Below are 72,089 nucleotides of genomic sequence, written 5' to 3' on the forward strand. Positions count from 1 at the left end.
CTACTATACTCTACTGTAGGTCTAGTATACTGTCTTACACGGTAGGTCTACTGTACTATACCATAGGTATAGTATGCTGTACTATACTGTAGGTCTGCTATAGTATACTATACTGTAGGTCTAGTATACTCGACTATACTGTACTCTACTGTAGTTCTAGTATACTGTACTACACTGTAGGTCTACTGTACTGTACCATAGGTCTAGTATACTGTACTCTACTGTAGGTCTAATGTACTACACTATACTGTTGGTCTACCATACTATACTGTACTGTAGGTCTAGTATACTATACTATACTGTTGGTCTACTATACTATACTGTAATGTAGATCTAGTATATTGTACTATACTGTAAGTCTAGTCTACTATACTGGAGGTATAGCATACTGCACTATACTATACTATACTATACTATACTATACTATACTATACTATACTTTACTTTCGGTGTTGTATACTCTCCTATACTATGCTATACAATACTGTAGGTCTAGTATACTGTACTATACTATAGAACTAGTATACTGTACTATACTGTAGGTCTACTCTACTATTCTGTCGGTCTAGTGTACTGTACTATGCTGTTGGTCTTGTATGTATGTATGTATGTATGTATGTATGTATGTATGTATGTATGTATGTATGTATGTATGTATGTATGTATGTATGTATGTATGTATGTATGTATGTATGTATGTATGTATGTATGTATGTATGTATGTATGTATGTATGTATGTATGTATGTATGTATGTATGTATGTATATTTACATTTACATTTACATTTAAGTCATTTAGCAGACGCTCTTATCCAGAGCGACTTACAAATTGGTGCATTCACCTTATGACATCCAGTGGAACAGTCACTTTACAATAGTGCATCTAAATCTTAAAGGGGGGGGTGAGAGGGAATACTTATCCTATCCTAGGTATTCCTTAAAGAGGTGGGGTTTCAGGTGTCTCCGGAAGGTGGTGATTGACTCCGCTGTCCTGGCGTCGTGAGGGAGTTTGTTCCACCATTGGGGGGCCAGAGCAGCGAACAGTTTTGACATATGTATGTATGTATGTATGTATGTATGTATGTATGTATGTATGTATGTATGTATGTATGTATGTATGTATGTATGTATGTATGTATGTATGTATGTATGTATGTATGTATGTATGTATGTATGTATGTATGTATGTACATGCGTGCGTGCGTGCGCGTGTGTGTGTGTGTGTGTTTATGTGTGCATGTGTGTATCAACTCTGGATGAGTGACAGCAGAGAGCAGATGTCAGAAAGACAGGCCAGCAGACAACTCATAAATGATTCACGAACTGGAGAAATAGTGGTATGTGTGTGTGCATTGTGGGAAGAGCAAGGGTACTAAGTGCTTGACCATGTTCGTGTTTACAGACAAAGAGCACATCAAACCTCAAGTATTGCAAAAGAACAAAACATAACCCTGACACATTGAAAAATGTTATTTGGTTCCATAAAAACACCAATAACAGCATAGCCCGATGTTCCTTTTCTCTGTCTATATAACGTCACAGGAACGTTAGAGAAATGGTGTTATACTGGCTCTGTTATTCTCCAGAGAGATACAGGAAGGTTGGAGAGACACTTATAGTACTGTGTGGAGGCACCAGCCTTGTATAGTTATTTAGTTATTACAATCATAACACTATGAGTGACATCCCTCAGTGTGTGTGTGTGTGTGTGTGTGTGTGTGTGTGTGTGTGTGTGTGTGTGTGTGTGTGTGTGTGTGTGTGTGTGTGTGTGTGTGTGTGTGTGTGTGTGTGTGTGTGTGTGTGTGTGTGTGTGTGACCCTCTGCCCCCTTCATGACAGTAGGACTTGCTTGGTTCACCAGCCTGTCATGCATGTTCAGTCTACTGAGATATTTATCCTTTTCTCCCCCTTTCTCTCGCTCACCATCTCTCTCTCTCTCTCTCTCTCTCTCTCTCTCTCTCTCTCTCTCTCTCTCTCTCTCTCTCTCTCTCTCTCTCTCTCTCTCTCTCACCCACCACCCACCCTCTCTCTCTCTCCCACTCACTCACCCACCCTCACCCTCTCTGATTGCTAGGTGATTGATTAAGGTTTGAGATTAGATTTAGCTGTATCAATCTGATTACAGTTTGTCTTAATTGCTAAAACACAATTTCTGAAACCTTGCTCCATTTCCTGAAAACATTAAACACAAAACCTCATCTTCAAGCACTATTTACAGAACCTCTGACTCCTCTCGCAAAATGAAACCTTTTACCTGTGTTCAAAATCAAACACTGCTCTCAAATCATAAACAAAGTGATCAAAATGATATACACTCTCAAGCAGTCAGCAAACAATACACAGAAAAATAGAAAACACATTGTTCAAAACATACAATTCTCAGGGAGAAGTACATTTTTAATCTAAAAAAATATTGATATTTTTCCGTCATTGTCTTTTGATGAACGAAAACATGTTCTATCATAGTAGCTCAACGTTGATCAGAAACTACTACTCTGCTTTGTAATTTTGTTTTTTGTTCTTCCTCCTCATTGTACCCCTATTTTTACAGTACTGTACCCTGCATCTCACAAACTGGTCCTTTGTCTCTGTGATACTGTAATTCTTGTTCTTTGTTGATATGAACCTGCAACCAGTCAAAATCTATTGAGCAGTCAGTACTGTTAATCAAGGGAAAGCACAATGTTCTGGGCCATACAATTTGTCCATTGTACAGTATACAATGCACTGCACTACAGTATCCAATACTAAAAGGGACAAAAATCAAAGGAGTAAACATGTGATCAATGTGCTTCTTCTTGTCTTTGGGCTGGGTCAGGCCAGAGCACTTAGTCGACATCACAAGCAATATTGTCCCTCCTGAGGCAACGGGGGAAGAAGCCTCTTGTGTGCCGTATCCAGCCCTGACATGATTCCTCACCTATATCACCACAGGCTAAATCCATGGCTTGTAGCAGATTTACTCTGGTGTAGGGTTGTCTATCATACACTTTACATCTCCAAGAGGAGAAAAACTCCTCAATCGGATTCAGGAAAGTTGAGTATGGAGGGGGGTACAAGTTCATAAACTGCCCATTGATGTTAAACCATTCCCTTACCTGAGCAGCTCGGTGGAAACTGACATTGTCCCACACTATCACATAGGTGGGAATGGGATTCTCAATTAGCTCTTGACCCTGCTGCTCTTGAACCTGCTGCTCAAATAAAACATCTCTTAGATTGGCAATACATCTTAGAAGGTGCTGGGTGTTATATGGCCCGAGTGTAGCATGGTGATGTAGAACACCATGGTTGCTGATAGCAGCACAGATTGTGACATTGCCACCTCGTTGACCAGGGACTTCAAAAATGGCCCGTTGTCCAATCATGTTTCGGCCTCTCCTTCTCCTCTTTGATAGATTGAAGCCTGCTTCATCAACAAAGATGAAGTCATGGGGTCTGTCCAAGGATTCCAAGTCAAATATTGTCTGTGTAGAAATACAATATACTGTATGTAGGATTTTGTAAGTCGTACAGAGACAGTGCTGTACTGTAGAGTACAATTAGGCTTCTGTTTCACATACATTTTATGTACTGAAGAGTAATGTCATTCACATAGTATGTGTTAGTACTGTAGACAATCTGGATTACAGTAAATGTTTCTGAATGTACACTTACTTGCACATACTGAGCTCGCAGTTCTTTCCCTCTTGGTGAGTTGCGCTCAAAAGGTTCTCTGTATACTTGTTTCATTCGCATCCTGTTACAATGGAGGACACAGTCAATTGTGTAAATGCTCACACTGTTGATTCCTGGAAGTGTGTGTTGTCTTGAATCACTCGTTCCTGGATTTCTGAGTCGTGTTGCATTATCTTGAAGGACCATACCAACTATAACCACCTCTTGCTCATGAGTGAATTTAGCTGTCCTTCCACCTGCATGTGGCAGCCTTGCAATTATACAAAAAGTAGTTGTGCAGTTACAAAACATATTCATGCAGTACAATACATACAGTGATTAACTTTACAAATGTCTATTGAAACAGCTGCATATAGTGTAGTACAGTAAATTTGCAATTACAAAAATACAGTAGTATACTGTACCTGTTTTCTTCTCTGAATGTCCTTACTATGGTGGACACAGAAAATTGTCTCAAATTAGGTTGCACTCTAAGTCCTGCTTCCCTCATTGTCAGTCCATGGACAAGAACGTGGTGTATAACTGTTGCTCGAATTTCATCAGATATTTCCACTCTTTGTCTTCCTCTTCCTCTTTCTTGCCCTCCTCCTCGCATACTTTATTTTATTTTACCTTTATTTAACCAGGCAAGTCAGTTAAGAACACATTCTTATTTTCAATGACGGCCTGGGAACAGTGGGTTAACTGCCTGTTCAGGGGCAGAACGACAGATTTGTACCTTGTCAGCTCAGGGGTTTGAACTCACAACCTTCTGGTTACTAGTCCAACACTCTAACCACTAGGCTACGCTGCCGCCCCACTCGTCCTCGTCCTCTCACATTGTTTCTTCTAACCATTCTCAGACTTTCTCCTTCCCACCTTCAACAACCTGTTTACTCTCTGAACTGGCTTATATTGGTTGTGTCGCGTCATTTGAAACAGGTTAAATCACATTTGAGTGGTTGTGCTCAATCAATGACATGGGTTCTCTATTTGTATGGATGACATGTGTATTAGAGTGCAGAATGTGTTTAGAGAAAGAGAATGTGTTTAGAGTTTTGCTGAAAAGTCTAAGTGAGATCTGCAAATTGTGTTTTACCATGTGAAATGTTGTAAGGTATTGACAACAGACTGCATAATTAGCTAAATGAGTCCAGGCAACTGATAACTTTGTTCAGCCAATGGGTTTTAGTGTTTTAGCAATTGAGAAAAACTGTAAGCTATATTGATTATTGCATTTATATTTACTGATGGGATATGAACGGTGTCTTGGTATTAGGTTGTAATCATATTAACTAAGTGTATTTCATTAGGATTTAATCACATTATAATGTATCTTATTGAGTTTCAGAATCAATTTGATTCTAGTGTATTGTATTATATCAGGTATAAACTGACACTTTGTGACTGACACTCCTCTTCATAAAATGAGAGAAACAGAGAGAGAAAGAGATCAAAAAGAAAGAGATAGACAGAGACAGAGATAGACAACCCTAAAGTCAGAGTCGATATTCACCTAATAATAAGGAATTCCCGTCGACCACACCCACAAATTGAGTTAAATAATAATTATCTCCCATGAACCTCCAGAGTAAAAGAGCGAAATTTGTCTGCGATTTTTTGTTATACAGAAATAACTAAACATGCTAGGAAAACTGCTATGTTGTTCAATGTACATGTGACCAAATCCAAAATCCCGAACTACGGTTCGCAAGGCACCCACGTAGGGAAATAGAGCTCGCGAGAAGAGCCCTGTGGCTTCTGTAGCTCAGTTGGTAGAGCATGGCGCTTGTAACGCCAGGGTAGTGGGTTCGATCCCCGGGACCACCCATACGTAGAATGTATGCACACATGACTGTAAGTCGCTTTGGATAAAAGCGTCTGCTAAATGGCATATATTATTATTATTATATATTACTATCGACTGGAACATTAAGCTAGCCAAGACAAACAAACGGACCATACAGCTGGAAGTAGTGAGGAGTTACAAGCGGACTATACTAAACAAGTTAAACGTCTTACCTGTGATTAAATGTTTTCCACACACATACAGGTGTAGCCTACTTGGACACTGGGTCCCCACCTTTCCCACTCTATTTCCCACTCTCCCATGCTGAATAGCCTGAAGCCACAGGGCTCTTCTCGCGAGCTCTATTTCCCTACGTGGGTGCCTTGCGAACCGTAGTTCGGGATTTTTGATCTCTTTCTCTCTCTGTTTCTCTCATTTTATGTATTTATATGAGGAGATGGAGAGATAGAGAAACAGTGAGATGAAGGAATGGAGTGCACAATGGAGAGATGGAGGGATGAAGAGATGTGGAGGTGGAGAAATGGAAAGAAAGAGGGTTAATGAGACCGACATTGGAACATTGGAAGTAGCGATAGAGAGATGGATAGGGTACACTGTGAAGAGTTCAGGCTGTTGCCTCCTCCCCCTGACTTCGAACCAACACAACCGACTAAGTGATAGATTGATTGAGTGAGAGAGAGATAGAGGAGGAGTAGGAGAGTAGGAGAGAAGAGGAGGAGGAGTAGGAGAGGAGGAGGAGAGGTTTACAATGATCCATCTTCCAGTCCCTGACACTTGATCAATACTCACTGAACCATGCAGAAGCACAAATCTATCATTCTTTCTGTCTGTCTGTCTTTCTCCACCTCCCTTTTTCTCTCCTGCCCACACATACACACGCACGCACACGCACGCATACGCACACACACGTCCCTTCTGTCTCTCTCTGACCTCTCTCCCCCTCCCTCTCTCTCTCCCCTTCTGTTTTGTGGTTGTCTTAATTCACATCATAGTCACACATATTTCTGGTGTATCCTTTGGCCAATGTTCATAAAAGATCAGACAGGTTCCTGGAAAATAGAACACATCAAAGGAACATCATGACACAGTGCACACATGTTCCACAGCACCCTCTCGACTAGCTAACCAACCGGGGGTGGAGAATCAATGTACCACAGCACTCTCTCATCTAGCTAACCAACCGGGAGTGGAGTATCAATGTACCACAGCACCCTCTCATCTAGCTAACCAACCGGGAGTGGAGTATCAATGTACCACAGCACCCTCTCATCTTGCTAACCAACCGGGAGTGGAGTATCAATGTATCACAGCACCCTTTCATCTAGCTAACCAAACCAACCGGGAGTGGAGTATCAATGTACCACAGTACCCTCTCATCTAGCTAACCAACCGGGAGTGGAGAATCAATGTACCACAGTACTCTCTCATCTAGCTAACCAACCGGGAGTGGAGTATCAATGTACCACAGCACCCTCTCATCTAGCTAACCAACCGGGAGTGGATTATCAATGTACCACAGCACCCTCTCATCTAGCTAACCAACCGGGGGTGGAGAATCAATGTACCACAGTACCCTCTCATCTAGCTAACCAACCGGGAGTGGAGTATCAATGTACCACAGCACCCTCTCATCTAGCTAACCAACCGGGAGTGGAGTATCAATGTACCACAGCACCCTCTCATCTAGCTAACCAACCGGGGGTGGAGAATCAGATGTGGTAATCTGGTGACCGTGGCTATTGGTTGTCTGGTTTAGAGATGCTCCTTGAGAACCCAGGGGAGCATGATGTGGATAGCTTCTGATTTAATGTCATAAAGCAACAGATGTGACTTCAAATTCAATTAACCCCAAATGGCTTTAGCTCACAGTCACACCAAATTATATGAGGGAATTTGTAGGATATTTCTGCTCCGGAAATCCTCATTAAGTCATCCTTCATCCTAAACTGACACAGAATTTCACTTTCTCCCTTTTCACTTTCTCCCTTATTTTACTTAGTGGCTAAAGACTGTCTGTGGTGATAATAATATCTCATTACCTGGAAAATACACTATATAGTATACTAGGTCATAATATTTGACATTAGTATACATGTACCAGTATATGATAAATGCTGCTCCCTGCATTTAGGAACATTGTTATATTGACGAAGTGTAGTGACCAGTGGCGACCCGTCATTCAGGGCAGGTGCCCCACCTGTTTTGAGCCCCCACATTTTTTAGCATGTTATTTTGGCATTAATACATGTAAAATATCAGTTTGCAAACAATGTAACAAAAAAAAATATATATATATATATAATTGAGTTAATAAAGCCACATACAAACATGGTCTCTTTTTCGTTTTTCTTGAGTAAGGCAGCTCCAAAATGCAGGTGTTTCAGCCTAGCTCAGTGCTTTCTTTGGTGGTGGGGCAAGCCAGCAGAAAATATGGAGAGTTGTGCCGTGATTGGCTCAGTGCTCTGTCAGTCATGGGGACACTACGTCACCGCCAAGTCTAAGGGTAGAGCTAGGAAATTCTAGCCCCTTGGGTGCTGCCACAGAGTTACATTAGAAGTGCCAATCCAAGAAGGCTCAAGGACATTGGCCACAGATTGATCATGTCAGACTGATCATGTCAACATCATACTTTCAAAATCTTAGCTAGCAGTCATCCTCATGAATCACGTCGACAATCTACTGGCAAATCCTTTTTAATCCTTATCATATGAAGAGAATTAATGAAGAGAAATTAGAGATAACACGTATGAGTGCTCATCGGCCATTGGACATAAACATTATACAACAAGTTGGAAATCGCAAATTCAACAATGAGTGGTTTGGAATGAGTTAGTGACAGCTTACTGCAAGCATTGCAAAGCAATCAGTAGCCTGCTATTCAGTGGAGTGGCTGTGTGGTCCCAAATCTGGGATTAAGGCTCTCTTTTCCAAGTTTAAAATGATAAACATTCAACATTGGCCATGCTATCAATGAAGGATGATTTGTGCCACGCTCAAAACAACTGTTAACTCGGAACTGTGAAAACTTGACTTCAGTGAGTTCAAGACAACTGGGAACTCGGGAGCAACGAGCTCCGACTGGGAAAATACATTTTGAACGGTCATCCAACTTGGAATTGTAAATCCGGCCTCTTTCTAGAGCTCTGACCTGAAGATCAATGACGACATCATGATTCAACCCTGTTTTTTCTGAGTTCCCAGTTGTTTTAAAAGCACGATAAATCCAGAGAATGACAGACTTTGATGACAAAATGTACTCACGAAGGACAACCACGCCACCTTCCTATTCAAGTGAGCACAGCACAACAAGGTGAATCCAAAATTGTTTGCTGCATAAATTATGTAATATGCCAGGGAGATATGTATACTGTAGCTAAGAAAGTAATACTAAGTGTATGTTGTATAGTAAGATGCTAGTAGCCCATATGCCTCACCCTAATAATTTGGTCTATTTTCCCCTCTTAATTCCGCCTACTGTTCTGACTTGGTGGTGAACATGTAGCCTATTAGAGAAATGGAATCATTGAATATTGTAAGAGCTTTCATTGTCTGTTTATAAGATCATTTTATTATTCTACGGTTCTGATTTGGTGTACAGGGAGAACACTGTGAGAACAGCCCATGTTCTGAATTCTGTCGCTGTACATTTCAAAAGTGCTAAACAAATAGTTATTGACTATGCCCGTCCTAGCTCTCTCATTGCCTTACCTCCTATGAATTGAAATGACAGATTGCCTCTTATCTGCTTGTTGTCCCCTTATGCCATAGTTTGTACATCTCAATTGTAACCACATTTGTTTAAGCAAGTCAGCGATATTAGCTATGTCATCATCATCATCTGCTCATCTATCACTCCAGTGTTAATCTGCTAAATTGTAATTACTTTGCTATCACGGCCTATTTATTGCCTTACGTCCTCATGCCATTTGCACACATTGTATATAGACTTTCTTTTGTTTAAAAAAATATTCTATATATATTTTTTCTATTTTGTTATTGACTCTACGCTTGTTTATTCCATGTGTAACTCTGTGTTGTTGTTTCTGTCACACTGCTTTTCTTTATCTTGGCCAGGTCACAGATGTAAATGAGAACTTGTTCTCAACTAGCTTACCTGGTTAAATAAAGGTTAAATAAAAAGAAATACATGTTTTTTTAAAAGGCAGTAAATGAGGCTGAATGAACTGTTTCGCTGCCAGACAAGGCTCCGCTGATAGCCAGGTGTAGCAGTGGTAAGATGTTGGGACTGCTTTATGTAGGCCGTTTGTGGGCACCGTTTGTCACTGTTATAGTGCAATTAATGTAATGTTTAGTGTTGTGTTGTCAGTCAGTGAACAGCATGTCTCGACTGTAGTGTTTGTCCCAACTGTGATGAGTCCTCAAAACACACAGAAGCACACACACAAGTATGCCGTACCTATTCATGCATGCCGGCACACGGACAAAGGCACCCACCCACCCACCCACCCACACCCACCCACCCACCCACACACACACTAATAATACAAAGCTACTGTAGGGACAGCTTTATCTTTTAAACCCTCTAATAAAAAAAAACATAAACTATAAGCACACTTTTAGGACTGGCTAACACCACGATATTAAAAACACTCTCACACAAACTCTTAATTCCACACTCTTATTCTCACACCACTCTTACTCCCACAGTTTTACTCCAGAAATCTTAATCCCACACTCTAAATTATACACTCTTAATCCCACACCACTCTTACTCCCACAGTTTTACTCCCAAAATATTAATCCCACACTCTAAATTATGCACTCTTAATCCCACACCACTCTTACTCCCACAGTTTTACTCCCAGAATCGTAATCCCACACTCTAAATTATACACTCTTACTCCCACACCACACCACTCTTACTCTTACAATCTTACTCTTACACTCTTACTCCCACACATTGTTTACTCCCACACTCTTACTCCCACACTCATACTCTTACTCCCACACTCTTACTCCCAGTCTTAATCCAACACTCTTACTCCCACACTTGTACTCCCACACCACACTTACTCCAACACCGTTCTTACTCTCACACTCTTACTCCCACACTCCCACACTCTTACTCTAAAACTCGTACACACACACACTGTTACGCCCACACACCCACACCACTCTTACTCACACAATATTCTCCCATACCACTCTTACACCCACAAATGTAATCCCACAATCTTACTCCCACACAAATCTTACTCCCACAATATTCTCCCACACCAGTAGAACTCCCACAATCTTACTCCCAGACTCTTACTCCACTTAGTCTCAAACCACTCTTACTCCCACAGCACTCTTACTCCCACACCCATAATCCCCCACTCTTACTCCCACAGTCTAAATCCCACACCACTCTCAATCTCACACTCTTACTCCCACACCACTCTTACTTCACACACTCTTAATTCCACAGTCAATATTCTCCCACACCACTTTACTCCCACACCACTCTTACTTACACACCAGTAGAACTCCCACAATCTTACTCCCAGACTCTTACTCCCACACCACCTGTACTCCCACACCACTCATACTCCCACACCACTCTCAATCCCACACTCTTACTCCCACACCACTCTTACTTCCACACTCTTAATTCCACAGTCTTACTCCCACACCACTCTTACACTCGTAATCTCACGCTCTTACTCCCACAGTCTAAATCCCACACTCTTACTCCCACACTCGTACTCCCACACCACTCATACTCCCACACCAGTCTTAATCCCACACTCTTAATCCCACACTCTTACACCCACACCACTCTTACTCCCACACCACTCTTACTCCAACACTCTTAATTCCACAGTCTTACTCCCACACCACTCTTACTCCCACACGCCTACACCCACACTCTTACTCCCAAACTCTTACTCCCACAATTGAACTCTTACAAATGTACTCCCACACCACTCTTACTCCCACACTCCCACACGCTTACTCCCACACTCATTTACATTACATTTACATTTAAGTCATTTAGCAGACGCTCTTATCCAGAGCGACTTACAAATTGGATACACCAAGACTGGGGCAGAAACCATAAGCTGAGCCATCTCCAGGCTATGGCTGCTATGATTGGCCCAAAAGGTGACATAGAAAACTTCAGCTACGTATCAAGATTATCCAACTGGGAATACTGAGGATAAATAAACACACTGGTATCTCTCTCTCGCTCTCTCTCCCTCTCGCTCTCTCCCCCCTTCCAATAACTATTTTTCTCTCTCAATCTTTCTCTCTCTTACTCATATATATCTGTGTCTGTGTGTCTCTCTTCCTCTCATTCTTTCTTGTGTGTGTCTAATATAATAATATAACTCTCTTCCTCTCATTCTTTCTTGTGTCTGAGTGTCTCTCTCTCTCCCTCTCTCTCTTCTTTCTTGTCTCTCTCTCTCTCTCTCTCTCTCTCTCTCTCTCTCTCTCTCTCTCTCTCTCTCATTCTTTCTCTCTCTCTCTCTCTCTCTCTCTCTCTCTCTCTCTCTCTCTCTCTCTCTCTCTCTCTCTCACTCTCTCTCTCTCTCTGACTTTGCAGATCACTTGAAGGTTATGGTTATGCTAGTGTTACCTCATTTTTCACTTTAATATTCCCACAGGACGCACTGCAGTGAACTGCACACACATTATCTCCCATGGACAAACGTTGAATATTAAAGTGAGACCTCAAAATAGTTTTGCGCGCGCACACACACACACACACACACACACACACACACACACACACACACACACACACACACACACACACACACACACACACACACACACACACACACACACACACAATAACAGCATGATCCCTTTGCTCGTTGAATATATCATTCCTTCTGGAAACTATCTATGAGCTCTCCTCCTCACACCATTTCACTTCCCTTGTGGACTTCAGTGCACAACACATCAGCTGTCTGTGACAGGTGAAAAAAGCTTCATATCATGACTGGTAACCGCTACACACAGCCAACGTCGTTGTCATGTCATGGTTAACATAGCTATTAGAACTGACACATTAGTTAACCAAGTACAATCATGCAGTACAGTGTACAGTCAGAAAGCAGTTTAGCAGTTACACCTTGATTTGGAGTTCCAGTGGGGGATAGCCATAACAAGCTAGCTAACATAGCATCCATCTCTGTTTTGAGCCAGATGTTTGATTAGAACAAACTAGCTAGCTGCAAAGTTTAAAAAAAAGAACTACCAAATCTCTCTCGCTTCTCCTTAATGCTGGAAGAAATTAATTTTAACTATCTTTCTCCCTCTTTGAGTCAACTACTCACCACATGTTATGCACTGCAATGCTAACTAGCTGTAGCTTTCAGTACTAGATTCATTTTCTGATCTTTTGATTGGGTGGACAACATGTCAGTTCGTGCTACAAGAGCTTGGATAGGTTGGAGGAAATCATCTGGAAGTTGTCATAATTATTGTGTAAGTCTATGGAAAGACAAGATGAAATCAAGAATAGTGACAATATTTTGAATGATATATTATCACTTCTGAATGATGCCCAGTTTAAGGCAAGAAACAATGCATACCTTTTCTTTGTGATATTTTCAAATCATAGTCCATTAAAAGAACATCAAATTGATCAGAAATACTGTGTAGACATCGTTAATGTTGTAAATGACTATTGTAGCTGGAAACGGCTGATTTTTTTATGGAATATCTACATATTTGTACAGAGGTCCATAATCAGCAAACATCACTCCTGTGTTCCAGTGGCACGTTGTGTTAGCTAATCCAAGTTTATCATTTTAAAAGTCTAATTGATCATTAGAAAACCCTTTTGCAATTATGTTAGCACAGCTGAAAACTGTTGTGCTGATTAATGAAGCAATACAACTGGCCTTCTTAAGACTAGTTGAGTATCTGGAGCATCAGTATTTGTGGGTTCGATTACAAGCTCAAAATGGCCAGAAACAAAGACTCTTCTTAAAAAACTTGTCAGTCTATTCTTGTTCTGAGAAATGAAGGATATTACATGCGAGAAATTGCCAAGAAACTGAAGATCTCGTACAACGCTGTGCACTACTCCCTTCACAGAACAGAGCAAACTGTCTCTAACCAGAGTGGGAGGCTACAATGCAAGAGGACAAGTACATTAGAGTGTCTAGTTTGAGAAACAGATGCCTCACAAGTCCTCAACAGGCAGCTTCATTAAATAGTACCTGTATTACATCAGTCTCCACGTCAACAGTGAAGAGGCGACTCCTGGATGCTGGCCTTATAGGCAGAGTTGCAAAGAAAAAAACATATCTCAGACTGGCCAATAAAAATAAAATATTAAGATGGGCAAAAGAACACAGACAATGGACAGAGGAACTCTGCCTAGAAAGCCAGTATCCCAGAGTCGCCTCTTCACTGTTGACGTTGAGACTGGTGTTTTGAGGATACTATTTAGTGAAGCTGCCAGTTGAGGACTTGTGAGGCAAATGTCACTGTAATGAGAACACAATTAGAAATACACACACATAACTACACACACACACACACACACATCACAGCCACACACACACACACACACACACACACACACACACACACACACACACACACACACACACACACACACACACACACACACACACACACACACACACACACACACACACACACACACAGGTGATCTGCAACGTCAAACCAACCTTGGGTCTCATTGCTCTTTTCCTTGTCCCTGAGCAAAAATTGTGTCAACCAAACCCCGACACCCCTAGAACACTGGTCTGACAGAGGCCCCTGATGTCTATAGACTAGCTGTGTGTCACTGTTGGCGTTAATTATTTGACCTTTTCATTGTCATATGGTTGTATGAATAGAACAGATTGAGTTAAGTGGACATTGATAATAAACCATGTACTAAAACACATTACAAACAGGTATAACCAATAAACCAGGAATTTCATAAAACAAAAACTACAAATTTGATACCACATTCGGACAATTCTGTTATGAAAAAATATTGAATATGTGTGACTGTGACTGTGACTAATGTGTGGGAGTACCAGTACCAGATCACTAATGGAACTTTGTGATTGGCTATGATTAGTGAGTAGTGTTAGCAGTTAGAAGCTGTGTGTGTTATGAGTGCCTGGGGCTAGCTATGCTATGCTAGAAGGTTTCTCCCTCCTCCAGTCACTGTAATGAGAACACAATTAGAAATACACACTCATAACTACAGGGTGCTACCAGTACCAGATCACTTGGAACTATACAGGGAGTACAGATCACTATGGAACTATATAGAGGAGTACACAAACCAGATCACTATGGAACTATCAGGGAGTACCAGATCACTATGGAACCTATGGGAGTACCAGTACCAGATCACTATGGAACTATATACAGGGAGTACCAGATCACTATGGAACTATATACAGGGAGTACCAGTACCAGATCACTATGGAACTATATACAGGGAGTACCAGTACCAGATCACTATGGAACTATATACAGGGAGTACCAGATCACTATGGAACTATATACAGGGAGTACCAGTACCTCTCAATGTGGAACAAAATACAGGGAGTACACACACACATATGCAAATGAGATTAGTGCCAAAGGGATTGTAAAAAACTGTAATAATAAACTCAAGAGGAATAAAATAAAATACACAAGAACGGAGCTATATACAGGGAGTACCAGTACCAGACCAATGTGGGACAAAATACAGGGAGTACCAGTACCAGATCACTATGGAACTATATACAGGGAGTACCAGTACCAGATCACTATGGAACTATATACAGGGAGTACCAGTACCAGATCACTATGGAACTATATACAGGGAGTACCAGTACCAGACCAATGTGGGACAAAATACAGGGAGTACCAGTACCAGATCACTATGGAACTATATACAGGGAGTACCAGATCACTATGGAACTATATACAGGGAGTACCAGTACCAGATCACTATGGAACTATATACAGGGAGTACCAGTACCAGATCACTATGGAACTATATACAGGGAGTACCAGATCACTATGGAACTATATACAGGGAGTACCAGTACCAGATCACTATGGAACTATATACAGGGAGTACCAGTACCAGATCACTATGGAGCTATATACAGGGAGTACCAGTACCAGACCAATGTGGGACAAAATACAGGGAGTACCAGTACCAGATCACTATGGAACTATATACAGGGAGTACCAGTACCAGACCAATGTGGGACAAAATACAGGGAGTACCAGTACCAGATCACTATGGAACTATATACAGGGAGTACCAGTACCAGATCACTATGGAACTATATACAGGGAGTACCAGATCACTATGGAACTATATACAGGGAGTACCAGTACCAGATCACTATGGAACTATATACAGGGAGTACCAGATCACTATGGAACTATATACAGGGAGTACCAGTACCAGATCACTATGGAACTATATACAGGGAGTACCAGATCACTATGGAACTATATACAGGGAGTACCAGTACCAGATCACTATGGAACTATATACAGGGAGTACCAGATCACTATGGAACTATATACAGGGAGTACCAGTACCAGATCACTATGGAACTATATACAGGGAGTACCAGATCACTATGGAACAAAATATGGAACTATACCAGATCAGATGGAGTACCAGTACCAGATCACTATGGAACTATATACAGGGAGTACCAGATCACTATGGAACTATATAGAGGGAGTACCAGTACCAGATCACTATGGAACTATATACAGGGAGTACCAGATCACTATGGAACTATATAGAGGGAGTACCAGTACCAGATCACTATGGAACTATATACAGGGAGTACCAGTACCAGATCACTATGGAACTATATACAGGGAGTACCAGATCACTATGGAACTATATACAGGGAGTACCAGTACCAGATCAATGTGGAACAAAATACAGGGAGTACAAGTACCAGATCACTATGGAACTATATACAGGGAGTACCAGATCACTATGGAACTATATACAGGGAGTACCAGATCACTATGGAACTATATACAGGGAGTACCAGTACCAGATCACTATGGAACTATATACAGGGAGTACCAGATCACTATGGAACTATATACAGGGAGTACCAGATCACTATGGAACTATATACAGGGAGTATCACTATGGAACTATATACAGGGAGTACCAGTACCAGATCACTATGGAACTATATACAGGGAGTACCAGTACCAGATCACTATGGAACTATATACAGGGAGTACCAGATCACTATGGAACTATATACAGGGAGTACCAGTACCAGACCAATGTGGAACAAAATACAGGGAGTACCAGTACCAGATCACTATGGAACTATATACAGGGAGTACCAGATCACTATGGAACTATATACAGGGAGTACCAGTACCAGATCACTATGGAACTATATACAGGGAGTACCAGATCACTATGGAACTATATACAGGGAGTACCAGTACCAGATCAATGTGGAACAAAATACAGGGAGAACAAGTACCAGATCACTATGGAACTATATACAGGGAGTACCAGATCACTATGGAACTATATACAGGGAGTACCAGATCACTATGGAACTATATACAGGGAGTACCAGTACCAGATCAATGTGGAACAAAATACAGGGAGTACAAGTACCAGATCACTATGGAACTATATACAGGGAGTACCAGATCACTATGGAACTATATACAGGGAGCACCAGTACCAGATCACTATGGACCTATATACAAATCAAATCAAATCAAATCAAATCAAATTTTATTTGTCACATACACATGGTTAGCAGATGTTAATGCGAGTGTAGCGAAATGCTTGTGCTTCTAGTTCCGACAATGAAGTGATAACCAACAAGTAATCTAACTAACAATTGGAACAAAACTACTGTCTTATACCAGATCACTAGGGGATAAGGAACATGATCACATATGGAATATATGAATGAGTGATGGTACAGATCACATGGAACAGTAGATGGTAGGGAGTACCAGATCACTATGGAACTATATGAGATGAGTATGTAGACAAAGTAAACAAAGTGGCATAGTTAAAGTGGCTAGTGATACATGGTTATATAAGGATGCAGTCTATGTTGTAGAGTACAGATATATACATATGTATATGAGATGAATAATGATCAAGTGGAACATTATATAAGGTAGCATTGTTTAAAGTGGCTAGTGATATATTTACATCATTTCCCATCAATTCCCATTATTAAAATGGCTGGAGTTGGGTCAGATCAATGACATATTGGCAGCAGCCACTCAATGTTAGTGGTGGCTATGGAACTATATTAACAGTCTGATGGCCTTGAGATAGAAGCTGTTTTTCAGTCACTATGGTCCTATATACTTTGATGCACCTGTACTGACCTCGCCTTCTGGATGATAGCGGAGTACCAGAACAGGCAGTGGTTCGGGTGGTTGATGTCCTTGATGATGATGACAGGGACTACCAGTACCAGATCACTATGGAACTATATACAGGGAGTACCAGTACCAGATCACTATGGAACTATATACAGGGAGTACCAGTACCAGATCACTATGGAGCTATATACAGGGAGTACCAGTACCAGATCAATGTGGAACTATATACAGGGAGTACCAGTACCAGATCAATGTGGAGCTATATACAGGGAGTACCAGTACCAGATGAATGTGGAACTATATACAGGGAGTACCAGTACCAGATCACTATTGAGCTATATACAGGGAGTACCAGTACCAGATCACTATGGAGCTATATGCAGGGAGTACCAGTACCAGATCTATGTAGATATGTACATGAAGGCAGGGTAAAGTGACTAGTCATCAGGATAGATTATAATAAGGTATTTGAGGTAGATATGTACATGAAGGCAGGGTAAAGGGACTAGGCATCAGGATAGATAATAATAAGGTATTTGAGGTAGATATGTACATGAAGGCAGGGTAAAGTGACTAGGCATCAGGATAGATTATAATAAGGTATTTGAGGTAGATATGTACATGAAGGCAGGGTAAAGTGACTAGGCATCAGGATAGATACTGATAAGGTATTTGAGGTAGATATGTACATGAAGGCAGGGTAAAGTGACTAGGCATCAGGATAGATTATAATAAGGTATTTGAGGTAGATATGTACATGAAGGCAGGGTAAAGTGACTAGGCATCAGGATAGATACTAATAAGGTATTTGAGGTAGATATGTACATGAAGGCAGGGTAAAGGGACTAGGCATCAGGATAGATAATAATAAGGTATTTGAGGTAGATATGTACATGAAGGCAGGGTAAAGGGACTAGGCATCAGGATAGATAATAATAAGGTATTTGAGGTAGATATGTACATGAAGGCAGGGTAAAGGGACTAGGCATCAGGATAGATAATAATAAGGTATTTGAGGTAGATATGTACATGAAGGCAGGGTAAAGTGACTAGGCATCAGGATAGATAATAATAAGGTATTTGAGGTAGATATGTACATGAAGGCAGGGTAAAGTGACTAGGCATCAGGATAGATAATAATAAGGTATTTGAGGTAAATATGTACATGAAGGCAGGGTAAAGTGACTAGGCATCAGGATAGATAATAATAAGGTATTTGAGGTAGATATGTACATGAAGGCAGGGTAAAGTGACTAGGCATCAGGATAGATAAGAATAAGGTATTTGAGGTAGATATATACATGAAGGCAGGGTAAAGTGACTAGGCATCAGGATAGATAATAATAAGGTATTAGAGGTAGATATGTACATGAAGGCAGGGTAAAGGGACTAGGCATCAGGATAGATAATAATAAGGTATTAGAGGTAGATATGTACATGAAGGCAGGGTAAAGGGACTAGGCATCAGGATAGATAATAATAAGATATTTGAGGTAGATATGTACATGAAGGCAGGGTAAAGTGACTAGGCATAGGGATAGATAATAATAAGGTATTTGAGGTAGATATGTACATGAAGGCAGGGTAAAGTGACTAGGCATCAGGATAGATAATAATAAGGTATTTGAGGTAGATATGTACATGAAGGCAGGGTAAAGTGACTAGGCATCAGGATAGATAATAATTAGAGTAAAATAAAGAACAGAGTAGCAGCAGCAAATAATGAGTGTAAAAGTGAGTGTGTGTATTTTTGTTTGTGTTGTGTTTCGGAATGCGTGTGTGTGTGTGTGTGTGTGTGTGTGTGTGTGTGTGTGTGTGTGTGTGTGTGTGTGTGTGTGTGTGTGTGTGTGTGTGTGTGTGTGTGTGTGTGTGTGTGTGTGTGTGTGTGTGTGTGTGTGTGTGTGTGTGTGTGTGTGTGTGTGTGTGTGTGTGTATATAAAAAATGCTGGGCAGGCCATTGTTTTGGCTACCATGGCTATACCCCCATAGGATGGCAATGCCCCCATCCACAAGGCACGAGTGGTCACTGAATGGTTTGATGAGCATAACAACGATGTTAACAATGTGCTTTGGTCGTCTCAGTCACCAGATCTCAACCCAATTGAACACTTATGGGAAAATCTGGATCAGCGCCTTAGACAGTGTTTTCCACCACCATCAACAAAACACCAACTAATGGAATTTCTTGTGGAAGAATGGTGTCACATCCCTCCAATAGAGTTCCAGACACTTGTTGAATCTATGCCACGGTGCAATGAAGCTGTTCTGTTGAATGACTGATTAAATACCTTCTAATGGAACTAGAGAACATTCCACAATGTTCCATACACAGGATCCAAATCTATACAAGTAGTACATGAGTCCTCTTCAGACAAGACCGTAAGGAACTGAAAGAGAAATTGTTTCTATTGAAATGAGGCATGTGACCACATATCATTATTCTGGCTAATGAAGAGAAATTCAATTCAAATTCACATGCCATATTTAATATACATGCTTTCGCAGAATGGAATATAATAATATTGAACGATGGGTGAATATTCATGCAGGTCATACAAGTCAGTATTTGACATCCATCCATTTGTGATTTGACGTCATCCATCCGTGATACAAGTCAGTATTTGACATCCATCCATTTCTGAGGACGCCGGGAGATGACGTGGAAACCGGTCACTAGGAGCAACAGTGCGAGCTGTTACCTTCAAGTAGGTTTTGGATTTCTGTGGGCAGGGATAGTGGATAGATGTAAGCATCTGACTCTGATTACAAATGTTGCATGTTCAAATACAGCAATAGAAAGTTGATTTAGATATTTTGGTTTTAAGCCTATCCAAAACCTTAACCCTTACCTTAACCAAACTGAATCCTGGCTTAGGAAGTCCACCAAAACCCCTGAAATTTCCACCCCTAACTATAACATTTTCTGACTAGATAGAATTACCAAAGGGGGCGGTGTTGCAATCTACTGCAGAGATAACCTACAGAGTTCTGTCTTACTATCCAGGTCTGTACTCAAACAATTCAAACTTCTACTTTTAAAAATCCATCTGCCCCCAGCTGTGCCCTGGGCACCATATGTGAATTGATTGCCCCCCCATCTATCTTCAGAGTTCGTGCTGCGAGGTGACCTAAACTGTGACACGCTTAACACCCCGGCCATCCTACAATCTAAACTTGATGTCCTCAATCTCACACAAATTATCAATGAACCCACCAGGTACAACCCCAAATCCGTAAACACGGGCACCCTCATAGATATTATCCTAACCAACTTGCCCTACAAATACACCTCTGCTGTTTTCAACCAAGATCTCAGTGATCACTGCCTCATTGCCTGCATCCGTAATGGGTCTGCGGTCAAACCGACCACCCCTCATCACTGTCAAACGCTCCCTAAAACATTTCAGCGTGCAGGCCTTTCTAATCGACCTGGCCCGGGTATCCTGGAAGGATATTGACCTCAACCCGTCAGTAGAGAATGCCTGGGTATTTTTTTAAAGTGCCTTCCTCACCATCTTAAATAAGCATGCCCCATTTGATTCTCTCCAGACCTGACTGCCCTTGGCCAGCACAAAAACACCCGGTGGCGTTCTGCATTAGCATCGAACAGCCCCTGTGATATGCAACTGTTCAGGGAAGTTAGGAATCAATATACACAGGCAGTTAGGAAAGCTAAGGCTAGCTTTTTCAAGCATAAATTTGCATACTGTAGCACAAACTCCAAAAAGTTCTGGGACACTGTAAAGTCCATGGAGAATAAGAGCACCTTATCCCAGCTGCCCACTGCACTGAGGCTAGGAAACACTGTTACTACCGATAAATCCACTATAATTGAGAATTTAAATAAGCATTTTTCTACGGCTGGCCATGCTTTCCACCTGGCTACCCCTACCCCGGTCAACAGCCCTGCGCTCCCCACAGCAACTCGCCCAAACCTCCCCCACTTCTCCTTCACCCAAATCCAGATAGCTGATGTTCTGAAAGAGCTGCAAAATCTGGACCCCTAACAAATCAGCCGGGCTAGGCAATTTGGACCCTCTCTTTCTACAATGATCTGCCGAAATCGTTGCAACCCCTATGACTAGCCTGTTCAACCTCGCTTTTGTATCATCTGAGATTCCCAAAAATTGGAAAGCTGCCACGGTCATCCCCCTCTTCAAAGGGGGAGACACTCTAGACCTATATCTATTCTACCCTGACTCTTTATAAGGTCTTTGAAAGCCAAGTTAACAAACAGATTACGAATCTCACCGTACTTTCTCTGCTATGCAATCTGGTTTCAGAGCTGGTCATGGGTGTACCTCAGCCACGCTCAAGGTCCTAAACGATTGTAACAGGGTTCGTCTGTTGAAAGAAGAGAGTCGGACCGAAATGCAGCGTGTTGGTTACTCATGACTTTAATGAAAGAAACGCGGTACATGAAATAACTGGTACTAAATACAAAAACAACAAACGGAACGAGAAACCTATTACAGCCTATCTGGTGAACACTACACAGAGACAGGAACAATCACCCACGAAATAAAAAGCGAAACTATGGCTCCCTAAATATGGTTCCCAATCAGAGACAACGAGAATCACCTGACTCTGATTGAGAATCGCCTCAGGCAGCCAAGCCTATAAAACACCCCTAATCAGCCGCGATACCAAATAATACAAACCCCAATACGAAAACAACATATAAACCCATGTCACACCCTGGCCTACCCAAACATATAACAAAAACACAAAATACAATGACCAAGGCGTGACAACGATATCATATCTCCATCGATAAGAGACATTACTGTGCAGCCATATTCATCGACCTGGCTAAGGCATTCGACTCTGTCAATCTCAACATTCTTATTGGCCTTGGTTTCTCTAATGACTGCCTCGCCTGGTTCACCAACCTCTTCTCCGATAGAGTTCAGTATGTCAAATCGGAGGGCCTGTTGTCCGGACCTCTGGCAGTCTCTATGGGGGTGCCACAGGGTTCAATTCTCAGGCCGACTCTCTTCTCTGTATACATCATTGATGTTGCTCTCGCTGCTGGTGATTCTTTGATCCACCTCTATGCAGACGACACCATTCTGTATACCTCTGGCCCTTCTTTGGACACTGTGTTAACTAACCTCCAGAGTAGCTTCAATGTCATACAACTCTCCTTCCGTGGCCTCCAACTGCTCTTAAATGCAAGTAAAACTAAATGCGTGCTCTTCAACCGATCGCTGATCGCTGGTTCTGACTTAGAATATGTGGACAACTACAAATGGTGTCTGGTTTAACTGTAAACTCTCCTTCCAGACTCACATTAAACATCTCCAATCCAAAATGTAATCTAGAATCGGCTTCCTATTTCACAAACAAAGCATCTTCACTCATGCTGCCAAACACACCCTCGTAAAACTGACCATCCTACCGATCCTTGACTTCGGCGATGTAATTTACAAAATAGCCTCCAACACTCTACTCAACAAATTGAATGCAGACTATCACAGTGCCATCTGTTTTGTCACCAAAGCCCCATATACCACCCACCACTGCAACCAGTACCCTCTCATTGGCTAGCCCTCGCTTCATACTCGTCGCCAAACCCACTGGCTCCAGGTCATCTACAAGTCTCTGCTAGGTAAAGCCCCGCCTTATCTCAGCTCACTGGTCACCATAGCAGCACCCACCTGTAGCACGTGCTCCAGCAGGTATATGTCACTGGTCACCCCCAAAGCCAATTCTTCCTTTGGCCGACTCTCCTTCCAGTTCTCTGCTGCCAATGACTGGAATTAACTGCAAAAACCTCTGAAGCTGGAGACTCTTACCTCCCTCACTAGATTTAAGCACCAACTGTCAGAGCAGCTCACAGATCACTGCACCTGTACATAGCTCATCTGTAATTAGCCCATCCAATCCACCTCATCCCCATACTGTATTTATTTATTTATCTTGCTCCTTTGCACCCCAGTATCTCTAACTGCACATTCATCTTCTGCCGATCTACCATTCCAGTGTTTAGTTGCTGTATTGTAATTACTTCGCCACCATGGCCTATTTATTGCCTTACCTCTATTATCCTACCTCATTTTCACATGCTGTATATAGATTTTTCTACTGTATTATTGATTGTATGTTTGTTTATTCCATGTGTAACTCTGTGTTGTTGTATGTGTCAAACTGCTTAGCTTTATCTTGGCCAGGTCGCAGTTGTAAATGAGAACTTGTTCTCAACTGGCCTACCTGGTTAAAAAAAAGTGAAATAAATAAATTAGATAAAAAACCATACGGAGTTAATGCCTAACCTTAACCCTCATCTGAAAGATGTGGAGTCAATGCCTAACCTTAACCCTAACCTGAAAGATGTGGAGTCAATGCCTAACCTTAACCCTCATCTGAAAGATGTGGAGTCAATGCCTAACCTTAACCCTCATCTGAAAGATGTGGAGTTAATGCCTAACCTTAACCCTCATCTGAAAGATGTGGAGTCAATGCCTAACCTTAACCCTTATCTGAAAGATGTGGAGTTAATGCCTAACCTTAACCCTCATCTGAAAGATGTGGAGTCAATGCCTAACCTTAACCCTCATCTGATAGATGTGGAGTCAATGCCTAACCTTAACCCTCATCTGAAAGATGTGGAGTCAATGCCTAACCTTAACCCTCATCTGAAAGATGTGGAGTCAATGCCTAACCTTAACCCTAACATGAAAGATGTGGAGTCAATGCCTAACCTTAACCCTTATCTGAAAGATGTGGAGTTAATGCCTAACCTTAACCCTCATCTGAAAGATGTGGAGTCAATGCCTAACCTTAACCCTCATCTGATAGATGTGGAGTCAATGCCTAACCTTAACCCTCATCTGAAAGATGTGGAGTCAATGCCTAACCTTAACCCTCATCTGAAAGATGTGGAGTCAATGCCTAACCTTAACCCTCATCTGAAAGATGTGGAGTCAATGCCTAACCTTAACCCTCATCTGAAAGATGTGGAGTCAATGCCTAACCTTAACCCTCATCTGAAAGATGTGGAGTCAATGCCTAACCTTAACCCTAACATGAAAGATGTGGAGTTAATACCTAACCTTAACCCTCATCTGAAAGATGTGGAGTTAATGCCTAACCTTAACCCTAACCTGAAAGATGTGGAGTTAATGCCTAACCTTAACCCTCATCTGAAAGATGTGGAGTTAATGCCTAACCTTAACCCTAACCTGAAAGATGTGGAGTTAATACCTAACCTTAACCCTCATCTGAAAGATGTGGAGTTAATGCCTAACCTTAACCCTAACCTGAAAGATGTGGAGTCAATGCCTAACCTTAACCCTAACCTGAAAGATGTGGAGTTAATACCTAACCTTAACCCTCATCTGAAAGATGTGGAGTTAATGCCTAACCTTAACCCTAACCTGAAAGATGTGGAGTCAATGCCTAACCTTAACCCTAACCTGAAAGATGTGGAGTCAATGCCTAACCTTAACCCTCATCTGAAAGATGTGGAGTTAATGCCTAACCTTAACCCTAACCTGAAAGATGTGGAGTTAATGCCTAACCTTAACCCTAACCTGAAAGATGTGGAGTTAATGCCTAACCTTAACCCTCATCTGAAAGATGTGGAGTCAATGCCTAACCTTAACCCTAACCTGAAAGATGTGGAGTTAATGCCTAACCTTAACCCTCATCTGAAAGATGTGGAGTTAATGCCTAACCTTAACCCTAACCTGAAAGATGTGGAGTTAATGCCTAACCTTAACCCTCATCTGAAAGATGTGGAGTCAATGCCTAACCTTAACCCTAACCTGAAAGATGTGGAGTTAATGCCTAACCTTAACCCTCATCTGAAAGATGTGGAGTCAATGCCTAACCTTAACCCTAACCTGAAAGATGTGGAGTTAATGCCTAACCTTAACCCTCATCTGAAAGATGTGGAGTTAATGCCTAACCTTAACCCTAACCTGAAAGATGTGGAGTTAATGCCTAACCTTAACCCTCATCTGAAAGATGTGGAGTTAATGCCTAACCTTAACCCTAACCTGAAAGATGTGGAGTTAATGCCTAACCTTAACCCTCATCTGAAAGATGTGGAGTCAATGCCTAACCTTAACCCTAACCTGAAAGATGTGGAGTTAATGCCTAACCTTAACTCTAACCTGAAAGATGTGGAGTTAATGCCTAACCTTAACCCTAACCTGAAAGATGTGGAGTTAATGCCTAACCTTAACCCTAACCTGAAAGATGTGGAGTTAATGCCTAACCTTAACTCTAACCTGAAAGATGTGGAGTTAATACCTAACCTTAACCCTCATCTGAAAGATGTGGAGTTAATGCCTAACCTTAACCCTCATCTGAAAGATGTGGAGTTAATGCCTAACCTTAACCCTAACCTGAAAGATGTGGAGTTAATGCCTAACCTTAACCCTCATCTGAAAGATGTGGAGTTAATGCCTAACCTTAACCCTAACCTGAAAGATGTGGAGTTAATGCCTAACCTTAACCCTCATCTGAAAGATGTGGAGTCAATGCCTAACCTTAACCCTAACCTGAAAGATGTGGAGTTAATACCTAACCTTAACCCTAACCTGAAAGATGTGGAGTTAATGCCTAACCTTAACCCTAACCTGAAAGATGTGGAGTTAATGCCTAACCTAACCTGAAAGATGTGGAGTTAATGCCTAACCTTAACCCTAACCTGAAAGATGTGGAGTTAATGCCTAACCTTAACCCTAACCTGAAAGATGTGGAGTTAATGCCTAACCTTAACCCTAACCTGAAAGATGTGGAGTTAATGCCTAACCTTAACCCTAACCTGAAAGATGTGGAGTTAATGCCTAACCTTAACCCTAACCTGAAAGAGCCTAACCTTAACCCTAACCTGAAAGATGTGGAGTTAATGCCTAACCTTAACTCTAACCTGAAAGATGTGGAGTTAATGCCTAACCTTAACCCTAACCTGAAAGATGTGGAGTTAATGCCTAACCTTAACTCTAACCTGAAAGATGTGGAGTTAATGCCTAACCTTAACTCTAACCTGAAAGATGTGGAGTTAATGCCTAACCTTAACCCTAACCTGAAAGATGTGGAGTTAATGCCTAACCTTAACTCTAACCTGAAAGATGTGGAGTTAATAACCTTAACCCTAACCTGAAAGATGTGGAGTCAATGCCTAACCTTAACCCTAACCCTAACCTGAACCTGAAAGATGTGGAGTTAATACCTAACCTTAACCCTCTTAATAACCTGAAAGATGTGGAGTTAATGCCTAACCTTAACCCTAACCTGAAAGATGTGGAGTCAATGCCTAACCTTAACCCTAACCTGAAAGATGTGGAGTCAATGCCTAACCTTAACCCTAACCTGAAAGATGTGGAGTTAATGCCTAACCTTAACCCTAACCTGAAAGATGTGGAGTTAATGCCTAACCTTAACCCTCATCTGAAAGATGTGGAGTCAATGCCTAACCTTAACCCTAACCTGAAAGATGTGGAGTTAATGCCTAACCTTAACCCTCATCTGAAAGATGTGGAGTTAATGCCTAACCTTAACCCTAACCTGAAAGATGTGGAGTTAATGCCTAACCTTAACCCTAATCTGAAAGATGTGGAGTTAATGCCTAACCTTAACCCTAACCTGAAAGATGTGGAGTTAATGCCTAACCTTAACCCTATCTGAAAGATGTGGAGTCAATGCCTAACCTTAACCCTAACCTGAAAGATGTGGAGTTAATGCCTAACCTTAACCCTAACCTGAAAGATGTGGAGTTAATGCCTAACCTTAACCCTAACCTGAAAGATGTGGAGTTAATGCCTAACCTTAACCCTAACCTGAAAGATGTGGAGTTAATGCCTAACCTTAACCCTAACCTGAAAGATGTGGAGTTAATGCCTAACCTTAACCCTAACCTGAAAGATGTGGAGTTAATGCCTAACCTTAACCCTAACCTGAAAGATGTGGAGTTAATGCCTAACCTTAACCCTAACCTGAAAGATGTGGAGTTAATGCCTAACCTTAACTCTAACCTGAAAGATGTGGAGTTAATGCCTAACCTTAACCCTAACCTGAAAGATGTGGAGTTAATGCCTAACCTTAACCCTAACCTGAAAGATGTGGAGTTAATGCCTAACCTTAACCCTAACCTGAAAGATGTGGAGTTAATGCCTAACCTTAACCCTAACCTGAAAGATGTGGAGTTAATGCCTAACCTTAACCCTAACCTGAAAGATGTGGAGTTAATGCCTAACCTTAACCCTAACCTGAAAGATGTGGAGTTAATGCCTAACCTTAACCCTAACCTGAAAGATGTGGAGTTAATGCCTAACCTTAACTCTAACCTGAAAGATGTGGAGTTAATGCCTAACCTTAACCCTAACCTGAAAGATGTGGAGTTAATGCCTAACCTTAACCCTAACCTGAAAGATGTGGAGTTAATGCCTAACCTTAACCCTAACCTGAAAGATGTGGGAGTTAATGCCTAACCTTAACCCTAACCTGAAAGATGTGGAGTTAATAACCTAACCTTAACCCTAACCTGAAAGATGTGGAGTTAATGCCTAACCTTAACCCTAACCTGAAAGATGTGGAGTTAATGCCTAACCTTAACCCTAACCTGAAAGATGTGGAGTTAATGCCTAACCTTAACCCTAACCTGAAAGATGTGGAGTTAATGCCTAACCTTAACCCTAACCTGAAAGATGTGGAGTTAATGCCTAACCTTAACCCTAACCTGAAAGATGTGGAGTTAATGCCTAACCTTAACCCTAACCTGAAAGATGTGGAGTTAATGCCTAACCTTAACCTCTAACCTGAAAGATGATGGAGTTAATGCCTAACCTTAACCCTAACCTGAAAGATGTGGAGTTAATGCCTAACCTTAACCCTCATCTGAAAGATGTGGAGTCAATGCCTAACCTTAACCCTAACCTGAAAGATGTGGAGTTAATGCCTAACCTTAACCCTAACCTGAAAGATGTGGAGTTAATGCCTAACCTTAACCCTAACCTGAAAGATGTGGAGTTAATGCCTAACCTTAACCCTAACCTGATGTGGAGTTAATGCCTAACCTTAACCCTAAAGATGTGGAGTTAATGCCTAACCTTAACCCTAACCTGAAAGATGTGGAGTTAATGCCTAACCTTAACCCTAACCTGAAAGATGTGGAGTTAATGCCTAACCTTAACCCTAACCTGAAAGATGTGGAGTTAATGCCTAACCTTAACCCTAACCTGAAAGATGTGGAGTTAATGCCTAACCTTAACTCTAACCTGAAAGATGTGGAGTTAATGCCTAACCTTAACCCTAACCTGAAAGATGTGGAGTTAATGCCTAACCTTAACTCTAACCTGAAAGATGTGGAGTTAATGCCTAACCTTAACCCTCATCTGAAAGATGTGGAGTTAATACCTAACCTTAACCCTAACCTGAAAGATGTGGAGTTAGTGCCTAAACTTCAACTTTGAAATTTGATGGTTGAGAAGCATGGATGAATGTTTTATTCTGACGTGAGACTGTGAGAGCTTGTTGGAATATAAATATACATATATAATATTATTTTATGATAAAAATCCCTGAAATTAGAAAATGAAAGCCTTAGATGTCCTTTGACCTAGATTCTAGTCTGCATCCCAAATGGCACCCTATTCCTTATAGTCCACTACGTTTAACCAGAGCCCTATGGATAGTGCACTGTCAAGATTCCATTTGGGAAGCAGTGTATCGAGTGTATTGTAACTATGGTTATAATAATGGTGATTAGAACTGTGGAGTTCTGCACTGGGAACTGTGAAACAGTGAAATGTCAATGTACTGTCTTTACTGTGAAACACACACTGTGGACTAATGTACTGTAACCAAGCCAGCAATGTAGTGACAGTAACGATTAAAAGACGACACACACGGTTAGACACAGATGCACACACACCAGAAGAGCCCTATCAAGTGACTTCTAATGTGAAAGTTCCTCCTGCTATCTGTGTGTGTATGTGGTGTAGTGAAGAATATTGAGTTGTCAGGGTATCGCCACGGGCAACCAGTAACCTCTGTCCTATAAGCCTTTAAGAACACAAAGACAAAGGAAAGAAGAAGATCCCAATATCGCCTCCACAAGCCTCAATCTCATCCCTCACCAGGTGTGTGTGGCAGTAGCACCCTGACTGGAAGTAGAAGTCTTTTTTGTTGCACTGACTCTCTTGCACTGGCTCTGTCTACACTCACTAGACTCTACCCACACATACTACACTGACACTCCAACACAAATACACACACACACACACACACACACACACACACACACACACACACACACACACACACACACACACACACACACACACACACACACGCTCACACACACATTTACACTCATACACGATCACACACACACATGCATATTGACGCCACACACACACACAAACTCAGACACACACACGTTCACACTTTTAACAAACACTGCTGCTACTCTGTTTATTATCTATCCTGATTGCCCATTCACTTTTACCCCTACCTACATTTACATATTACCTCAACAACCTCAACTACCTTGTACCCCTGCACATTGACTCGGTACCAGTACTTGTAAGTAGGGCTTGTAAGTAAGCATTTCACTGTAAAGTCTACACCTGTTGTATTTGGCGCATGTGTCAAATACAGTATGACATGAGTAGCAGTAACCTTAGCAGGGTGGAAGTGATAGGTAGGGTAGACAGAAGGATGAGACACAGAGAGAGAGAGAGAGAGAGAGAGAGAGAGAGAGAGAGAGAGAGAGTGGGTGAAATACCACAGTGTGCCATCAGAGCAGCAAGATTTGTGACCTGTTGCCACAAGAAAAGGGCAACCAGTGAAGAACAAACCATTGTAAATACAAACAATATTTATGTTTATTTTTTTCCCCTTTTGTACTTCAACTATCAAATCAAATTTGATTTCTCACATGCGCCAAATACAAGCCCTTAAAGATTTTTTTTAACAGCACTATCAACAAGGCAGGTCCTACAGGCCCTAGTTGTGTCCCACCTTGACCACTGTTCAGTCATGTGGTCAGGTGCCACAAAAAAGAGCAGGGCAGCACGGCTGTCCCTTGGATGTACACTGAGAGCTAATATTAATCATACGCATGTCAATCTCTCCTGGCTGAAAGTGGAGGAGAGATTGACCTCATCACTACCTTTATTTGTGAGAGGTGTTGAATGCACCGAGCTGTCTGTCTAAACTACTGGCACACAGCTTAGACACCCATACATACCCCACAAGACATGCCACAGTCCCCAAGTCCAGAACAGACTATGGGAGGCACACAGTACTACATAGAGACATGACTACATGGAACTCTATTCCACATCAAGTAACTGACGCAAGCAGTATAATTAGATGCAAAGAACAGATAAAAAACACCTTATGGAACAGCGGGGACTGTGAAGTAACAAAAACATTGGCACACACACACACACACACACACACACACACACACACACACACACACACACACACACACACACACACACACACACACACACACACACACACACACACACACACACACACACACACACACACACACACACACACACACTATACATACACATGGATTTAGTACTGTAGATATGTGGTAGTGGTGGGGTAGGGGCCTGTGGGACACATAGTGTGTTGTGAAATCTGTGAATGTATTGTAATGCTTTTAAAATTGTATAAACTGCCTTCATTTTGATGGACCCCAGGAAGAGTAGCTGTTGCTTTGGCAGCAGCTAATGGGGATCCATAATAAATGCAAATACAAAATCTTCACAGTTCTCAGAATTTCTAGTGGAACTGTGAGAAGATCTGCATTTGGAAAACAGCCTCTATGTTTTTAAGCCCCTGCTTATAGTCTCATTGAACTCACTCAGTAAGTATGTGACACATAGTACCCCTCTTAGACTGAGTCATGGGTTTGTTAACATATGTGCTTTCCTTCAATAACGTGACCATGAACTGAAAACTGTCATTATTTCTATTGAATGTCTTCGCAATTTGAACAGATTAAAAGAACAGTAATTATAGTGAGTGGTCTTCACTTGTTGTCTACTCTGCTGTAGCCATTGACTTGGCTAATGACCTTGGTGATAAGTACAGAGCTATTATAGTGTACTTCTATTGACCAGGACCCATAGGGAATATGGTGTTATTTGGAACACAGACGGGGAGATAACAGTGTCTTCACTTGTTGTTGAAGCCAACACATAATTGTTGTATTTGTCGACTGACTGTAAAATAGTGACATTTTATACATTTTATGGACTTTGTCCTCTCTTTTTCTGCTCTGAAAGGTTATATTTTTATGCGTGTGTGTGTGTATGTCTTTGTGCGTGTGTTTATTTGTGATTGAGCTCTAGTCTGTCCTGACAGTCTGGTGACAGCATGAAGCCACTCTCTCTCTCTCTCTCTCTCTCTCTCTCTCTCTCTCTCTCTCTCTCTCTCTCTCTCTCTCTCTCTCTCTCTCTCTCTCTCTCTCTCTCTCTCTCTCTCTCTCTCTCTCTCTCTCTCTCTCTCTCGTTGGTTGGCCTCCCATAGCAACCACCAAGGTCCCACAGGGCCAGGCAGGGGAAGGTAATACATGAGGCGCACCATGACCTTTTACTTCCTGGTGGTGGGGAACTAGGTCATGTCTGCAACAGAGACAGGTGGAGGGATGAATGGGAGAGGAGAGAGGAGAGGGACAGAGGGAGATAGGGGAGGAGGGGAGAGGAGGGAGAGAAGAGAGGAGAGGGACAGAGGGAGATAGGGGAGAGAGAGAGAGGAGGTGGAGGAGAGGGAGAAAGGAGAGAGAGAGAGAGAGCGAGAGAGAGCGAAAGAAAGATGGGAGGGAAGACGAGTGAGATGAGAAAGTGAAACAGTTTTTTCATCAGTCAAGGAAATGACTTCAGAGAGGAGAGAACGTACCAAAGAGCTTGACTGACAGTAGCTGCTTGGAATCTGTTGATCAGGAGGCAATCTGTAACTGGTTCCATCTGAGCATCAGTCAATGAAATGTCCTGAACAGCCAGTGGACCTTACAGGAACGATCCATATCTTCTCCCTCACACCCCCAATGTGCCTCGGACATAGTATGTGTGTGTGTTTGTGTAAGTGTTTGTGTGTGTGTTTTTGTGTGGGCGTGCTTCTGTGTTTAGTCTGCTTAATGAGCATTGATTCTCTCAACTATCTGTCTTTCTCATAACAATCTGCTACCCAACCAGCCTTCACCAAACAACAACGAGAGAGAGAGAGAGTCAGTGTAAGAGAGAGAGTGTGCCTGTCAGCTTAAGAGACAGACAGAGACAGACAGAGACAGACATGGAGTGAGAGAGAGAGAGTGCATGTCAGTTTAACAGAGAGACAGAGAGAGAGAGCCTGTCAGTGTGTGTGTGAGAGAGAGAGAGAGAGAGAGAGAGAGAGAGAGAGAGAGAGAGAGAGAGAGAGAGAGAGAGAGAGAGAGCCTGTCAGTGTGTGTGTGTGAGAGAGAGAGAGAGAGAGAGAGAGAGAGAGAGAGAGAGAGAGAGAGAGAGAGAGAGAGAGAGAGAGAGAGAGAGAGAGAGAGAGAGAGAGAGAGAGAGAGAGAGAGAGAGAGAGAGAGAGAGAGAGAGAGAGAGAGAGAGAGAGAGAGAGAGAGAGAGAGAGAGAGAGAGAGAGAGAGAGAGAGAGAGAGAGAGAAAGAGAGAGAGAGAGAGTGAGAGAGATGGTGGTGATGAAGGAAACATACAGGAACTCAAATCCTTCTGTTCACCTGATTTAGAATTCCTCACAATCAAATGTAGAGCATTATCTTCCAAGAGAATTCTCTTCGATTATAATCACAGCCGATATATCACCCCCCAAGCAGACACATCGATGGCTCTGAGAGAACTTTATTTAACTCTTTGCAAACTGGAAAACATTTATCCGGAGGCTGCATTCATTGTAGCTGGGGATTTTAACAAAGCCAATCTGAAAACAAGACTCCCTAAATTTTATCAGTCCATATCGATTACCAACAGGGGTGGTAAAACCTTGGATCACTGTTACTCTAACTGTGCTATACAAGGCCCTGACCATGGTCACTGCCTGGGGAAAGCTAGATAGATAAAACATTTTTGATCCCTGGACAGACAGAAATTAAAACAAGAGGTGAAATAAACAATCCAAAAATGTCAGAAATATTATACTCCAAAAGTTCCAACGTGGACTGGGACATGTTTATTATGGCTGTAGATGGGAATTGTAACGATGTGCAACATTTCAAAGATGGCGCCGGAGTGGATGGCTGCGTCGAAGATGTCGTTAACCAATCATGCCATTTTGTTTGTTTTTTCCATTGTTCCAGAAATGTGTTTTTGATGTTTTGCAGCAGTCTCTTATGACCGAGAAGAGCTTCGGGACCACTGCTTTTAATCAGGGCAAGGTGTCTCAACATGACTGAATACAAACAGTGCAGCTATTCCCTCCGTAAGGCTATCAAACAAGCTAAGCGTCAGTACAGAGACAAAGTGGAATCTCAATTCAATGGCTCAGACACAAGAGGCATGTGGCAGGGTCAGTACAGTCAATTGCTGGAAAATATAAGATGAAATCCAGCCCAGTCATCGGACCAACTTGACATCCCAAAAACTGTAATATCTTATGTTTCACCAGGTCTTTGAGGACAACATTACAGTGCCACTGACCCATCCCTGCAACGGAATCATGCAGTCTCAACATCCTCACTGAAGCAGAGGCCAAATTCAAATTAAATTTAAAAATATTTAATTTTCATGAAATCACAAGTGCAATATAGTAAAACACAGCTTAGCATGTTGTTAACCAGCTGGCGGTGTGATTTCAACGGACATATTCAATCAATCCCTATACCAGTCTGCTGTAAGGACATGCTTCAGTAGCCAAAATTGTTCCTGTTCCCAAGAGATTGGTCAGGTAACTCAGAAAAGCACTAAATTAACTCACTTCCGTCATCATGAAGTGCTTTGAGATGTTTGCACTCAGGAGACTCCCAGTTACACAATAAATGTTCCTTTTGTTCCATAAAGATTATTTTTATATCCAAAACCCCTCCATTTGGTTGGCTCGTTATGTTCAGAAATCCACAGACTCGATGCAATCTCAACCACACTGCACATTCCAAATAAGTATTTGGACAAGAGGAATACCTTGTGAGAATGCTTTCCCTTCTGTTCGCATTCAACACCATGCTGGTCTTATTAGGTTCGTCATCAAGCTTTCTATCCCTCTCTCTCTCCCCCCTCCCTGTGCAACTGGGTACTGGACTTCCTCTTCCGCCCCCAGGTGGTGAGGGTTCCAACATCTCCCAGCTGATCCTATTCGGGGGCCCTAATCAATCATTTAGTCTTCCCACACCTGTTCCCTGTTCCTTTCCCCTGATTAGAGTCCCTATTTCTTCCTCAATGTTCCGTTTGTCCTGTCGGATCCGACATTGGTCAACAGTGGTAGGCTTGATTACCAACAACGTGTCGTGGCCTACAGGGAGGAGGTGAGGTGAGGGCCCTTGAGTCTGGCTAGGAAAATTCACACTCAACTTCAACAAAACTAAGGAGATGATTGTGGACTTCAAGAACAGCAGAGGGAACAGTCGGTTCACATCGATGGAACAGTAGTGGAGAGTTGTGTTTTTGATTTTAAGTTTCGGCATACACATTAAAGACAAACTGTTTTGGTCCTTTTGGGTCCTCATTCACCTGCATAACAGAAGGATCCGACCAAGAATGGACCTCAGGAGGCTGATGGATTCGGCTTGTCACCAAAAGTTCCAAACTTCTACAGATGACACGAGCAGGAATCCTGGCGGGCATCACCGCCTGAGACCCTGGCGCTCAGGTCTCCGACCCTCAAGACAGCTCTCAGAGTCTAGTGAGGACTGTCACCAGCTCACCGGGGGTTCTACCGCCCTCCAGGAACCTACACCACCCGTTGTTACAGGAAGGCCATAAAGATCATCAAGGACATCAACCACCGAACCATCTGGAGGCAAAGCGCTGCCTGTTCACCCAGTATCATCCAGAAGGCGAGGTCAGTACAGGTGCATCAAACTGGGACCACAGACTCAAAAACAGCTTCTATCTCAAGGCCATCAGACTGTTAAATAGCCACCACTAACATTGGTGGCTGCAGTGGGGCACAGCTATCTGGGAGGACACTGACCCAACTCCAGCCATTTTGAATAAAGAGGAGATGATAAGGGAAATGATTTTGATCACTAGTTTTTGGGAAAGAAGCTTCCTGGTCCCTGTTCTTCCCTATGTCAATTAATCATCCATAACGGATTACTCAATAGAGTTTCTACAACTCTTGCTGCATCCAGTAACTGGAACTAGCAGGCGTTGCCACTTTGTTTACTTTGAGGGACATACTCATCTCAGGATGATATCTCTCTCGGGAGGTTCCATCCAGCGTGGATTCTTTGATTGAACATCACTCATTCATTGATCCGGGTAGATGTTCCTTACCGAGCTCATAGAAGACAGCTGCGTTAACTGTGTATCCGAAGTGTATCCTGGAGAGCTGGTCATTTTTTGTCATGTCAGACAGTAGTTTTGGAATTGTTAGTTAGATTACTTGTTGGTTATCACTGCATTGAGGGAACTAGAAGCACAACCGCTCTTTCTCTACACTCGCATTCATCGCTGGTCATTTTGTCATGTCATGTCCATTTGATTTGGCCAGAGCTCATCAGTAAGCGGAGGGCGACTGATAAGCGCTACTAGACGGTCCTCTCCGTCAAGTACATGAGACTTTACCGGTCCATCTACGCTGGACCGGAGAGCAGCATCCTGCAGTGCATTAATAGACTCTGGGGCAGAGGGCTGTTTTATGGAGAGAGAGAGAGAGAGGAACATGACATTCACTCTCAGACAGTTAGGGAGCCCACGGTCATGTTTGCCTTGGATGGTAGTCCTGTCAGTGATATTATATGAAACACTACCTTTAACCCTCACTGTATCAGTAAAGAGTGAGAATTGGGCCTTTTTGATTTTTTGTTCTCTGGTTTCCCAGGGCCTTATCCCTGATGAACTGTCTCCTGTCAGACAGGGGGTGTTGTTCAGTCCAGGCTGGATACCACACTGTCAATGAGATCCTCTTCATGAAACATTACTGTTGGAAGTGTTTAATGTCTGCTATTTCTCCTGTTTGACCTGGTCACTGCCTGGAGAGATCTTAGATAGATAAAACAGCCTTGACCCGGACAGACAGATAATAAACAAAAGTGAAATAAACAATAAAAAATGTACAGTAAATATTATACTCTCAAAAGTTCCAAAGGAAATGTTATATTATGGCTCTATACTGTGTTGTAACGATGTGCAACATTTCAAAGATGGCGCCGGAGTGGATGGCTGCCATTCTGTCCCAGCGCTCCGATACCAATCATGCCATTTTGTTTATTTTTCTGCTTTGTTCCTGGTCTTGCTTTGTCTCAGTCTGTTCCCTGCCATCGCATCTCTCCTGTTCTTGTTCCTGCCCTTGCTGTGTCTCAGTCTGTCCCTAGTTGTTACTCTCCTGGCCTGATTAGTCAAAGAGTTTTTCTTCAATGAGTCGGATGGGAGGGGTATACTACAGACACACAACCAGGCCCCGATCCCCGTCATGCGCTGGAGAAGGAAACTGAGACCAGCGAAAAGGAAAAGAGATCAGTCGTTCAATTGCTGGAAAATATATGGGACGAACTGAAAGCAAGTATATCCTACCAACTGGACATTAAAAACTTAATATCTTATGTTTCGCCAGGCGTGGCTGAGACAACATGGGGGGTACTGTCATGTTTTGTCATATATTGTCTTGTCATTATGCTTTCCTCTGTTCAGTTTCCCCCAAATGGTCAAATTAAATTACTAAAAATATTTAATTTTCCCCTGAAATCACAAGTGCAATTAGTAAAACACAGCTCCCAGCTTGTTGTTATTCCCCTAATCAATCATAAAGTCTTCCCACACCTGTTCCCGATCCTTTATGATTAGAGTCCCATTTCTTCCTTTAGACAAAATCCTGTCCAGCTAGGATCCTTGTAGATTGGTCACCGTGCTGTGTCAGAAAAGCCCAATCATTAAATCGCTTACCTTTGATGATCTTCGGATGTTTGCAGGTGTCTGAGACTCCCAGTTACACAATAAATGTTCCTTTTGTTCCATAAAGATTATTTTTATATCCAAGTGGAAGTTGTGTTTTTTGATTGTATTTTACTTTACTGGATTAAAGACTCTGTTTTCGCCAAGTCGCTTTTGGGTCCTCATTCACCTGAATAACAATTTGTAAAGTTCGTAGAAACATGTCAAACGTTTTTTTATAATCAACCCTCAGGTTGTTTTTACAATATATAATCAATAATATTTCAACTGGGACTGTAGCTTCTTCAATAAGAGAGAGAGAGAAATGTCTGCTCCAAGCTGTTGCGCATGCAAAACGCTGCTGGCACCCAGCCATCCACTGATGCGATGTGATCTTTCTCGCTCATTTTTCAAAATAAAAGACTGAAACTAAGTCTAAAGACTGTTCACACCATGGGGCAGTCATGGGAAAAGGAATCTGGTCGATATCCCTTTAAATGGAGCAAAGGCAGGCAATGGAACAGAGAGCTTTCAGGAAAAACAGCACTTCCAGGTTGGATTTTCCTCAGGTTTTCGCCTGCAATATCAGTTCTGTTATACTCACAGACAATATTTTGACAGTTTTGGAAACTTCAGAGTGTTGTCTATTCTGATCTGACAATTATATGCATATTCTAGCTTCTGCGCCTGAGAAATAGGCAGTTTAATTTGGGTATGTTTTTCATCCAAACATCAAAATACTGCCCCCTACACTCAACAGGTTAAGAAAATACAGCTGGCAGGTTATACTCTCTAACTACAGGATAGAACTGCAGCCACTGGCAAGACACGGGGAGGGGGTCTATGCATATATGTAAACAGTAGCTGGTGCACGATATCTAAGTAAAGTCACTAGCTTTTGCTCGCCTGAGGTACAGTATCTCATGATAAGTTGTAGACCACACTATCTACCTTGAGAGAGTTTTCATCTGTATTTTTCATGGCTGTCTATGTAACCGATGTGAAATAGCTAGCTAGTTAGCGGTGGTGCGCGCTAATAGCGTTTCAATCGGTGACGTCACTCACTTTGAGACCTTGAAGTAGTGGTTCCCCTTGCTCTGCAAGGGCCACGGCTTTTGTGGAGAGATGGGTAACGATTCTTCGAGGGTGATTGTTGATGTGTGCAGAGAGTCCCTGGTTTGAGCCCGGTTATGGGCGAGGGGACGGACTAAAGTTATACTGTTACATCTATATACCACCACAGACCGATGCTGGGACTCAAATCACACTCAATCAGCTGTATACCACCATAAGCAAACAGGAAAACACTCATCCAGAGGTGGCGCTCCTGGTGGCCATGGACTTTATTGCAGGGAAACATAAATCAGTTTAACCTAATTTCTATCAGCATGTTAAATGTGCAACCAGAAGGGGTAAAAATTCTAGACCACCTTTACCAAGAGGCTTCTAAACCGCTTCTACCCCAAAGCCCTAAGACGCCTGAACACCTAATCAAATGGATACCCAGACTATTTGCATTGACCCCCACTTACGCTGCTGCTATTCTCTGTTATTATCTATGCATAGTCACTTTAATAACTCTACCTACATGCACATATTACCTCAATTACCTCGACACCGCACATTGACTCTGTACCGGTACCCTCTGTATATAGCCCTGCTATTGTTATTTACTGCTGCTCTTATCTTATTATCTTATTCTTATCTCATACTTTTTTCAAGGTATTTTTTTACAACTGCATTGTTTTAGGGACAGCCCCCTCTTTTTCAATTTTCGCCTAAAATGTCATACCCAAATCTAACTGTAGCTCAGGCCCCGAAGCAAGAATATGCATATTATTGGTACCATTTGAAAGGAAACACTTTGAAGTTTGTGGAAATGTAAATTGAATGTAGGAGAATAGAATAGAAGGAAATACCAAAAAAATATGTTTTTCCTACTATCATCTTTGAAATGCAAGCGAAAGGTCCCAGTTCTAGCCATCACTCTGGTTGTAATTCTGGTGGTGTCCACAAGATGGCAGCAGTGTGTGTGCAACGTGTCAGACGGATAACTTGAATTATGAGAGTTCTCCATGACATTTAGTATGAAGTGTGAAGGAGGCAGTTGCATTCATATTAAATTTTTCTGCAAGAATATCATAAAATCTGTATACTTGGGCTTTGATTAAGCTTTTACAGTATTAGTAGCCATACGAAATATGCAAAACAACCAGTTTTCATCACTTCAAAACTCTTATAATTTTCTTATAATTTTTGTCCAAAAGGAAAAGGCATGCTGTCGCAAAAGGTTACCTACATTTTGCGACAGACACAGGGTTTCTGGATACTGCTGTAAAGCCCAGCTCATTGGCTATCTAGCCAGTGTTGTTTGACCCCAATTGGTGCTTATTTGACAAAGTTAGAGTCGTTCAAGTGAAGACCACCCTTCGTGCCATGAAGGCGTCGCTCTCTGACCAAATATGGTGTCCTATAGGATATACTACACCCCTGATGATATAGTGAAGTCTTGTTACATTCTAGGATCTCTGAGCAATACGTATGAATGTCATTTCACTCGTTGAAAAAACGTTTAGGGTGACATTTTCACAGATTCCTTTCTTTGCAAATTGAACGAGTGGAAATATAAAATCGATTGTGCATATTATATGGACCTTTTAAGGATATGAACAATTATGTTATCTAACAAAACGACCCTTCATGTTATCTCTGGGACCCTTTGAATGATAGATCAGAGCAAGATTTCAGAATGTAAGTACACATTTCACCTTCAGAGGTGAATTTATCAAACCTATCAGGGTGAAAAAAGTGTTTTGTTGTTAGGAACTCTCCTCAAACAATAGCATGGCATTTTTTCCCGCAGTAATAGCTACTGTAAATTGGACAGTGCAGTTATATTAACAAGAGTGTAAGCTTTCAGCCAATATAAGACACGTATATGTACCGACATGTGTTGTTTCTCTAAGATCTTGACACAAAGCGCTGCATGATTTACTGCATCAATATGTTTTCAACATGACAGTTTACAATCTGGGGTTACTCCAAGCAGTTTAGTCATCTCAAATTACTCAATTTCCACATGATTTATTACAAGATTTAGTTGAGGTTTAGGGTTTAGTGAGTGTTTAGTTCCAAATACCATGCTTTTAGTTTTAGAAGTAATTAGGGCTTACTTATTCCTTGCCGCTCACTCTGAAACTAACTGCAGCTCTTTGTGGAGTGTTGCAGTCATGTGGAGTGTTGCAGTCATTTCTGTCATTGTAGTAGCTGTGTATAGTTTGGAGTCATTCGCATACATAGACACTTGGGCTTTACTCAAAGTCAGTGGCATGTCGTTAGTGATTTTTTTTTAAACAGCTACCCTGGGGAATTCCTGATTCTAACTGGATTATATTTGAGAGGCTTCCATTACACCCTCTGTGTTCTGTTAGACAAGTAACTCTTCATCCACATTATAGCAGGGGGTGTAAAGCCATAACACATATGTTTTTCCAGCAGCAATAATGTCAAAAGCTGCACTGGTCTAACAAGACAACCCCACAATCATTTTATCATCAATTTCTCTCAGCCAATCATCAGTAATTTGTGTAAATGCTGTGCTTGTTGAGTGTCCTTCACTATAAGCATGTTGAAATTCTGTTGTCAATTTGTTTACTGTGAAATAGCATTGTATCTGGTTAAACACAATTTTTCCCAGAAGTTTACTAAGGGTTGGTAACAGGCTGATTTGAGCCAGTAAAGGGGGCTTTACTATTCTTGGGAAGCAGAATGACTTTGACTTCCCTCCATGACTGAGGGCACACGCTCTCTCGTAGGCTTAAATTGAAGATGTGGCAAATAGGAGTGGCAATATCGTCTACTATTATCCTCAGTAATTTTCCATCCAGATTGTCAGACCCCGGTGGCTTGTCATTGTTGATAGACAACAATAATTTTTTTCACCTCTTCCACACTGACTTAATTGAATTCAAAAGTACAATTCTTGTCTTTCATAATTTGGTCTGATATACTTGGATGTGTAGTGTCAGCGTTTGATGCTGGATTTCTTAATTTGCAGTCCGTTTGCTAACCACTTGGGCTGCCTGACTTAATTGCCATACCTTTTGCCTCATCTCTCTCAACCATACAATTTTTCAAATCCTCATCAATCGAAGGGGATTTAACAGTTTTTACAGTCATTTTCTTAATGGGTGCTGCTTATTAGTAACTGTAATAAGTAGTTTCATAAATGTGTCAACTGCAGCGTCTGGTTGCTCCTCATTACACACCACAGACAAGCAAATATTCTTTACATCATCAACATATACTACAAAACTTCTTGTATGACCTCTTATACACTATATTAGGCCCAGCCTTTGCAACTTTGGTTTTCCTAGACATTGCTATTATATTGTGGTCACTACATCCTATGGATTTGGATACTGCCTTAAAGCAAATATCTGCAGCGTTAGTAAAGATTTGATCAATACATGTTGATGATTTCATTCCTGTGCTGTTTGTAACTACCCTGGTAGGTTGACTGATAACCTGAAACAGGTTGCAGGCATTGGTTACAGTTGGAAGTTTTTTCCTGAGTGGTCCGTTTGATGATAACCAGTCAATATTTAAATCACCCAGAAAATATACTTCTCAGTTAATATCACATACATTATCAAGCATTTCACACATTATCCAAATAATGACTGTTAGCACTTGGTGGTCTATAGCAGCATCCCACAAGAATGGGTGTTAGGTGAGGCAGATGAACCAGATGAATTACTTCAACAGTATTTAACATTAGATCGTCTCTTGGGACATTCAGATGATGTTCTGTACCTGAAATGTACAAACTCAACAAAAGGGAAAGGGGGATACCTAGTCAGTTGTACAACTGAATGCATTCAACTGAAATGTGTCTTTCGCATTTAACCCAAAATGCGAGAGGTGTGGGGGGCTGCTATAATAAGACATCCACGTATTCGGTGCCTTGGGATCAGTGGGTTAACTGCCTTGTTCAGAGGCAGAACGACAGATTTTTACCTTGTTAGCTGAAGGATTCGATCCAGACACCTTTCGGTTACTGGTCCAACGCTCTAACCACTAGGCTACCAGCATCCTGTGTTCCTGTAAAATTGTTACAGGAAACTACAAACTATCCAAACAGCCACACCAACTCACCACAGTAGGGGTCTAGATCTCATCCTCCTCCATCCAATTCTTCTGCTAATTCTAACAATGGACATGTCAGTGGCATTCTTGGTTGTCTGAAGAGCCATTACACATGTGGTAGAAAAATCTCAGAAGGACAAGGCTCTTAGGAGATGATTTGTTGAAGCCAATGATTCAGAATAGACTGATGATTCCCACTGAGTTTCCAACCAGACTTTTAAATGAACCCAGGGTAGCTTTTACTCAAAAGACATAAAATATTTACTAATTTTATCCTTAATAATAGATACAGTATTACTCATACTACTAATCTCTCCCCCTCCCTCCCTCCCTTTTCTCTTGTTCTCTCTCCCTCTCTTGATTATGTATTCAGTATTATTAATTTACTTTCCATCTCCCCAGTCAAGGCAGGACACAGCCATACACTATCTAATATATCTAATATACAGTATATTCTAATCTATGTCATTTTATATTGATATACGAATTATAGAACATAATAATTTTCCACCTCTCCTTCCTCCCCTCTCCCTCCTTCCTTCGCTTCCCCGCATCAGGAGAGAATTGATCAAATCAAATCAAAATCAAATCAAATGTTATTGCTCCCATACACATGGTTAGCAGATGTTAATATGAGTGTAGCGAAATGCTTGTGCTTCTAGTTCCAACAGTGCAGTAATATCTAACAAGTAATCTAACAATTTCCTAACAACTACCTAATATACACACATCTAAAGGGATGAAAGTAAGATATGTAACCATTATTAAAGTGGCATTATTTAAAGTGGCATTGTTTAAAGTGACTAGTGATCCATTTATTAAAGTGGCCAGTGATTAGGTCTCAATGTAGGCAGCAGCCTCACTGAGTTAGTGATTGCCATTTAGCAGTTTTATGGCCTTGAGATAGAAGCTGTTTTTCAGTCTCTCGGTACCAGCTTTGATGCACCTGTACCGTCCTCGCATTCTGGATGGTAACTGTGTGAACAGGCAGTGGTTCGGGTGGTTGTTGTCCTTGATGATCTTTTTGGCCTTCCTGTGACATCAGGTGCTGTAGGTGTCATGGAGGGCAGGTAGTTTGCCCCCGGTGATGCGTTGTGCAGAGGGCACCATCCTCTGGAGAGCCTTGCGGTTGAGGGCGGTGCAGTTGCCATACCAGGCTGTGATACAGCCCGAGAGGATGCTCTCGATTGTGTATCTGTAAAAGTTTGTCAGGGTTTTGGGTGACAAGCCAAATTTCTTCAGTCTCCTGAGTTTGAAAAGGCCCTGTTGTGCCTTCTTCACCACACTGTCTGTGTGGGTGGACCATTTCAGTTTGTCTGTGATGTGTGTGCCAAGGAACTTAAAACTTTCCACCTTCTCCACTGCTGACCCTTCGATGTGGATAGGGGGGTGCTCCCTCTGCTATTTCCTGAAGTCCACGATCATCTCCTTTGTTTTGTTGACGTTGAGTGAGAGGGTTGTTTTCCTGACACCACACTCCAAGTGCCCTCACCTCCTCCCTGTAGGTGTCTAGTCGTTGTTGGTAATCAAGCCCACTACTGTTGTGTCATCTGTAAACTTTATCAATGAGTTGGAGGCGTGCATGGGCCCCCGTGGGCCCCAGTGTTGAGGGTCAGCAAAGTGGAGATGTTGTTTCCTACCTTCACCACCTGGGGCGGCCCCACAGAATGTCCAGGACCCAATTGCACAGGACGGGGTTGAGACCCAGGGCCTCCAGCTTGATGATGAGCTTGGAATACTGAGCTGTAGTCAATGAACAGCATTCTTACATAAGTATTCCTTTTGTCCAGATGGAATAGGGCAGTGTGCAGTATGATGGCGATTGCATCGTCTGTGGACCTGTTGGGGCGGTATACAAACTGAAGTGGGTCTAGGGTGGTCTAAGGTGGAGATGATATGATCCTTGACTAGTCTCTCAAAGCACTTATTGATGACAGAAGTGAGTGCTACAGGGTGGTAGTCATTTTAAATGTATTTTATTTCACCTTTATTTAACCAGGTAGGCTAGTTGAGAACAAGTTCTCATTTACAACTGCGACCTGGCCAAGATAAAGCAAAGCAGTGCAACACAAACAACAACACAGAGTTACACATGTAATAAACAAGCATAACACAATAGGGGAGGAAAAGTATATATACAGTGTTTGCAAATGAGGTAAGATAAGCGAGGTAAGGCAATAAATAGGCCACAGTGGCGAAATAATTACTATTTAGCAATTAAACACTGGAGTGATAGATGTGCAGAAGATGAATGTGCAAGTAGAGATACTGGGATGCAAAGAAGCAACAAAAAAAATAACAGTATAGGGATGAGGTAGTTGGATGGGCTATTTACAGATGGGCTATGTACAGGTGCAGTGATCTGTGAGCTACTCTGACAGCTGGTGCTTAAAGGTAGTGAGGGAGATTGATTTAGTTCAGTTATCTTTGCCTTCTGTCATGTTTGTCATTTATTATCATGTCTTGTCCCTGTGCTCCCCATTCTATTCGTTTCCCTCTGCTGGTCTTATTAGGTTCTTTCCCTCTTTCTATCCCTCTCTCTCCCCCTCCCTCTCTCACTCTCTCGCTCTCTCTTCTCTCTATCGTTCCGTTCCTGCTCCCAGCTGTTCCTATTCCCCTAATCATCATTTAGTCTTCCCACACCTGTTCCCGATCCTTTCCCCTGATTAGAGTCCCTATTTCTTCCTTTGTGTTCCGTTCCTGTCCCGTCGGTTCCTTGTTTAGAATTCACCGTGCTGTGATTGTGTATCGCCCTGTCCTGTCGTGTTTTTGCCTTCATCAGATGCTGCGTGTGAGCAGGTGTCTCTGTCAGCTACGGCCTGCGCCTACCCGAAGCGACCTGCAGTCTGTGGCCGCTTCTCCTGTTATTCCCCTCTACAGACTAGAGGATTTCTGTTATTCCCTGTTTGGACATTTCCTGTTAAGGATTCAGGATTTGTCGTTTTCTGTTTGGACTTGAATAAACTCTGTTTCTGTTAAGTCGCTTTTGGGTCCTCTTTCACCTGCATGACAGAAGGAACCGACCAAGGAATGGACCCAGCGACTTCAGACGCTCGTTACACTGCCGTCAAGATCCAAGGAGCCATGCTCGGCAGACACGAGCAGGAATTGTCTGCTGCTCGCCATGCCGTGGAGAACCTGGTCGCTCAGGTTTCCGACCTCTCTGGACAGTTCCAGAGTCTACGTCTCGTGCCACCTGTTACTGCCTGGCCTGCCGAGCCTCCAGAACCTAGGGTTAATAACCCACCTTGCTACTCCGGGCAGCCCACTGAGTGCCGCTCCTTTCTCACGCAGTGTGAGATTGTGTTCTCTCTCCAACCCAACACATACTCTAGAGAGAGAGCTCGGGTTGCTTACGTCATTTCACTCCTTACTGGCCGGGCTCGAGAATGGGGCACAGCTATCTGGGAGGCAAGGGCTGATTGCTCTAACAAGTTCCAGAACTTTAAAGAGGAGATGATTCGGGTTTTTGACCGTTCAGTTTTTGGTAGGGAGGCTTCTAGGGCCCTGGCTTCCTTATGCCAAGGTGAACGGTCCATAACGGATTATTCTATTGAGTTTCGCACTCTTGCTGCCTCTAGTGAGTGGAACGAGCCGGCGCTGCTCGCTCGTTTTCTGGAGGGACTCCACGCAGTGGTTAAGGATGAGATTCTCTCCCGGGAGGTTCCTTCAGATGTGGACTCTTTGATTGCTCTCGCCATCCGCATAGAACGACGGGTAGATCTTCGTCACCGGGCTCGTGGAAGAGAGCTCGCATCAACGGTGTTTCCCTGCTCCGCATCGCAACCATCTCCCTCCTCTGGCTTTGAGACTGAGCCCATGCAGCTGGGAGGGATTCGCATCTCGACTAAGGAGAGGGAACGGAGGATCACCAACCGCCTGTGCCTCTATTGCGGAGTTGCTGGACATTTTGTTAATTCATGTCCAGTAAGAGGCCAGAGCCCATCAGTAAGCGGAGGGCTACTGGTGAGCGCTACTACTCAGGTCTCTTCATCTAGATCTTGTACTACTATGTCGGTCCATCTACGCTGGACCGGTTCGGGTGCTACATGCAGTGCCTTGATTGACTCTGGGGCTGAGGGTTGTTTCATGGACGAAGCATGGGTTCGGAAACATAACATTCCTTTCAGACCGTTAGACAAGCCTACGCCCATGTTTGCCTTAGATGGTAGTCATCTTCCCAGTATCAAATTTGAGACACTACCTTTAACTCTCACAGTATCTGGTAACCACAGTGAGACTATTTCTTTTTTGATTTTCCGTTCACCGTTTACACCTGTTGTTTTGGGTCATCCCTGGCTAGTATGTCATAATCCTTCTATTAATTGGTCTAGTAATTCTATCCTATCCTGGAACGTTTCTTGTCATGTGAGGTGTTTAATGTCTGCCATCCCTCCCGTTTCTTCTGTCCCTACTTCTCAGGAGGAACCTGGCGATTTGACAGGAGTGCCGGAGGAATATCATGATCTGCGCACGGTCTTCAGTCGGTCCCGAGCCAACTCCCTTCCTCCTCACCGGTCGTATGATTGTAGTATTGATCTCCTTCCGGGGACCACTCCTCCTCGAGGTAGACTATACTCTCTGTCGGCTCCCGAACGTAAGGCTCTCGAGGATTATTTGTCTGTGTCTCTTGACGCCGGTACCATAGTGCCTTCTTCTTCTCCGGCCGGGGCGGGGTTCTTTTTGTTAAGAAGAAGGACGGTACTCTGCGCCCCTGCGTGGATTATCGAGGGCTGAATGACATAACGGTTAAGAATCGTTATCCGCTTCCCCTTATGTCATCAGCCTTCGAGATTCTGCAGGGAGCCAGGTGCTTTACTAAGTTGGACCTTCGTAACGCTTACCATCTCGTGCGCATCAGAGAGGGGGACGAGTGGAAAACGGCGTTTAACACTCCGTTAGGGCATTTTGAGTACCGGGTTCTGCCGTTCGGTCTCGCCAATGCGCCAGCTGTTTTTCAGGCATTAGTTAATGATGTTCTGAGAGACATGCTGAACATCTTTGTTTTTGTCTATCTTGACGATATCCTGATTTTTTCTCCGTCACTCGAGATTCATGTTCAGCACGTTCGACGTGTTCTACAGCGCCTTTTAGAGAATTGTCTCTACGTTAAGGCTGAGAAGTGCTCTTTTCATGTCTCCTCCGTTACTTTTCTCGGTTCCGTTATTTCCGCTGAAGGCATTCAGATGGATTCCGCTAAGGTCCAAGCTGTCAGTGATTGGCCCGTTCCAAGGTCACGTGTCGAGTTGCAGCGCTTTTTAGGTTTCGCTAATTTCTATCGGCGTTTCATTCGTAATTTCGGTCAAGTTGCTGCCCCTCTCACAGCTCTTACTTCTGTCAAGACGTGTTTTAAGTGGTCCGGTTCCGCCCAGGGAGCTTTTGATCTTCTAAAAGAACGTTTTACGTCCGCTCCTATCCTCGTTACTCCTGACGTCACTAGACAATTCATTGTCGAGGTTGACGCTTCAGAGGTAGGCGTGGGAGCCATTCTATCCCAGCGCTTCCAGTCTGACGATAAGGTTCATCCTTGCGCTTATTTTTCTCATCGCCTGTCGCCATCTGAGCGCAACTATGATGTGGGTAACCGTGAACTGCTCGCCATCCGCTTAGCCCTAGGCGAATGGCGACAGTGGTTGGAGGGGGCGACCGTTCCTTTTGTCGTTTGGACAGACCATAAGAACCTTGAGTACATCCGTTCTGCCAAACGACTTAATGCCCGTCAAGCTCGTTGGGCGTTGTTTTTCGCTCGTTTCGAGTTTGTGATTTCTTACCGTCCGGGTAGCAAGAACACCAAGCCTGATGCCTTATCCCGTCTGTTTAGTTCTTCTGTGGCTTCTACTGATCCCGAGGGGATTCTTCCTTATGGGCGTGTTGTCGGGTTAACAGTCTGGGGAATTGAAAGACAGGTTAAGCAAGCACTCACGCACACTGCGTCGCCGCGCGCTTGTCCTAGTAACCTCCTTTTCGTTCCTGTTTCCACTCGTCTGGCTGTTCTTCAGTGGGCTCACTCTGCCAAGTTAGCTGGTCATCCCGGTGTTCGAGGCACTCTTGCGTCTATTCGCCAGCGCTTTTGGTGGCCGACTCAGGAGCGTGACACGCGCCGTTTCGTGGCTGCTTGTTCGGACTGCGCGCAGACTAAGTCGGGTAACTCTCCTCCTGCCGGTCGTCTCAGACCGCTCCCCATTCCTTCTCGACCATGGTCTCACATCGCCTTAGACTTCATTACCGGTCTGCCTTTGTCTGCGGGGAAGACTGTGAGAGCCGCCAATAAACGCAGGATTAAGAGTCCAAGGTATTGTTGCGGCCAGAGAGTGTGGCTTTCCACTCGCAACCTTCCTCTTACGACAGCTTCTCGTAAGTTGACTCCGCGGTTCATTGGTCCGTTCCGTGTCTCCCAGGTCGTCAATCCTGTCGCTGTGCGACTGCTTCTTCCGCGACATCTTCGTCGCGTCCATCCTGTCTTCCATGTCTCCTGTGTTAAGCCCTTTCTTCGCACCCCGTTCGTCTTCCCTCCCCCTCCCGTCCTTGTCGAGAGCGCACCTATTTACAAGGTACATAAGATCATGGACATGCGTTTCGGGGACGGGGTCACCAATACTTAGTGGATTGGGAGGGTTACGGTCCTGAGGAGAGGAGTTGGGTTCCGTCTCGGGACGTGCTGGACCGTTCACTCATCGATGATTTCCTCCGTTGCCGCCAGGATTCCTCCTCGAGTGCGCCAGGAGGCGCTCGGTGAGTGGGGGTACTGTCATGTTTGTCATTTATTATCATGTCTTGTCCCTGTGCTCCCCATTCTATTCGTTTCCCTCTGCTGGTCTTATTAGGTTCTTTCCCTCTTTCTATCCCTCTCTCTCCCCCTCCCTCTCTCACTCTCTCGCTCTCTCTTCTCTCTATCGTTCCGTTCCTGCTCCCAGCTGTTCCTATTCCCTAATCATCATTTAGTCTTCCCACACCTGTTCCCGATCCTTTCCCCTGATTAGAGTCCCTATTTCTTCCTTTGTGTTCCGTTCCTGTCCCGTCGGTTCCTTGTTTAGAATTCACCGTGCTGTGATTGTGTATCGCCCTGTCCTGTCGTGTTTTTGCCTTCATCAGATGCTGCGTGTGAGCAGGTGTCTCTGTCAGCTACGGCCTGCGCCTACCCGAAGCGACCTGCAGTCTGTGGCCGCTTCTCCTGTTATTCCCCTCTACAGACTAGAGGATTTCTGTTATTCCCTGTTTGGACATTTCCTGTTAAGGATTCAGGATTTGTCGTTTTCTGTTTGGACTTGAATAAACTCTGTTTCTGTTAAGTCGCTTTTGGGTCCTCTTTCACCTGCATGACACCTTCTTGGGTACAGGAACAATGGTGGCCATCTTGAAGCATGTGGTGACAACAGACTGGTATAGGGAGCGATTGAATATGTCCGTAAACATACCAGCCAGCTGCTCTGAGGACGTGGCTAGGGATGCCGTCTGGGCCAGCAACCTTGCTAGGGTTAACACGTTGAAATGTTTTACTCACGTCGGCCACAGAGAAGGAGAGGGGGGGAGTGCAGTCCTTGTTCGCGGGCTGCGACAGTGGCACTCTATTATCCTCAAAGCAGGCCAAAAAAGTGTTTTGTTTGTCTGGAAGTGTGATGTTGGTGTCTGTGACGTGGCTGTTTTTTTTTTTGTAGTCCGTGATTTCCTGTCGACCCTGTTTATATTTAGCCATGTTCCCAGAACTCTTTCCATGGTTAAATGTGGTGGTTTGTGCTTTCAGTTTTGCGTGAATGCCGCCATCCATCCACAGTTTCTGATTAGGTTTTAATAGTCACAGTGGGTACAACATCTCCAATGCACTTCTTTATAAACTCATTCACTGAGTCAGCATATAGATTGATGTTGTTATCTGAGGCTGACTGGAACATATCCCAGTCCGCGTGATCAAAATAATCTTGAAGTATGGATTCCGATTGGTCAGACCAGCATTGAATGGTTCTCATCACTGGGTACACCCTGTTTGAGTTTGTGCCTACAAGACGGTAGGAACAAGATGGCGTAGTGGTCGGATTTGCCGAAGGGAGGGCAGGGGAGGGCTTTGTATGCATCACGGAAGTTAAAGAAGCAGTGGTCGAGTGTATTACCCCCACGCGTAGTGCAATCAATATGCTGATAGAATTTAGGTAGCCTTGTTCTCAAATTTGCTTTGTTAAAATACCCAACTACAATAAATGCATCCTCAGGATATATGGTTTCCCGTATACATAGAGTCCAGTGAAGTTCCTTGAGGGCCATCTTGGTGTCTGCTAGAGGGGGAATGTACACAGCTTTGACGATAACTGACAAGAATCCTCTTGGGAGGTAATATGATCTCTGGTAGAACCGCTGTTTGAAATACACTAGGGAATCATAACCCCACAGAACCTGCCAGACCTCATCAGTTGACATAGAACCATTGATCAAGAACCACTTCCATAGAACCACTGCTGTAGAACCCCTTCCATAGATCCACTGCTTTAGAACCCCTTTCATAGAACCACTGCTGTAGAACCCCTTCCATAGAACCACTGCTGTAGAACCACTTCCATAGAACCACTGCTGTAGAATCCCTTCCATAGAACCATTACTATAGAAATACTTCCCTAGAATAATTGTGTGCTTAGGAACCAGAATGATTGAGGCTGAGATTCATATTGTTTTCACATTAGTAATGGGACGGATCAGACTTTGTCCATTCACTTTTCTCTTTACTGTTGCTTTGAGTCTGGTCTCATGTGAAGGCCTGTCAAGACCCTGTCAGATATTATAGATCGAAGATTTGATACTTTCTTGACCAGTAAGGAATGTTATTTACCTGCCCAGTTCAAATGAAGAAGAGGAGACAAGGAGAGGAAGCTAGTGAGATCATGGTACGAGAGATTCAGTCTCATCTAGATGATGTAATAGATTTCCCATCAACCTTCTCTAGTGAGGCATAACTTCAAGATTAAAGAAGTTTGAAACGTTATAGCATATTTATAGTCCTTTATCAGTCTAGCTATATAAATAAGTAATACCTTCTTCCAGACGGTAGGAGCTACATGGTTAAGCCTGGGAGAGGAGAAAGGGAGATTGAGGAGGGAGATGGTGGAGAGAGTGGTGGAGGGAGGGAGGGAGGGAGGGAGGGAGGGAGGGAGGGAGGGAGGGAGGGAGGGAGGGAGGGAGGGAGGGAGGGAGGGAGGGAGGGAGGGAGGGAGGGAGGGAGGGAGGGAGGGAGGGGAGAACTAGGCAGGGTAGATAGAGGGAAGAGGCAGTAGGGAGGAGAGGTATAGGGCAGAGAGGGAGTTGGAAGAGAGGAAAGAGGGAAAGAGAGAAGGGCATGTGGTAGGAAGAGTACTGTGGATCTACGGGAGCAGAACACAGAAAGAGACAGGCCTGTCATAGTGGATGAGTCTATATGGTGGAAGTGAAAAAAGAAGAAAAAAAGAGTGAAACAATAAAAAAAGAAAGACTGGTGGTAAAGGAAAAGAAATCACAACACACTTCCCCTTTTAAGAATCACATTCGTCCTGGACCACTTGATTTCCATCACGGATTGATTCCTAAAAGATAAGTACATTCTATGCTGCACAGTGATAGTTTTTGACCAGCAGTTGATTGTGGATTTGGTTTGCTTCACAAGCGTTTCAATGTGTTGTTACGATAAGGTGGTAGTGTCGGAGCAATGGAGTACATTTGAATTGATTTGCTTTGGTGCCCATCTCTCTCTCCCATTGCTGACAGTTTTCTATGATGACAGTATGTGATATACTGGCAGTTATGAGTTTATTACCATGAAAGTAATTCTTTATCATGAAGATGAATCTACAATATGATTTATTAGTGCAAGATTCTCCATCATCTAAAGCGATAGAGGTTTTCTGGGGATGTATTTAGCTCCATCTCCTTCCCGCCTTCTCTTCTTCTCTCTCCCTCCCTCTCTTTTTATCTGCCCCTTTATCTTTCCATTTCTCGCTCTCTGTCCGCCTCTGTCTCTCTCACTTTCTCTTCCTCTCTTCCTTGTCATTTATTTATCCTACTCTCTCTTTCTCTCTCCCACTCCCCTTTCTATTCCTTTCCTACCCCCACAGTGCAGCTACATTGTTTTCCTCCTCAATTTCTCCAGATAGTTTTATTACCATACAGTAATAACTCCCTAGGGGACAACTCAGTCTGGCACCTTAGCAGTTAAAATATGACAGGTAATCCATTTTTCCTTCTAATTAGTGCTCTCCTCCATCTATCCATCCCTTTTTCCTTCCCTCTTTCCTTTGTTTCTCATATTCTCTTTAATAATAGCAATAATATCATATTTAATAATAAAATACATTCCATTTAGCAGACGCTTTTATCCGAAGTGATTTACAGTCATGAATGCATACATTTTACATATGGGTGGTCCCAGGAATTGAACCCACTATCCTGGCTTTGCAACTTGCAGGTGCCACCAGTGGTCTATATTCAACACTTTAATAATTCAAGTTTAATACTGATCCCCATCAGATTGGCACATTAATAGTTCAACTGTATGACAGACAGGCAATAAGATGTTAATCATTGCCTCTATTGAACACTTCTTCTTCCCTTCCTCACCCCTCTTTTATTAAACCATCACTCTCCCCTCTTAGGTGTGGCGTCATTATTCCCATATATTAATGCTGTGTATTGAATAGCATGCAAAGAGTTTCACTAGCACAGACTGGAATATGTTCCATGATTCATCCGATAACATTGAGGAGTTTACCACATCAGTCACCAGCTTCATTCATGTGACCGTACATATCCCAAACAGAAGCCATGGATTACAGGCAATATCCGCACTGAAATGAAGGCTAGAGCTGCAGCTTTCAAGTCTAATCCGAACATTTATAAGAAATCCCGCTACAACCTCCAACAAGCCATCAAACAGGCGAAGAGTCAAAACAGGACTAAGAAAACAGGACTAAGATAGAATCCTACTACGCTGTCTCTGATGCTCGTCGGATGTGGCAGGTCTTGCAAACTATCACAAATGACAAATGGTAAACCAGCCGCAAGTTGCCCAGTGACCCAAGCCTACCAGACAAGCCAAATGCCTTCTAAATTTGCTTCGAGGCAAGCAACACTGAACCATACATGAGAGCACCAGTTGTTCCGGACAATTGTGTATTTCTCGCCTATGTAAGTAAGACCTTTTAACAGGTTAATATTCACAAGGCCTTGGGGACAGATTTATTACCAGGATGTATACTCAGAGCATGCTGACCCTCAACACGAGGGCCCCTCCTGTACTCCATGTTCACCAATGACTGTGTGGCCACGCACAACACCATCATAACGTTTGCTGATGACATGACAATAGTAGGCTTGATCACCAATGATGATGAGACAGCCTATAGGGAGGAGGTCAGTGACCTGACAGTGTGGTGCCAGGACAACAACCTTTCCCTCAACATCAGCCAGAAAAGGAGCTGATCGTGGACTACAGGAAACGGAGGGCCGAGCACGCCCCCATCCACATCGACAGGGCTGTAGTGGAGCGGGTCGAGAGCTTCAAGTTCTTCGGTGTCCATATCACTAAATAATTAACATGGTCCACACCCACACCAACACAGTTGTGAAGAAGGCAGGCAAACGCCTCTTCCCCCTCAGGAGGCTAAAAAGAATTGGCATTGGCCCTCAGATCCTCAAAAAGTTATTCAGCTGCACCATTAAGAGCATCTTGACTGGCTGCATCACCACTTGGTATGGCAACTGCATGGCATCCGACCGCAAGGCGCTACAGAGGGTAGTGCGTACGGCCCAGTATATCACTGGGGCTGTGCTCCCTAACATCCAGGACCTCTATACTAGGAGGTGTCAGAGGAAGGACCTAAAAAAATGAAAGGCAAGCAGTACCGATGCACCAAGTCTGGAACCAACTGGACCCTGAACAGATTTTACCCCCAAGCCATAAGAGAGCCAAATAGTTAACCAAATAGCTACCCGGATTATCTACATTGACCCCCTTAGCACTAACTATTTTGAATCATCACGTACACTGCTGCTACTGCTTATTATCTATCCTTTTGCCAAGTCACTTAACCCTACCTATATGTACATACAGTATTTACCTCAATTACCTCGTACCCCTGTAAACATTGACTCGGTACTGGTACCCCGTGTACAGTGCCTTCAGAAAGTACTCACAACCCTTGACTTTTTAAAATGGATTATATTTAGATTTGTCACTGGCCTGCACACAAAACCCCATAATGTCAAAGTAGAATGTTTTTTTGTAATATTTACAAAGTCAATAAGTAATCAACCCCTTTGTTATGGCAAGCCTAAATAATTTCAGGAGCATGGTCTCACTCTGTGTGCAATAATAGTGTTTATTTAATATGATTTTTGAATGACTACCTCACATCTGTGCCCCACACATACAATTGTCTGTAAGGCCCCTCAGTCGAGCAGTGAATTTCAACCACAGATTCAACAAATTGACCAGTGAGGTTTTCCAATTCCTCGCAAAGAAGGGCAGCTATTTGCAGATGGGAAGAAAAAAATAAAAGCAGACATTGACTATCCCGTTGAGCATGGTGAAGTTATTACACTTCGGATGGTTGTTTAATGCACCCAGTCACAAAGATACAAAGATACAGGCATCCTTCCTAACTCAGTTGCCAGAGAGGAAGGAAACCACTCAGGGATTTCCCCATGAGGCTAATGTTGAATTGAAAACAGTTACAGTTTAATGGCTGTTATAGGATAAAAATGAGGATGGCTAAACAACAATGTAGTTAATCCATAATACTAACCTAATTGACAGAGCGAAAAGAAGAAAGCCTGTACAGAATCAAAAATATTCCAATACATGCATATTGTTTGCAAAAAGGCACTAAAGTAATACTGCAAAAAAATGCGACAAAGCAATTCACTTTTTTTCCCGAATACAAAGTGTTATGTTTGGGGCATATCCAATGCAACACAGTACTGAGTAACACTCTCCATATTTTAAAGCATAGTGGTGGCTGCATCATGTTATGGGTATACATGTAATCATTAAATGTCCCTGTTACGGATACCAGTATCCTGTGTGTGTATCCTGTGTTCTTTTCTCTCCTTCTCCCCTCACAGGTGAAAATCTTCACGCCTCAATCAGTCACCAATCCAATCATCAATCAGAAGACACACCTCCTCCTGTTTCCTACTTTATCACAGTTCCTTTCCCTTGGTTTAAAAACCCTGTCAGTTGTTTGCTCTACAGTGCAATCTCTCTGTAAATGACATGTCTGTAGGTCTCTGTGTTTCACCCTCTCTTTGTGTATTGACCTCTCTTTTGTTTGAGTACCTCCATAGCACTTTGTCCTCACCTGTGAGTATTGCTTTTGGTTATGATGTTTGTTTGCTGGTGGGAAAAGGGGAAACCAAGACAAGTCGCCCATGGGCATACACTACCCGTAGGTAGACTTTGTTAAATACACTAGTTAGAACTGGGCGGACCACCCACTGTATTTTGGGTTAGTTAGTTAGCTGTTGTAAAAGTAGGCTAGTCTAGCTTAGGGGTGTTTTGAATACTTATTGTTTATTTCCTTGGATCCAGCTCAGCCCCTTTTCCTGCCCCCCCCACCCCATTACCGTGTGTTTTCAAATAAACCTTGAGTTTGACGGTAGATTTCAGTTGTCCTGGTTATTTCGATCACACTTTTACTTTGTCACTATTATAATTTGCCTGAGTTATGTTACGGGTCTCATTACCATCCCCCCCCTAGACTGTCGGGCCAAAAGGGATTCGTAACAGTCCCACACAGTCAAGTAAAAATTGCCTTTGAATGACCAAAACATCCCCCATAATATGTTAACACTATCAAAATCTCAGACCTGAATTTTCTTTATCTTTTCTCTCATCTCTAACTACCGGGAAGCCTGAAAGAACCGGCTGAGTGGGCGGGGAGCTTATATTCCTGCTCTCGCCTTGAATGGCAGCTCTTGACAAGGTCAACAATGGGCCACATGTCATTGATGACCAGGTGAACAATGGGCCACGTCATTCCAAGCGTAAATAATATACCTCACCCCATGTTCACAGCAAATGGCTCTCATGGGCAACAGAACTGATCATGGACTGTTGGATATCATTCAAACAGCAGCAACACAAAATTGCCTTTCTATAGTTGTTTAACTCATTACAGAATAAACTTCACTGATACATAGCTGTGGGAAGTAGTGCAGCAGCACCCCCTGAAAATCTGAATCAAAAAATATATATTATAAAAAAATGTTGGTGAAACTTTTCAATGTTTGTATTTGGAATGTGTGTGCCTGAAATGCTTGATTGATTTGAAATGAATAACTGTGACTTACAGTATGCTGGGACTGTCTTCACAGGCTTCAGAGCATATCCACCTTCTTTGCCTTGGGAAAGCTTGTATCACACCATTCCTGCTGCGGTGGTTGCCTGGTAAACTGAGTAGACAGAGTAGATGTTGAATGGATAATAGCTTGATGATAATGGAAAGACAAGAGGAGATGGAAAGTGAAACAATAATACCCACCCCCTAATCACCATGTTTAGCCTTAAAGACACAAGCTACATCAACTGTAAGACAACAACCCACACAATGGAATGGCAAACTATTATATAAAGATGGATATAAAGATGATGCTGCATCAACAAAAATGTATTGTAACTTGCAAAACATGAGGGAAGAAAATTACAGACGGAGTCGCAACAATTTCCAACTTTGTTCAACATTTGAAGCTGCACACAGAAAGGTAAGTCGTGGCTAATACAGCCGACAGCTATATATTTTATTACTTTACTTGTGTATCTTGTAGGCTAACGTAATGTTAAATCAATGAGCCTCCACACAGTCAGTCAGTGCAGGAACGTGATCATAGCACCCAAGATTGAGCCTCAACTGGCTAGGCAGTTGGTAGTCTAAATCCTGCCTGATGTTCTTAAAACAAGGTCGGGCGATCTTTCATGGAGGGGTCTCTCATGGCTATGTATTTCCATGGAAATATAACGTTTATTTGGAAAGTAATAAATATATAGATATTTTTAAAGGCATTCATGATTTGCGTAAATGTAATATACTAACTTACTCTTGTTACAAATATTAAATGAAAAGCAGCTACTGCTGTTAGATGTCTTTATTCTTTGGAAAATAGTGTAACATCAAATTAACACTATGGCATCCAGTCACAACACAGTGTGCTTTTTCCGTCAGGCTGGTAAGTAGCTTGCTAGCTAAAACTCACAACACAGATAAAAATGAGTTAGTTACCAGTATCATTCTGCCATGTTCTGCTTGAGATATCTTATGGTTTGTAAACAAAGCTGTATGATGCGCTCATGTGATAACGGTTTTAAGGCGTTGCATAATTATAAGACGCTACAATTGGTGTATAACATTTCTGGCATTATGTGACGTTGCCTAATGCCGGAAGTAATGCCTGCCTCCTGAATCCAAGCTTTTGACATGGTGGAAGGGGACCAGTAACTTTATGATCAACTTTGTCAGTGTACCAGCTACAGTCATACTTAGGTCAACCTACTATGAACTAGTTTCATCCACATATCCAATTGGATTAAAACCATAATTTTCGCTGTTCGGGATCTTCAAAACTTCTTAGTGATCCCTTCGCACGTCAAACCCGTTAACGGGATTGATTTTAACAACACCCAGTGAAATAGCAGCGCGCCAAATTCAAAAACAGAAATACTCATAATTATTCATGAATCATACAAGTGTTATACATCGGTTAAAAGATTAACTTCTTGTTAATCCAGCCACAGTGACAGATTTCAAAAAGGCTTTATGGCGAAAGCAAACCATGCTATTATCTGAGGACAGCACCCCATCAAACAAATCACATTTCAACCCGCCAGGCGTGACACAAAAGTCACAAATAATATAATTCATGCCTTACCTTTGAAGATCTTCTTCTGTTGGCACTCCAATATGTCCATTAAACATCACAAATGGTCCTTTTGTTGGATAAATTCTGTCGTTATGTCTCCAAAATATTAATTTATTTGGAGCGTCCAGAAAAACACTGGTTCCAACTCGCGCAACATGACTATAAAGTATCTAATATAGTTACCTGTAAACTTGATCCAAACATTTAAAACAACTTTCCTAATCCAACTTTAGGTATTTTTAAACGTAAATAATTGCAAAAATTCAAGATGGGATAAACTGATAAGCTTTCAGGTCGCCGGCCCCAACCACAACAGACCCTCGTTCTGAACAGCCCTACTTCTTAATTTCTCAAATTAAAAACATCACCAACACAATGGTTTGCTCTACGATCCCCACAAGTGTCATGGGACTCGTCTGAAGGTAACCCATACAAATGAATGGAAGTATAGAGGTAGTTTGTGGCAGCAAAAATAAGGGGTTAAATATGTGTCCAAAAAAACAACAATATTTCCTGAGCTTTCTTATATCTCCTAGATATGGGACAGACACTTCAGCACCTTATGATTTTTTTTGCTGTCTTTATTTGCCATTTATGAATGTGCTATTCAATGCGCTTCTATGGGCGATAGTAGTAAAGGCCAAATGCAATATTTTATCAAATAAAAATAATCTGTGGCATACCTTCACTGACCTCTAACATGGTGACCTCAGCAGAAGTGAGAGGAACAGGGGGAACTCTGGGAAGGAATCTCCATAGTTACACCAAGGTCACCTATTTCAGCAATGAGTCAGAGGACATGTTGTGTTTATCTCTGTCTCCTTTTGTTTTCGTGTTTCTCTCTCACTGTTCTTCTTCCTCTGTGGCTGGCCGTGTCCACATAACCGTACTTGCATTCTCTCTCTCTCTCTCTCTCTCTCTCTCTCTCTCTCTCTCTCTCTCTCTCTCTCTCTCTCTCTCTCTCTCTCTCTCTCTCTCTCTCTCTCTCTCTCTCTCTCTCTCTCTCTCTCTCAGGAGCATGCCAGACAGAATGAGGTGTTAGGGACAGAATACTGATGTTGTATGAGAAGCCTAGACTAGAAATGACCCTTACAGACCCTGAACTTTCAGTTCAGAACTAATGATATGACATTCAGAAGGAAAATTGGATTGAATTGGTATATGTTCCTCTCATCATGATCACTCTGGTTAGGTGTGTGTGTGTCTGTGCCTGTGTGCGCGCGTGTGTGTCAGCAAAATCACCCTGATCTTGCAGGCTGTTTGATGTGATGTATGGTAATTTAGCACTACTTCATATTCACAGTGCCCTCCCCCACCACCGTGTCTCTAACAACAAGCTCTCACATTGTCACTGCAGAATTTTCTAGTAGTAGTATCTTTCTATTTCAAGGGTTAAGTTTAGGCCCTCATTGTGCATGTTGAAGCTAAGGGTTAAGGTCTGTGATAGGGTTAAAACCAAAAAATAATCCTATAGCAACAGACAATATCAATTATTGTTAATAATTAATATAATGAATGACATGTTTGTAGGAGTTAATACATTTCTGTTAGGGCAAATCAAGTCTGACAAATTGCAAACTTTAGAAGCGTTTTTACACCTTGAATGCACTGCAGTTTGCATTTCCTGCTGCACAGGGAACATTTCTGCAACAACAGAGTGATCACAATGAGATATCAGATCTGTAGGCATACACAAAGAAGATGTGTAAAGAATTGCCTTTCAGATAATGTTAAAGTATATTATATTCCATTCTATAAAATCATGTTTGGATTTTAGAATTCGTATTCAGCTACTCCAGAATAGTAAAAACATTGCAGGTGCGTCTGCAGAAATACGCAAAAAACACACCTAAACTCAAACACACACACAAACTTAAACACACACACCTAAACTCAAACACACACACCAAAACTCAAACACACACACCTAAACTCAAACACACACACACCAAAAGCACCAATGCCAGCAGGAAAACAAGCAAGGAGAGAGAAGTAATAGCCTAGAGATTTGATGACATGTCATTTGTATTTGGCTGTATCACCATCCTAGAGGTAAATATGGTCAGAGAGAACGACCAGTGTTTAATATGTGCAGATGTGTATGTGTGTGCGTGGGCGTGCAAATGTGTGTGTGTCTGTGTGTGTATGTGTGTGTGGGCGTGCAAATGTGTGTGTGTGTGTGTGTGTGTGTGTGTGTGTGTGTGTGTGTGTGTGTGTGTGTGTGTGTGTGTGTGTGTGTGTGTGTGTGTGTGTGTGTGTGTGTGTGTGTGTGTGTGTGTGTGTGTGTGTTTGGGGGGGGTGTGCAAATGTGTATGTGTGTGCGTGGGCGTGCAAATGTGTGTGTGTCTGTGTGTGTATGTGTGTGTGGGCGTGCAAATGTGTGTGTGTGTGTGTGTGTGTGTGTGTGTGTGTGTGTGTGTGTGTGTGTGTGTGTGTGTGTGTGTGTGTGTGTGTGTGTGTGTGTGTGTGTGTGTGTGTGTGTGTGTGTGTGTGTGTGTGTGTGTGTTTGGGGGGGGTGTGCAAATGTGTATGTGTGTGTGTGAGGGTGTGCAATTGTGTGTGTGGGTGTGTGTGGGGGTGTGCAAATGTGTTTGTGGGTGTGTGTGGGGGTGTGCAAATGTGTGTGTGGGTGTGTGTGGGTGTGTGCAAATGTGTGTGTGGGTGTGTGTGGGGGTGTGCGTGGGTGAGTGAGTTCCTACAGCAGAGAGCAGAATAACATGTTACATAACAGCTGGTGGACCATGTCACTGTAACCTCACAAACTGACATACTAAAGCTAGTGCTTATCATATCGAGATAGAGAGGGAAGGAAGAAGGACAGAGACATAGAGAAAGAGAGAGAAAAGGAGATATGTGGATCTGGTGTGATGAAACAAAAAGCCTGAAATGTATCCTGTGTGTACTCACTCTGACATTTACTGAGGGTCTTTTCAAGAGCTATACAACATTATTTATCTCCCTCCCTGTTTTTGTTCTTCCTCTGTCTTTCTCTCTATAACTCTTTCTCTCCTGTTCTCTCTCTATCTCATTCCCACTCTTTCTCTCTTTTCCTCTCCAGATGGTATGTAATTGGGAATTCTAATCAACACAGTTCGTACAGCAGGCATGTCCACACAGGTCCATCAATCAACTGATCTCACTGCTGACATATAAAATATGTCTGTCTCACGCGCACACACACACACACACACACACACACACACACACACACACACACACACACACACACACACACACACACACACACACACACACACACACACACACACACACACACACACACACACACACACACACACACACACACACACACACACACACACACACACACACACTTCAGCAGCGTATTACCTCTATACATCACATTGACAGAGAGCAGAGAGGTATCATTGGTTAATTGATGAACATTCTTCAAGACAAATGAACATTTCATCAATTCTAAAGCCGTGTGTTTTTTTGTCTGTGTGCGTGTGTGCCTGCATACGTGAGTGTGCATGTAATATATTTAAACATTAATATTGGCCGTAGTATATTGGCCATATATCACAAACCCCAGAGGTGCCTTATTGCTATTATAAACTGATTACCAACATAATTAGAGATGTATTTATTTTTTGTCATACCCGTGGCTGTCAGCCAATCAGCATTCAGGGCTCGACCCACCCAGTTTATAAAATCCAATATATCTCCCCTCCTCTCTCAGCCTGACATATTCCTGCTGTCTTACTGTACCAAGCATGAACAGCTGTAATAAATGGTCCAATACAGTCCCATGATGACAATTATCTGATTCACAGCCAGCTGCAATTAATCATTGTCCTCCCTTATGTATCACTTTAACCTGGATATGGTTGTAATGGTGCTGTCTCATGTATTACCTGAATGACTGAAATATTAAACAAAGCTGCTGTTGGCTCTACCTGTATGTGATAAGGAGGGTAGAGTGTGGAGGAAAACAGCTTGGAGACGCAGAAGAGCTTCAAAAGAAGAGAAGAGAAAATAAGACATACCTTTGTGTCAAAATATCACTCTCACATAACAAACATGATTTATATATTGTTTCCATCAAAATGTCAAATGTGTCCATACAATTTTAAAGGGCAACTGGATTTCCTGATTCGGCCTTGTTTTTCATCAATGCTCATGAAGAAAATCTAGCGGTTGTGACTGAAGGCAAATAAGAGTTGTCTTGGGGGTGCGGTTTGATGTGGATGTTTCTTGGCTGTGTCTTTGCCATTTAATCCCAACATACAAGGCCAGTAGTGAGTACAGCAAGGTAAGTTAAGCTAGTTTTGCTATTGAGAGAACAAAGTTTTGAAGGACTTCTCCCTGCTGACTCGCCATTTCAAGATGGTCAGCTAAAGCATGCGTTGTTGAGTCAAGCTAACAGCAGCTGGCTATTCTATCTAGCTGACATTTCTCTGTCAAATCAATTATGGCAAGATAGCAAAAGCATCATGTAAATACATGTTACCATGGAAATGGCCCCTCTCGTCACAGATATTGGTCATGAAGGAGCCCGACTTCTGCTCCTATATCACAGAGGGAGAGAGAGAAAGACTGTCAACATACAGTCATGGAAGCCAACAGTAAATACACAGCTGAACATATCCAATCAAAGATCCTGTTTCACAGCTAATTCACAAGGGACACGTACCAGCATAGCACTGACTGGTTGGCATTACTCACTAGGGCCCAGGAATAGTCCATTGGCATCTCCTTACAACATAAAAACACATATACACACAGCACTGATTACATTATCAATGGTGGTTAGGTGCAGATCAAATGTGACCACTTCAAATGTGACCAAAGTGTCTTCCATTACTCTGAAGTGGGACTGGTTTCTGGCCACTGCCTCAGCCTTCTGTAACAGCTCCTGATATGGTGGTTCCCACGATGCTGCTGAACAACACATCCACTCGTTTTTTATGTAGACTGTGAATTCAATTAAATACAATCACTCAGATACATATAGCGATAACAATTACTTTCTGCAGTTTGGAAGTGATTTATATGCTAATAGAGGGACTGTAACTACAAAAGTGTTACAGGCCGGTGACTCCATTACTAGGCTGTTTGCTGCCAGGCCGGTGACTCCGTTACTAGGCTGTTTGCTGCCAGGCCGGTGACGCCGTTACTAGGCTGTTTGCTGCCAGGCCGGTGACTCCGTTACTAGGCTGTTTGCTGCCAGGCCGGTGACTCCGTTACTAGGCTGTTTGCTGCCAGCCCGGTGACGCCGTTACTAGGCCGTTTGCTGTTTGCTGCCAGGCCGGTGACGCCGTTACTAGGCTGTTTGCTGCCTTGCCGGTGACGCCGTTACTAGGCTGTTTGCTGCCAGGCCGGTGACGCTGTTACTAGGCTGTTTGCTGCCTTGCCGGTGACGCCGTTACTAGGCTGTTTGCTGCCAGGCCGGTGACGCCGTTACTAGGCTGTTTGCTGCCTGGCCGGTGATGCCGTTACTAGGCTGTTTGCTGCCAGGCCGGTGACGCCGTTAATAGGCTGTTTGCTGCCAGGCCGGTGACGCCGTTACTAGGCTGTTTGCTGCCAGGCCGGTGACGCCGTTACTAGGCTGTTTGCTGCCAGGCCGGTGACGCCGTTACTAGGCTGTTTGCTGCCAGGCCGGTGACGCCGTTACTAGGCTGTTTGCTGCCAGGCCGGTGACGCCGTTACTAGGCTGTTTGCTGCCAGGCCGGTGACGCCGTTACTAGGCTGTTTGCTGCCAGGCCGGTGATGCCGTTACTAGGCTGTTTGCTGCCAGGCCGGTGACGCCGTTACTAGGCTGTTTGCTGCCAGGCCGGTGACTCCGTTACTAGGCTGTTTGCTGCCAGGCCGGTGACTCCGTTACTAGGCTGTTTGCTGCCAGGCCGGTGACGCCGTTACTAGGCTGTTTGCTGTCAGGCCGGTGACGCCGTTACTAGGCTGTTTGCTGCCAGGCCGGTGACGCCGTTACTAGGCTGTTTGCTGCCAGGCCGGTGACGCCGTTACTAGGCTGTTTGCTGCCAGGCCGGTGACGCCGTTACTAGGCTGTTTGCTGCCAGGCCGGTGACTCCGTTACTAGGCTGTTTGCTGCCAGGCCGGTGACTCCGTTACTAGGCTGTTTGCTGCCTTGCCGGTGACGCCGTTACTAGGCTGTTTGCTGCCAGGCCGGTGACGCCGTTACTAGGCTGTTTGCTGTTTGCTGCCAGGCCGGTGACGCCGTTACTAGGCTGTTTGCTGCCAGGCCGGTGACGCCGTTACTAGGCTGTTTGCTGCCAGGCCGGTGACGCCTTACTAGGCTGTTTGCTGCCAGGCCGGTGACGCCGTTACTAGGCTGTTTGCTGCCAGGCCGGTGACGCCGTTACTAGGCTGTTTGCTGCCAGGCCGGTGACGCCGTTACTAGGCTGTTTGCTGCCAGGCCGGTGACGCCATTACTAGGCTGTTTGCTGCCAGGCCGGTGACGCCGTTACTAGGCTGTTTGCTGCCAGCCCGGTGACGCCGTTACTAGGCCGTTTGCTGTTTGCTGCCAGGCCGGTGACGCCGTTACTAGGCTGTTTGCTGCCTTGCCGGTGACGCCGTTACTAGGCTGTTTGCTGCCAGGCCGGTGACGCCGTTACTAGGCTGTTTGCTGCCAGGCCGGTGACGCCTTACTAGGCTGTTTGCTGCCAGGCCGGTGACGCCGTTACTAGGCTGTTTGCTGCCAGGCCGGTGACGCCGTTACTAGGCTGTTTGCTGCCAGGCCGGTGACGCCGTTACTAGGCTGTTTGCTGCCAGCCCGGTGACGCCGTTACTAGGCCGTTTGCTGTTTGCTGCCAGGCCGGTGACGCCGTTACTAGGCTGTTTGCTGCCTTGCCGGTGATGCCGTTACGAGGCTGTTTGCTGCCAGGCCGGTGACGCCGTTACTAGGCTGTTTGCTGTTTGCTGCCAGGCCGGTGACGCCGTTACTAGGCTGTTTGCTGCCAGGCCGGTGACGCCGTTACTAGGCTGTTTGCTGCCAGCCCGGTGACGCCGTTACTAGGCCGTTTGCTGTTTGCTGCCAGGCCGGTGACGCCGTTACTAGGCTGTTTGCTGCCTTGCCGGTGACGCCGTTACTAGGCTGTTTGCTGCCAGGCCGGTGACGCCGTTACTAGGCTGTTTGCTGCCAGGCCGGTGACGCCTTACTAGGCTGTTTGCTGCCAGGCCGGTGACGCCGTTACTAGGCTGTTTGCTGCCAGGCCGGTGACGCCGTTACTAGGCTGTTTGCTGCCAGGCCGGTGACGCCGTTACTAGGCTGTTTGCTGCCAGGCCGGTGACGCCGTTACTAGGCTGTTTGCTGCCAGCCCGGTGACGCCGTTACTAGGCCGTTTGCTGTTTGCTGCCAGGCCGGTGACGCCGTTACTAGGCTGTTTGCTGCCTTGCCGGTGACGCCGTTACGAGGCTGTTTGCTGCCAGGCCGGTGACGCCGTTACTAGGCTGTTTGCTGTTTGCTGCCAGGCCGGTGACGCCGTTACTAGGCTGTTTGCTGCCAGGCCGGTGACGCCGTTACTAGGCTGTTTGCTGCCAGGCCGGTGACGCCTTACTAGGCTGTTTGCTGTTTGCTGCCAAAGCCATAGCCTCATTTGTAGTAGAAAAATACCATCCTTTTGCCCTAGAAAATACACTATAAACTTTTATGAGAACAGGCATGTTGTTTGGGTTAGCAGACTAACTTGTTAACTAGCTTACTTGCAAATCCAGGTTAGTTATCATATATTTGTCCGAGTTGAAATCAGTTGGCTAGCTAGCTAATGTTAGCTTGCCTGTTCAAGTTGAAAAATTATTGAAAGGGAACTGGCTATGATTAGCTAGCAATCTAGTATCCCAGTGCCTGCCCTGTATTGATTCTAAATGCCAATGGGCTACAGTGTCACATTCTGACCTTAGTTCTGTTGTTATGTCTTTGTTTAAGTATGGTCAGGGCGTGAGTTGGGTGGGTTGTCTATGTTCCTTTTTCTATGTGGTGTTTTTGTGTTTGGCCTGGTATGGTTCTCAATCAGAGGCAGGTGTCATTAGTTGTCTCTGATTGAGAATCATACTTTACTTAGGTAGCCTTTTATAATAATAATAATAATAATATATGCCATTTAGCAGACGCTTTTATCCAAAGCGACTTACAGTCATGTGTGCATACATTCTACGTATGGGTGGTCCCGGGGATCGAACCCACTACCTGTGGGTGATATATTTTCTGTTCAGTGTTTTTTCAGCACCATACAGGACTGTTTGTTTGTCATTTTATTTATTTTTTCAGTGTTCAATTACTTTATTATAGAATATGGACACTTACCATGCTGCGCATTGATCCTCCGATCCTTCCTACTACTCCTCCTCAGAAGAGGAGGAAGACGAGCGTTACATACATGTAGCTGTTAGTAGATAACTACAGTATCATTCCCCTTTCATGTGGTATCATAGCCTGCCTGGCTCGCTAGCATTGTCAAAGAATATTATATTTCCAAAAGTAGCTACTAGCTAGCTAGTACCAGCTATCTACTTAGCTGATGTATTCACCAGTGGCCTTTACGAATCCAAAAGGTTCGACCCATTCCGAAATGAACCTTTCCCAGCCCCCGTCCTAGCGGGAGGACTTTTGCCTCTTGGTAGGCCGTCATTGTGAATAAGAATTTGTTTTTAATTGACTTTCCTAGTTAAATAAAGGTTAAATAAATAAATACAAATCTGGACCCGATATGCATGAATACATTTTTACAAAATAGAGACCCATTCCGAACGGACCCATGGACAACTAGACCCGTTCCGTATAGATCTAGTCTGATCCAGACCCGGTCTGATCCGAGTGAGGGAAGCAGCAGAAAAGTATATTTTTAAGCTACTTTATTAACCGGAGGTGATAAGGTGTAAGGGAGAGGAGGTGGCAGCAGGGGCTGTGCTGTGTGTGTAGGCTACTGTGAGTGTCAGCAAGTGACAAGAGGAACAGGGAGGAAAGAGGGAGAGACGAGAGACCGCAACCAACCAAGATGACTCGCGCTATAGTGGGCTAAAAGCTGACATAGCTAGGTTATTTATCATCCAATATGATTACGTAGTACCTGTCTTGACTGCATCAAACCGGGAGAGGCTAGTTAAGATAGATAAATAGCTAGGCTAATTGAGGCTGCATGTGCTTTCTCGGCCTACACAGTTACAAACAACAACAACTCCATTCAGAATATTAAGTAGCAGCCTGTTGGCTCTTGGTCGTTGTAAACTATCCTTCTCCTTGAACTTTTATTCCGTCATTTTAATTCCAATTTCCAATTTTAATTTAATTGATTAGATATCATCTTAACTGTGTTTATCCTAACACAGAGACTCTATGACTGTAGCCTATTGCCGCTTTGATGGTTTATGATTAGTCAACAACAACAACAAGCTACAAGCATCACTCTCGTGAAACTCAAAGAGTAGCAGCATAAATTATGCAATTTGTCTTTCTCTCTTTCTACCGCAGCAGTAGCAGTATCTATATGGGTTCCTCCGGACAAGTAAGTTAAAATGACACATACCCGAGACCCATGACAATCATATCAGATCTGACCCAGAACCGTGACATTATTTAGAATTCTGGATCGGGACCCACTCGGGTCTAGAATCGGGTCTCGGGAATTTGGGCACAGTTGAATCCGTGAAAACCTCTAGTACTTACCAACACCAGTGGTTTGACAGTTGGCAGGCAGCAGAAGTGACCGTGTCAGATATAATCCATTCCTGGCCATCTGGCAATATTGTTGAAACGCATTGGAAGTTTGAAACAACTTCATGGAAGCCCTTTCCACTTCTATTTGCTGAGCAAAATGTGTGGGAGTTGCAGCCATATACAGACTTGACAACAAATGTCCACATGGCAGCTGGGGATGGAGCACAACATATTGTCTCTTGACAATTATTGGTCATCGTTGGTAAAAATGGGAATGGAAGTCATCCATACCCAAATCTCCAGGAAGTCATCCATACCCAAACCTCCAGGAAGTCATCCATACCTGTCATGTTTTGTCATATATTGTCTTGTCATTATGCTTTCCCTTCTGTTCGTTTCCCCCTGCTGGTCTTATTAGGTTCGTTCCCTTTTTCTATCCCTCTCTCTCCCCCTCCCTCTCTCTCTTCTCTCTATCGTTCCGTTCCTGCTCCCAGCTGTTCCTATTCCCCTAATCAATCATTTAGTCTTCCCACACCTGTTCCCGATCCTTTTCCCTGATTAGAGTCCCTATTTCTCTCCTTGTTTTCCGTTCCTGCCCTGTCGGATCCTTGTCTAATATTCACCGTGCTGTGTCTATGTATTGCCCTGTCGTGTCGTGTTTCCCTCAGATGCTGCGTGGTGAGCAGGTGTCTGAGTCTGCTAGGTTCAAGTGCCTTCCCGAGGCAACCTGCAGTTCTTGATCAAGTCTCCAGTCTGTTCTCGTCTTTACGAGTAGTATTATGCCTTTTGTTTTGTAAAGTTTCTTTACTGGATTAAAAACTCTGTTTTCGCCAAGTCGCTTTTGGGTCCTCATTCACCTGCATAACAGAAGGATCCGACCAAGAATGGACCCAGCGACTATGGATTCTCTCTACTCTACTCTCGAGTTCCAGGGAGCGATGCTCGGCAGACACGAGCAGGAATTGTCTGCTGCTCGGCATGCCGTTGAGACCCTGGCCGCTCAGGTCTCCGAACTCTCAAGACAGTATCAGAGTCTTCGTCTCGTGTCACCAGCTACTTCCGGTTCTTCCGAGCCTCCGGAACCTAGGGTTAATAACCCACCTTGTTATTCTGGGCAGCCCACTGAGTGCCGCTCCTTTCTCACCCAGTGTGATATCGTGTTCTCTCTCCAACCCAACACATACTCAGAGAGAGAGCTCGGATTGCCTACGTCATATCACTCCTTACTGGTCGGGCTCGGCAGTGGGGCACAGCTATCTGGGAGGCAAGCGCTGAGTGTACTAACAATTATCTGAACTTTAAAGAGGAGATGATAAGGGTTTTTGATCGCTCAGTTTTTGGGAAAGAAGCTTCCTGGTCCCTGTCTTCCCTATGTCAAGGTAATCGATCCATAACGGATTACTCAATAGAGTTTCGCACTCTTGCTGCCTCCAGTAACTGGAACGAGCAGGCGTTGCTCGCTCGTTTTCTGGAGGGACTCCACGCTAAGGTTAAGGATGAGATTCTCTCTCGGGAGGTTCCATCCAGCGTGGATTCTTTGATTGAACTCGCTATTCGCATTGAACGACGGGTAGATCTTCGTCACCGAGCTCATAGAAGAGAGCTCGCGTTAACTGTGTCTCTCCTCTCTCCGACACTACCGTCTTTCCCCACTGACTCAGGTGTTGAGCCCATGCAGCTGGGGGGTATTCGCATCTCGACTAAGGAGAGGGAACGGAGAATCACCAACCGCCTCTGTCTCTATTGCGGTTCCGCTGGTCATTTTGTCATTTCATGTCCAGTTAAAGGCCAGAGCTCATCAGTAAGCGGAGGGCGACTGATAAGCGCTACTAGACGGTCCTCTCCGTCAAGTACATGTACTACTTTACCGGTCCATCTACGCTGGACCGGATCGGCAGCATCCTGCAGTGCATTAATAGACTCTGGGGCAGAGGGCTGTTTTATGGACGAAGCCTGGGCGCGGGAACATGACATTCCTCTCAGACAGTTAGGGAGCCCACGGTCATGTTTGCCTTGGATGGTAGTCCTCTCCCCAGTATATTATGTGAAACACTACCTTTAACCCTCACTGTATCTGGTAACCATAGTGAGACCATTTCTTTTTTGATTTTTTGTTCACCTTTTACACCTGTTGTTTTGGGTCATCCCTGGCTAGTGTGTCATAATCCTTCTTTTGATTGGTCTAGTGGTTCTGTCCTTTCCTGGAGCGTTTCTTGTCATGTGAAGTGTTTAATGTCTGCTATTTCTCCTGTTTGTTCTGTCCCCTCTTCTCAGGAGGAACCTGGTGATTTGACAGGAGTGCCGGAGGAATATCATGGTCTGCGCACGGTCTTCAGTCGGTCCAGAACCAACTCCCTTCCTCCTCACCGGTCGTATGATTGTTGTTCTGATCTCTTTAAGAAGCGTTTTGCATCCGCTCCTATCCTTGTTGCACCTGACGTCACTAAACAGTTTATTGTTGAGGTTGACGCGTCGGGGGTGGGCGTGGGAGCCATTCTGTCCCAGCGCTCCGATACTGACGATGGGGTCCACCCTTGTGCGTATTTTTCTGCTTCTGCTCCTGGTCTTGCTGGGTCTCAGTCTGTTCCCTGCCATCGCATCTCTCCTGTTCTTGTTCCTGCCCTTGCTGTGTCTCAGTCTGTCCCTAGTTGTTACTCTCCTGGCCTGTTTGGTCCTGTTTGCTCTAAAGTTTTCAGTTCTCTACCCGTGTCTCATTTTTTTTTAGAGTAGTACCCTAGTTTCCCTTTTTTTTTCGTTTTTCCGTTACGGTCCTGAGGAGAGGAGTTGGGTTCTTTCTCGGGACGTGCTGGACCGTTTGATCTATGATTTCCTCCGTTGCCGCCAGTGTTCCTCCTCGAGAGCGCCAGGAGGCGCTCGGTGAGTGGGGGTACTGTCATGTTTTGTCATATATTGTCTTGTCATTATGCTTTCCCTTCTGTTCGTTTCCCCCTGCTGGTCTTATTAGGTTCGTTCCCTTTTTCTATCCCTCTCTCTCCCCTCCCTCTCTCTCTTCTCTCTATCGTTCCGTTCCTGCTCCCAGCTGTTCCTATTCCCCTAATCAATCATTTAGTCTTCCCACACCTGTTCCCGATCCTTTTCCCTGATTAGAGTCCCTATTTCTCTCCTTGTTTTCCGTTCCTGCCCTGTCGGATCCTTGTCTAATATTCACCGTGCTGTGTCTATGTATTGCCCTGTCGTGTCGTGTTTCCCTCAGATGCTGCGTGGTGAGCAGGTGTCTGAGTCTGCTAGGTTCAAGTGCCTTCCCGAGGCAACCTGCAGTTCTTGATCAAGTCTCCAGTCTGTTCTCGTCTTTACGAGTAGTATTATGCCTTTTGTTTTGTAAAGTTTCTTTACTGGATTAAAAACTCTGTTTTCGCCAAGTCGCTTTTGGGTCCTCATTCACCTGCATAACACATACCCAAACCTCCAGGAAGTCATCCATACCCAAATCTCCAGGAAGTCATCCATACCCAAACCTCCAGGAAGTCATCCATACCCAAACCTCCAGGAAGTCATCCATACCCAAACCTCCAGGAAGTCATCCATACCCAAACCTCCAGGAAGTCGTAACCAACTCACTTACAAAACTGTTTTGGACGAGACTGACTTCATGATAGAAATGATCCTAT

Source organism: Oncorhynchus gorbuscha, linkage group LG24, assembly GCF_021184085.1.
Source record: "Oncorhynchus gorbuscha isolate QuinsamMale2020 ecotype Even-year linkage group LG24, OgorEven_v1.0, whole genome shotgun sequence".
Lineage (NCBI taxonomy): Eukaryota > Metazoa > Chordata > Actinopteri > Salmoniformes > Salmonidae > Oncorhynchus > Oncorhynchus gorbuscha.